General features: G+C 36.4%; 3 protein-coding genes and 1 long non-coding RNA gene across 8 annotated transcripts in view; all 4 read left to right on the top strand.

Annotated features, from left to right (window-relative positions):
* The window catches only part of LOC103036383 (aldehyde dehydrogenase 2 family member), a 16,635-nt gene extending 9,469 nt beyond the window's left edge, over nt 1–7,166 (top strand). The window contains exons 7-13 of the mRNA XM_022685560.2: nt 1,340–1,453; nt 2,723–2,825; nt 2,986–3,170; nt 4,243–4,407; nt 4,535–4,692; nt 5,331–5,445; nt 6,719–7,166. Of these exons, the coding sequence (XP_022541281.1) occupies nt 1,340–1,453; nt 2,723–2,825; nt 2,986–3,170; nt 4,243–4,407; nt 4,535–4,692; nt 5,331–5,445; nt 6,719–6,751 (873 nt within the window). The 3' untranslated portion in view covers nt 6,752–7,166. The remainder of the gene's footprint in view (nt 1–1,339; nt 1,454–2,722; nt 2,826–2,985; nt 3,171–4,242; nt 4,408–4,534; nt 4,693–5,330; nt 5,446–6,718) is intronic.
* A 4,009-nt stretch (nt 7,167–11,175) lies between these two features.
* Nucleotides 11,176–11,828, top strand: LOC111192402 (SH2 domain-containing protein 4B-like). The gene is made up of 2 exons (XM_022669414.2): nt 11,176–11,414; nt 11,652–11,828. Exons 1-2 carry the CDS (start codon nt 11,276–11,278, stop codon nt 11,762–11,764), a joined length of 252 nt encoding a protein of 83 aa, XP_022525135.2. The 5' UTR covers nt 11,176–11,275; the 3' UTR covers nt 11,765–11,828.
* A 5,078-nt stretch (nt 11,829–16,906) lies between these two features.
* Nucleotides 16,907–25,886, top strand: LOC125786891 (uncharacterized). Of its 5 annotated transcripts, XR_007428877.1 has the most exons (4): nt 16,945–18,497; nt 19,877–19,946; nt 20,956–21,094; nt 22,102–25,886. It is a non-coding gene; the product is annotated as an uncharacterized LOC125786891 (long non-coding RNA). The 5 variants fall into 5 exon arrangements; XR_007428876.1 differs by having other exon boundaries at nt 16,907–18,497; nt 19,877–21,094; XR_007428878.1 differs by lacking the exon at nt 19,877–19,946 and having other exon boundaries at nt 16,960–18,497.
* A 5,581-nt stretch (nt 25,887–31,467) lies between these two features.
* On the top strand, nt 31,468–59,401 carry mapkapk5 (MAPK activated protein kinase 5). Its single transcript, XM_049470477.1, has 14 exons — nt 31,468–32,882; nt 39,957–40,030; nt 43,701–43,776; nt 44,680–44,777; nt 45,236–45,344; nt 46,117–46,206; nt 46,384–46,479; nt 46,588–46,668; nt 47,633–47,820; nt 50,068–50,188; nt 50,342–50,478; nt 50,955–51,070; nt 51,990–52,094; nt 55,699–59,401. Exons 1-14 carry the CDS (start codon nt 32,847–32,849, stop codon nt 55,791–55,793), a joined length of 1,422 nt encoding a protein of 473 aa, XP_049326434.1. The 5' UTR covers nt 31,468–32,846; the 3' UTR covers nt 55,794–59,401.
* Nucleotides 59,402–62,625: the final 3,224 nt, after the last annotated feature.

Here is a 62,625-nt window from a genome sequence, read left to right on the forward strand (position 1 = left end):
TGCACAGTATATTAAGGATGTCCTAACCCAGTCAGGAAAGTAAATAAGACTTTAGAGTCTGCATATTGAACAATAACCTGGCAACAATGTCACATCTGAAACATAAATATGGCATTGAGAGCAACCAATTTTTGGAATATCTACAACTTAGAGCAATAATAAACTCAAAAATGAAGGACAAAGCAAGGCTAGAATAAACCAATTAAGAAAAATCTCAATATCTGCTTTTCAGACAAAACTCTCTCTAAAATGTACAGGTTTTTATCTCAGTTAGATCAAACAGTCTCTGTACCAACAAAGAAATGGGAAGAAGATCTCTCAACTACTCTCACCACCGATTTCTCAAAAACACATTTAACATGACTAATAATATTAACCTCCACTTTATACAATATAAAGAAATTCACACAGACAACTACATGCACGCTTGTCCACCCATCAAACATCAAACCCCCCCCCCCCATCCCCATCCCCATCACTCTGTCTGCTGGGAGATGCTTCAAACACAGACCTACACCAGGAGATTAACAGAGCACTTTTGTTGGTGCTAACCATCACCTAAAAAAACATCCAAATTGGAAATTAAAGGAACACTTACTCATAGAACACACAGAAATGGGAAAATATCTATTAAAAACAGAATTCAGTAACACACATAAAAATTATCAGCACTAAACAACGTTTTACATCAGTGACCTTATCAGCTCTCACAAACAGATCAACACAGTCTCCACATACAAAGCAAAAATAATTATTTGCATTATTTAGTTTATATATTTTTATAGCTGTTCTGTTCTATTTGTTGTTTCTTAATATTTGTCTTTTTACTTGCTATATTTTCTTTTCTTTTTATTAACACTAACACTAATGACACTTAATTGGTCCTCCAAAGAGGTGGGGAGGTTGTGGCGAGCCCAAAAAAAAAAAGAGTCTGCAATGTGGAAGTACTTTTATGGTGGAGCATAAAAACATAATATAATATCTGAAACTAAATAAAAAGTTTTACTTTTTAAACCAGTATTAAGCAGTTAACTAGCAGTTTACCGTGGGGATGTTAAGACTAAGGCTAATGATGATCCTGTAGAAATGTAAAATAATCTTCACTTTTAAACAGTAATTTCATATCAGTGGTCAACAGATATCAGAGTGTGTACTACTACACATGCACACACACAGTATCTCATTCCACCACCGTTATTTAAAATGAGAACATAAACCAGAACACTCACATAGCCTTGGTGGTAAAATGATTAAATGCATAGATCACAGATAACATCACTCACTTTTGTTTTTTAACTTTCTTTATTTCCCTTTTCTTCTTTCCTTGTAAACCTTTTAGGTGGGCTTCCCTCCTGGTGTTGTGAACATCATCTCTGGACTGGGTCATACAGCTGGAGCTGCCATTTCTTCTCACATGGATGTGGACAAAATTGCCTTTACTGGCTCCACAGAGGCAAGAGTTTTAAATTTGCTCTCATTAATGATTTTGGGACGTAGTCCTAGATAATATTCTAATTCTAATAAATTACATAACATACAAAATAACATTAAATAAAATGTAGCAAACCGATTAGTTCCCCTTCTAATCCCAGCAGTAGCCTGGGTTTAATCATAGTCATCACATTACATATACTAGTGCAGTTAAAAAAAAAAAGAATATCATTAAAAAGTTACTTTATTTCAGTAATTCAATTCAAAATGTGAAATTCATATATTATATAGATGTATTAAACACAGAGTGATCTATTTTAAACATTTATTCATTTTATTGTTGATGATTATGGATTACAGCCAATGAAAACCCAAAAATCAGTGTCTCATTACGAAGTACTTTTGGCAGTGTGGGCAGTGGGCCAAGTCCTGCTGGAAAAGGAAATCTGCATCTCCATAAAAGTTGTCAGCAGAGGGAAGCATGAAGTGCTGTAAGATTTTCTGCACTGACTTTGCACTTGTCTCTCAACCATCACTGACCATCAGTATATTCTGCATTTCATTTAAAAATCAAGGGATGTCATCTGCAGGTGTTGATCCACTGTGTTATATCAAGTCCAAAATCTGGTCTTATATAATATTCTAATTTTCTGAGGTGCTGATTTTTGGGTTTTCATTGGCTGTAATCCAATGAAATCCAATGTATCTATATAATGAGTTTTACATTTTGAACTCAATTACTGAAATAAAGTTACATTTTTATTGATATTCATTTTTTTAATGCACTAGTACAGTGAGGAAAATTATTTATTTGTTCCCTGCTGAATTTGTAAGTTGTAAGTTACAAAAATGTAGGTTTTATGGTAGAACAGAAGAAAGGCACAATATCAACAAAAAATAGGAAAAAAAACATTAAATAAAACTTACAAATTAATTTGTGATTTGATTAGATAAAATAAGTATCTGATCCTCAAGCGAAATGTGGCTTAGTACTTGGTAGAGAAAAATCTTATTGGGGATTTTGGCCTACTCATCTTCACAGAAGTGCTTCAAATCCTGAAGATTTCCAGGATGATTCTGGGCAACTAGAACTTTCTGCTTCCTCCACAGATTTGAGATTAAGATTTTTTATTGATATTCTGTTGATAATCTCTCTTAAAATAAACCTATCATAAAATTATAGACTGTTTGTTTCTTTGTGACTTTTCCTACTGTAAGTAACTGTAAGTAGAGATGTGATTCAATTGTAACTTTGCTGCTATACTGATGTACATGTTCTTTCATTTCATAGGTAGGTCACATTATCCAGCAAGCTGCTGGCGCAAGCAACCTGAAGAAAGTTACTCTGGAACTTGGAGGGAAGAGTCCCAATATTATTTTGTCTGATGCCAACAGTAAGTACATCCTCTGATCAAATGCCATCATTTTTTATGTATTTTTAAAAGTGAATTTCTTTCTTTTACAAAAAAAATAATTTATGAATTGCCATGAATATAAAAAAGTGAAAAGTGAGAGATTTGCTGAACTTATTATTTTTTTTTTTTGCACTGACAGTGGAGGAAGCTGTGGAGCAGGCCCATATGGCCATCTTCTTCAACATGGGTCAGTGCTGCTCTGCAGGCTCTCGTACCTATGTGCAGGAGAGCATCTACAATGAGTTTGTGGAGCGTAGTGTGGAGAGAGCAAAGAAGAGGGTGGTGGGGAATCCCTTTGACCTTAAGACTGACCAGGGTCCACAGGTATGATGCCTTAGTGGCAGCAAAATTAGCTATTTAATTTAAATAGCATTTAAGGGTAATTTGGCCAAAAATCTAAATAACTGAATCTGAAGTGACACGATGTGGGGGTGCTAAGCTAACACTAAATTAGCCAGTCCCTTTAAGTTCACTCCACCCAGAATTTAATTTAGTTTAGAGCACAGTAAAAACAAAATAATGTAAATTTTTAATAAATCTTTCTGTTCATGAGGCATTTTTCTATATTTAAAATATAAACTAGAGCCCACAAATTGGTCTTCTTGGGCTTGAAAATTAATATGTGCTAAAAATCTCAGTGATCTTAAGAATGATATCTCAGGTACAAGGTTGTCAGGAACTAGAAATCAGGGACACTACCGACTTCTTTAAAAAAAAAATACATATTCATATACATTTTCACCCCAATTTACAAGCCCAATTATCCAACCACTCATTTTGACTCTATATCAATGGGATCTAAAAACACAGCTGTAAAACCAGTGTGCCATATCTCATGTTGTATCCAGGCTCGAGCTGCCCGACTGGGCACCAGCAATCTAGAATTTATTAAAAGAAACTCTAGCTGGCTCGAATCCTGTTCATGCAGTGTGCCATCAGCTGCTAAAGCCCTGAGAGAGCACAATTGGGGGCGTCAGAAATAAGTCGCTGCCCTTTCCTCTGAGCGCACTGTGATGCTACTCGGCAATGCTGCATCAGCAGCAGATTGAAAAGAGGCGGTGGCTGACTTAGTATCGGAGGAGGCACTCCCATTTTTTATTAGAGCCTCCTTTCCTTACTTGTACAGTTTTCTCTAATAAATGTAATTTTTCACTCTAATATTGTAAATGCTTACATATGTGATTTTGTTTATCAACGAACATCTTATTTTTTGTTAGGGAGTGTATACAGTATATTTATATTTTTGAGAAAATCTTACTCGAATCATGCAGTGTTAATATTTCTCATATGATCCTTAATTCTACTGCTTCTTTATTAAATTTGACTTTTATTATAGGTACACATTGGAATTAGTTGTGTAAATCTTCATATGAAATTTCTGATTTCTTGACTGAAGGTCGATGATGAACAGTTTAAGAAGATCTTGGGTTACATCAGCAGTGGCAAGAAGGAAGGTGCGAAGCTGATGTATGGAGGTGGTGTGGCTGCAGACCGTGGTTACTTCATCCAGCCCACTGTATTTGGAGAAGTTCAGGACGACATGAAAATTGCCCGTGAAGAGGTATGTTTTTAAAGCTAATTAAAACCAAGCTTGTTTTATTGCTGTCAATACAAAATAACTGCAGTCATGTTCAAATGAAGGTTAATATTTGGTTGAAATACTGAATTTAACTTTGTGTGTGTTTTAGATCTTTGGGCCAGTAATGCAGATTCTGAAGTTTAAGACTATAGAGGAGGTGATCGAGAGGGCCAATGACACCAATTATGGGCTGGCTGCTGCTGTCTGCACCACTGATATCAACAAAGCACATTACATCTCTAACAGTCTCCGTGCTGGAACAGTCTGGTATGTCAGTAACGGGCCAATAACACTTGTCTCTCAGCAGTTACCCAACACTTGACATTTCTTTTCTGTTTCTGAAGCTGCTTTTCCATGTTTTTTTGCTAAATTCTGCTCTCCTGCCAGAATTTGATGCACCCTTTTCTTCTGTATTGTTTTATTCTTTTGTATGAACGGTTTATGGTGGCCTTTCTCAACTTCCTGTATTGATCCAAAAGTCCAAACTACCAGAAAAGTGCTTCCCAGTGCAAACAAACAGGACCATGGGGCATATATCAAAATTTGGTTCCTTTGGTCTGGACTGTGGAACCTTTCACACCTGCTATTATTGTTTGGACCAAATAAAAAAAGTCCATTGGTCCAGACCAAACAAGTTGGTGTGAAAGCATAATATGATTTAAAAAATGTAGAAATTAATGTTTTTTTTTTTTTTTTTGCTACAGCATTAGAGGGTTAAATAAAGCTCTGTTAGACGGCGATTCCCTTAATACAAAGAGGGGTAAACTGTCTGGTGTGTTTTTGGGATGGTGGGAATTTTATTAAAACTGGATAGCAAAAACTAAATGTATCTAATACTGTTTCTGTAGTCGTTTTTTCCTACAGTTTTCCTATTTTTATTTATTTTATTTTTTTTTTATTAACAGGATTAACTGCTACAATGTGTTTGGAGTCCAGGCTCCCTTTGGTGGCTACAAGGCCTCAGGTACTGGGCGTGAAATGGGAGAGTATGGCCTGGAAGCGTACACTGAAGTCAAAACTGTAAGTAACCCTCACTTTCTCCTTGTGAATGTATAAAACATTCATTAAAAAGTAGTGGTGTCTATCGATTAAAAAATTTAATCTGATTAATCACAACAATATTCTGTGATCAACTGCGATAAATCGCATTTGTTCTTCTTAAGATAATAGATATTTAAATATAAATAAAAGAACAAATGTAAGAAATATAAAATGCTATTAAATTTATGTTAGTGGTGTCAATTAAAATACAGGTATATACTTGTATGTTTGAGGGGAGATAAAGCCAACATGGGGCGCTGGAATAAAGAATGCAAAATAAATTGGATAAAGGAAACTCTTAAATTTTTCTCTTTATTGTAAACATCTCAGCTTAGTTTTAAGGATTTCTGAATTTTAAGCATGAGCGCCATACGAGCAGCGGGACGTACCCACTGAATTAGTCGTAGGTGTGGCGTTCTAACGTGTGCACCCCTGCACCGCACATATTGGTGGTGTAATTAATTTGCATTAAAAAAATTATGTGTTTCCAGCGGTCTAAAGCGCTGCCACTATGGCTGCCTCCTTTCCTCCGAGCATTTGGTGGCACTAAACAAATGAACAGGGTAAATCTGCGGTTGATGTGTTCTGTGAAACTGACACCAGTAAATCCATAATTCCTGCTTCAGTAACACAGATGCTTTGAAATATTGAGTAATGCAAAATCACAGTATTGTGCTAGCATCTTTACTTTAGCCAGTGTATTGTGATATCATATTGTGAGAAGCCCTGTTATTCCCACACTTACCCACAGTATCTTACCACTAAAACACAGCTTAAACATGGTGACACATGGTGATTCATTATACTTCTGACCTTCTCAGAACAAGGCCACATGCACACTCACTGTATGTTCTGACACATTTCCTGTTGTTACTCCCAAAGAAAATCATATGTAGTGTTGTAGAGTGCAGCTAGCTGTACTCACTCACCAACGAAGGTAAATGAGTTGAGATTAACTGAACATTTTTGTTTAAACTCTGTGTCCACTCACTATGCACTGTTGGGTAGGAGTGTCTAATAAAGTGCACAGTAAGTGGACACTTTAAAAATATGCAAAAATAAAATACTGAAGGTATGCAGTTCATAATGATAGAACTACAAAGTGCTCCTATAGAAAGCTGATATGATGGAGCAGTGAGCATAGAAACAAGAAGATGGTCATTGTGTGTGTGTGTGTTGTATAAATAGAAAGCTGATATTAATGTAAATGTTTTAGTGATTTTTTTTTTATTCTTTTTTTTTTTCCTTACAGGTAACAACTAAAATCCCCCAGAAAAATTCCTAAATGGCATGCTCCTGCTCTTCAACTCTGCGTGAAAAGCACACAGTATTAGCACAGAGCTTTTTCTTAATCATTCTGTGTTTCATACAAATGAACGACGCACATGATCTCTTCGAGAGATGTTTAAATGACGTATAAAACTGTTCCTTAACTAAAGCTCTAAGAGGATCTGTATTTTTGTAATCCCCAGTTTCAAAGCACATTTTTTTTTAAATAAAAAAATGATCATTAAAAAAATAGACTGTTAGAGACATTTATTTACCATGATCATTTCTATATAATTTCTATATAAAAAAATATATTCCATATTCTGTTGACATTCTTTGTGTTCCATTTTGATAGAGTGAGCTGATTTCTACGCTGGTGTTGACTGTGTTGCTGCACCGTTGCTTTTCTATAATAAATGCTTCAAAGCATATTTTGGTGGATTTTGTCTTTTTTTTTTTTTTTTTTTTTCCCACAGACTTTTTTCCTGATTCATATGTTGGTTATGTTTACATTTCAGAATAAATTACACTTTAGATAAAGGGAGGCACTTTGAGGAAGAGGCTTTGATGAATATGTTTGTGATCTTTACTATGATATAAATTCCAGTGATTTTAATCGTTACAGTTCTTTTCCAACTGTATTTTACCTGTATGTAAATATTTATCAGCATTAACAGCAAAATGGATTAAAGGATCTTGTGGCAGCTTCTCTTGTACACACTTATTAATGACAGTATAACAAAAGCTAGTAAAACTCTGCCCAAATCTGCCCAGTTAGGAAGCGTAAGTAATGGTGAATCAAGTTTAACTGCTCTGGTGCAAATGAAAGAGACAACAGCAAGACAACCCCCACAAAGACAATGGTCTTACTGGTGGTGCTACAGACAAATACTCTCTCCTTATCCTTCCTGACTGATTGATTCTTCTCTAGCTTTGCGATTTGCTGGTGTCCTTGTCACTGTTGGTAGCATAATGCGGTACCTGCAGCCTTTAGCCCTTTTCAAGCTTCTCGAGGACGGCACATCCATGCACACTGTCGCAAGAAGGTTTGCTGCATCTCCCAGCCCAGTATCAATAGCATAGATGAGATACCAGAATCAACAGTAGGAGTGTCCGAAGCTCTTCAAAGTGACTTTCAGCATTTCCAAACTGTCAGGAACAGACTCCATGAGTGTGCCATTACATCCCAACATACTCTAGTGGGACCTGTAGTAACAGCCTAGCACTTGATTGGCTTTGGCTGGAGAACACCAGAATTGGCAGGTCCATCACTGGCACCCTGGTACCCTGAATGCTGTTGGATACTGAGATGAAATCCTCAGATCCACTGTAAGAACTTACGCTGGTGCAGTGCTTCCTACTGGTGCAAGACAATGCCCAGCCTTATATGGCCAGAGTGTGTAGGCAGTTCCTGGACGATGAAGGCATTGATGCCATTGACTGACCCTCCTGTTCCACAGACCTAAATCCAGTGGAGAACCTCTGGGACTGTGTAGAATGGTGCATCCGATGCCACTAAGTCGTACCATACACTGTGCACACTTACACAAAATTGTTGGTACCGCCCGGTCAATGAAAAAAAACAAAACAACAATGGTCACAGAGATGACTCGAATCTGACAAAAGTAATAATAAATAAAAATGCAATGGAAATGAACAAATGAAAAGTCAGACATTGCTTTTTAAACATGCTTCAATATAATTATATATATAAAAAAAAAACTAATGAAACAGGCCTGGACAGAAATGATGGTCCCCTTAACTTAATATTTTGTTGCACAACCTTTCAAGGCAATCACTGCAATCAAACAATTCCTGTAACTGTTAATAAGACTTCTGTTTTGAAGGGATGCATTTTCCAGACAGCTCCATGTTTCAGCTCCTTCCACAGATGCTCAATAGGATTTAAGTTAGGGCTCATAGAAGAACACTTCAGAATAGACCAGTGTGTTTTCCTCTTAGCCATTCTTAGGTGTTTTAAGCTGTGTGTTTTGGGTCATTATCCTGTTGTAAGACCCATGACCTGCGACTGAGACCAAGCTTTCTAAAACTGAGCAGCACATTTCTCTCTAGAATCTCTTGAAAGTCTCTTGTACCCTGCTCAGATTCAAGACACCGTGTGCCAGATGCAGCAAAGCAGCCCCAGAATATAACCGAAGCTTTGTAGCTTGTCAACATGTCGCTTGGCTTTTTAATGTTTTGTTTTCAACAACGGTGTCTGCTTTGGTCGTCATCCATTAAGTCCACTTTGGCTCAAACAATGACGGCTGGCGCAAACTGACACTGATGTTCCCTGAGCTTGAAGTTCTCCTTAAATCACTTTAGAAGTTTTTCTGGGCTCTTTTATTACTGTTTGTATTCTCTGTCTCTGCTTGTGTACAATTTTCTTTCTAATTTCCTTAGACTCTAAACTCTTTCCTTCAATTCCTCTGGTCCATGCTGAGTGTGGGACACACCATGTCACCAAACAGCACAGTGACAACCTGTAGCCCTATATATACTGCAGACATCCCAAGTTGCAAAAGTTGATTTCAGGGAGATTACCCCCCTGCCAAAAAAAAAACAAAACAAAATAAACTTGCACACACACCAAAGGATAACGAAACTTTACTTTTATATTAATTCATTTTACTTTTTTTATTCAATTTAGAGTGTTCAAAGGTGAAATGAGTTTTATCTTTTTTCTTTTTGGAAGGCCCTGCCTCTGCTTTCCTTTTTTCTTTTTCTTTTTTTTTTTTGAAAAAAAAAAGCCTTTATTTGACAACAATTGACAGTTACAATATTACAAAAAATTGCACAACATCAAAAACATTTCATATCATATTACAATAATTATTAATATTGCCTCCGCCATGATCTGCTTTTCTCACTCACTGAACAAATCCCGTCCGGGAGGGGGGAAAAACACTGCCCGCCCACACTAAAAACTGATTGGCTGTCTCACAGACTCTTTGCAGAGAACAGGCCAATCAGAACCCTCTCTGTTTTCTCTCTCCTTCCTACACGCGATTAGAGAAAAAAAGTCTGCCACCTGTGTGCGCGTTTGTGTGCAGTGTGGGGCACTCGTTCTGAATTCCAGGAGATTATATGTGACTCGCGGGCATCAGGGAGCCGCTACCGAAATGCTTCAGGGAGACTTGGTTTGTCTGATACTGTAGACTTACTAACTGATTACAAGATTGTAGACGCCTGTGATGCCAATAAGTGGACACATCACATCTTGTTTTAACACGTCGCTTTGGTCAAATTATTTCCAGGGCTACCTTCATTTTTGCCCAGGCCTGTTTAATGAGTTTACTTTTTAAAATAAATTTGTTGAACCACGGTTCAAAATCAATGTTGTATTTTGATTTGTTCATTTTAATAGAATTTTAAATTTATTAAAACTTATTTTCAGATTCAAGTTATTTCTGTGACCATTCTGTGTTTTTCTTTCATTAACTGAGGGGTACCAACTATTTTTTTTCATTAGATGTGATGTGAGAGAGAAGACAGGCACATGGGAGCTATACAAACTAAATTTTACTTTGATTTTCTGTAAGACTTTGAGTCCAGCCCTCCTCTCCTTCTTTAGCAGTGATATATACATTTTTTGTATATATGCATATACCTGGCTTCACTATAATAGGAGGGTTGCGTACATTAAGTCGTCAGTCTAAACACAGGTAAATTCACTTTCTCTGAGCTGTGGATAGTTACATTTAATACACACACTGCACAAAACTGCCCAAATAGCCTGGATTAAAAGAAAGCTGTATATGACAAATACACCCCAGTTCCTGAGAACAAAATGAAGCTTTCTCTTAGACAGCTAGAGGATTACGTACTAACATCAACCCTAAACACACAGCCAGAAGAACATAACACAGTGGCGCAAGCATATGCAGAAAAATGCATGTGAGCTGCCAAGTCAGAGTGCTGACCTAAATCTTGAAGAGAGCAGATCATTGCTGCTCACCATAACACTGAACTTCAGTAATTCTGCATGGAAGAATAGGTGAATATTCCCCAGTGTTGGGTGTGCAAATCTGGTTGAGACATACCCAAGCAGATTAATGGCTATTGAAGTAGCGCATGCACACGTTTAGATATGTCTGCATCAGTGATGTCAGTAACGCGTTACTTAGTAACGCGTTACTCTAATCTGACTCTTTTTTTCAGTAACGAGTAATCTAACGCGTTACTATTTCCAATGCAGTAATCAGATTAAAGTTACTTATCCAAGTCACTGTGCGTTACTCTCTCTCTCTCTCTCTCTCTCTCTCTCTTTCTCTCTCTCCACCTCACACACACACACACACACATCGCGTAATCCATAAAGTAACTACGTTTTTTTTAAGGAGTAATCAGTAATCGGATTACTTTTTCAAAGTAACTATACCATCACTGCTCTAGGCTGTGTCATATATGCTTATCAGTTTAACCCTCTATTGTTTCCTGGGCTTGTAGAGCTGATGTCATGTAGGATTTTCTGGTATGAGAGAGGCAGTCAGACAGCTTGTCTTTCTTAAAGCTTTTCTGAATTCGTTTTTTTTCCGTTATGATCAACAGGAAGCCAGGTATGCGCCGGTCGCTGTCGACGTCCAGCAGGGATGAAATTATTCGCTGGTTTAAAGAGGAGCAGACCCTCAGAGTTTGTTTACAGCAAGGCGAGAGTCGAGTTGCCCCCTGGTTTCATGGTGAGTTCAAAGTGTGGGCCATCTGTGAGCTTTAATCCAAGAAAAACCTCTCTCTCTCTGTCTAAGTGTTCTGCTTATAATTACTGGGTTTGTTATTATTATTATTTCAAAGGATTAATGCTATTTCTTTATATTTGTTTGCAATATTACTAACATAATAAATAATTATCTTACAGTCAATAAATTGAAATACGTGATTAAACGTTTTTGATTTGAGCTCTTTCTCTTTGTACACAGGTATTATTACTCGTGAGGAGGCGGAGGATTTGCTGAAGTCAGGCAGCGCTGGAAGCTTCCTGGTCCGTGTTAGCGAGAGGATCTTTGGATATGTTCTTTCTTACAGAACATAGTCTATGACTCCTGCAAGTTTGGGCAAATTTCACTGTATTGTTTATTTTATATTATTTTTTTATTTTTTTTACTCATGCTTAAAATTAAATTTCTCATGATTTTCCCATAATGGCAAAACAGGTCGATGACCATTTGAAAGAGTACAACATAGGCTATCACCTCTGCAAGTTTGGGCAAATTTTACTGTATGGATTATTTTATAATAATTTTTTTTTTTTTTTATTTATGCTTAAAATATTTTTTTTCATGATTTTCCCATAATAAAAAAACAGATCCATGACCGTTTGAAAGAGTCTGTCCTAGGCTATGACAAGTTGTACTGTTTTGTTTATTTTATCTTATCTTCATTTTGTTATATTCTATTTTTATTGTATTATTTTATTTTGTTGTCTTACTTTATTTATATATCTATTTTAACAACAGCTCTTGGGTGTAAACTGAATCGTGAGATCACAATTTCGTTCCACCTCATGAACCACATGTGATGCGAATGACAGTAAAATCTCCTTGAATCCTTGAAAACAGGTCCAGTACCATTTGAAAGAGTCTGTCCTAGGCTATCACCTCTGCAGGTTTGGGCAAATTTCACTGTTTTGTTTATTTTTAATACTTGCTAGTATCAGATGTAAATTCATTCTCCAATAAGCCATCACAGGGCCACTGTGAGGCAGTCCTATCAGTTCCTCAGGCTATCAGCACTGCGTATTTCTGCAGGTTTCATTATAGATAGCCCCTTGCACTTGAGGTATTGGATTTAAGGTGATGGTTTTAAACTCACACCCCCTGTTTCCAGCACAGGTGTCTTTAACAGGTGATTTCTAGACTAGACTGTTTAGAAATATGCTGAGCAGTTTAATGGTGGAACAGTTAAGTGGACCTTTTTGTTTTATTTGTTTTGGCATTATTGGAAAATCATGAGAATTTTCATTTAAAGCATGGATTAAAAAAATAATAATAATATAAAATAAACAATACAGTAAAATCTACCCAAACTTTCAGTGGTCATAGCCTAGGACAGACTCTTTCAAATGGTAGTGGACCTGTTTTGTCATTATGGGAAAATCATGAGAAATTTAATTTTAAGCATGAATAATAAAAAACAAATTATATAAAATAAACAATACAGTGAAATTTGCCCAAACTTGCAGGAGTCATAGGCTAGAAAATACTCTTTCAAATGGTAGTGGAACTGTTTTGTCATTATGGGAAAATCATGAGAAATTTAATTTTAAGCATGAATAAAAAATAAAAAAATTTATACAAAATAAACAATACAGTGAAATTTGCCCAAACTTGCAGGAGTCATAGCCTATGTTGTACTCTTTCAAATGGTCATGGACCTGTTTTGGCATTATGGGAAAATCAGTAGTAATTTAATTTTAAACATGAATAAAAAATAAAAATAAAATAATATAAAATAAACAATACAGTGAAATTTGCCCAAACTTGCAGGAGTCATAGCCTATGTTGTACTCTTTCAAATTGTAGTGGAACTGTTTTGTCATTATGGGAAAATCATGAGAAATTTAATTTTAAACATGAATAAAAAAATAAAACAAATGAATATAAAATAAACAATACAGTGAAATTTGCCCAAACTTGCAGGAGTCATAGCCTATGTTGTACTCTTTCAAATGGTCATGGACCTGTTTTGGCATTACGGGAAAATCATGAGTAATTTAATTTTAAACATGAATAAAAAAAAAATATATATATATATGAAATAAACAATACAGTGAAATTTGCCCAAACGTGCAGGAGTCATAGCCTTGGACAGACTCTTTCAAATTGTAGTGGAACTGTTTTGGCATTATGGGAAAATCATGAGAAATTTAATTTTAAACATGAATAAAAAAAAAAAAAAAAAATATATATATATATATATATATATATATATATATATATATATATATATATATATATATATATATATATATATATATATATATATATATATGAAATAAACAATACAGTGAAATTTGCCCAAACGTGCAGGAGTCATAGCCTTGGACAGACTCTTTCAAATGGTAGTGGAACTGTTTTGGCATTATGGGAAAATCATGAGAAATTTAATTTTAAGCCTGAATAAAAAAATATATAATTAATATAAAATAAACAATACAGTGAAATTTTCCCAAACTTGCAGGGGTCATAGCCTATGTTTTACTCTTTCACATTGTAGTGGAACTGTTTTGGCATTATGAGAAAATCATGAGAAATTAAATTTTAAGCCTGAATAAAAAATAAAAAAAAAATTATATAAAATAAACAATACAGTGAAATTTGCCCAAACTTGCAGGAGTCATAGCCTATGTTTTACTCTTTCAAATTGTATTGGAACTGTTTTGGCATTATGGGAAAATCAGTAGTAATTTAATTTTAAACATGAATAAAAAATAAAAATAAAATAATATAAAATAAACAATACAGTGAAATTTGCCCAAACTTGCAGGAGTCATAGCCTATGTTGTACTCTTTCAAATTGTAGTGGAACTGTTTTGGCATTATGGGAAGATCATGAGAAATTTAATTTTAAACATGAATAAAAAAATAAAACAAATGAATATAAAATAAACAATACAGTGAAATTTGCCCAAACTTGCAGGAGTCATAGCCTATGTTGTACTCTTTCAAATGGTCATGGACCTGTTTTGGCATTACGGGAAAATCATGAGTAATTTAATTTTAAACATGAATAAAAAAAATATATATATATATATAAAATAAACAATACAGTGAAATTTGCCCAAACGTGCAGGAGTCATAGCCTTGGACAGACTCTTTCAAATGGTAGTGGAACTGTTTTGGCATTATGGGAAAATCATGAGAAATTTAATTTTAAGCCTGAATAAAAAATTATAAAATTAATATAAAATAAACAATACAGTGAAATTTGCCCAAACTTGCAGGGGTCATAGCCTATGTTTTACTCTTTCACACTGTAGTGGAACTGTTTTGGCATTATAAGAAAATCATGAGTAATTTAATTTTAAACATGAATAAAAAAAAAAATATATATATATATATATATATATATATATATATATATATATATATATATATATATATATATATATATATAAAATAAACAATACAGTGAAATTTGCCCAAACGTGCAGGAGTCATAGCCTTGGACAGACTCTTTCAAATGGTAGTGGACCTGTTTTGGCATTATGGGAAAATCATGAGAAATTTAATTTTAAGCCTGAATAAAAAAATATAAAATTAATATAAAATAAACAATACAGTGACATTTTCCCAAACTTGCAGGGGTCATAGCCTATGTTTTACTCTTTCACATTGTAGTGGAACTGTTTTGGCATTATGAGAAAATCATGAGAAATTAAATTTTAAGCCTGAATAAAAAAAAAAAAAAAAAATTATATAAAATAAACAATACAGTGAAATTTGCCCAAACTTGCAGGAGTCATAGCCTATGTTTTACTCTTTCAAATTGTATTGGAACTGTTTTGGCATTATGGGAAAATCAGTAGTAATTTAATTTTAAACATGAATAAAAAATAAAAATAAAATAATATAAAATAAACAATACAGTGAAATTTGCCCAAACTTGCAGGAGTCATAGCCTATGTTGTACTCTTTCAAATTGTAGTGGAACTGTTTTGGCATTATGGGAAGATCATGAGAAATTTAATTTTAAACATGAATAAAAAAATAAAACAAATGAATATAAAATAAACAATACAGTGAAATTTGCCCAAACTTGCAGGAGTCATAGCCTATGTTGTACTCTTTCAAATGGTCATGGACCTGTTTTGGCATTACGGGAAAATCATGAGTAATTTAATTTTAAACATGAATAAAAAAAAAATATATATATATATAAAATAAACAATACAGTGAAATTTGCCCAAACGTGCAGGAGTCATAGCCTTGGACAGACTCTTTCAAATGGTAGTGGAACTGTTTTGGCATTATGGGAAAATCATGAGAAATTTAATTTTAAGCCTGAATAAAAAATTATAAAATTAATATAAAATAAACAATACAGTGAAATTTGCCCAAACTTGCAGGGGTCATAGCCTATGTTTTACTCTTTCACACTGTAGTGGAACTGTTTTGGCATTATAAGAAAATCATGAGTAATTTAATTTTAAACATGAATAAAAAAAAAAAAATATATATATATATATATATATATATATATATATATATATATATATATATATATATATATATATATATATATATATATATATATATAAAATAAACAATACAGTGAAATTTGCCCAAACGTGCAGGAGTCATAGCCTTGGACAGACTCTTTCAAATGGTAGTGGACCTGTTTTGGCATTATGGGAAAATCATGAGAAATTGAATTTTAAGCATGATAAAAAAAATACAAAAATGAATATAAAATAAACAATACAGTGAAATTTGCCCAAACTTGCAGGAGTCATAGGCTAGAACATACTCTTTCAAATGGTAGTGAAGCTGTTTTGGCATTATGGGAAAATCATGAGAAAATTTATTTTAAGCATGAATAAAAATAAAAATGAATATAAAATAAACAATACAGTGACATTTGCCAAAACTTGCAGGAGTCATAGCCTAGGTTGGACTCTTTCAAATGGTCATTGATCTGTTTTGGCATTATGGAAAAATCATGAGAAATTTAATTTTAAACATGCATACATTTTTTTTATTAATATAAAATAAACAATACAGTGCAATTTACCCAAATTTGCAGAGGTAATAGTCTAGGATGGACTCTTTTAAGAGGTACTGGATCTGTTTTGGCCTTTTGGGAAACTCATGAGAAATTTAATTTGAAGCATGGATTGAAAAAGTAATATTAATATAAAACTCTCTCTCTCTCTCTTAAAAACCGATGGGATTGTTATGGTATTATATCAAATAGATAATGTACTGCACTAAATCTACAGTGAGGTGAGTTATTTTAATCCGTTTTCTTCTCGTTTCTGGGCTTAATGTATGTCTGAATTAATATAACTGACTGAAACGTGTCTGTCTCTCTCTGTGTTTTTTTTTAGCGTGCTCTCCTCCTGCGCGTCTGTTTACCGTAAAATCGCGCGTATACGCGCGGATAGCTTGACTCCGGTAAAACACCAGCATAGATATACTCCTTAATAACTGCCCACATCTTCCCCAAGGTACACAGTAAGACACTTCAGCAGACACAGCCGGCCCATCGGGAATCCTCACGAATCTCCCGATTAGCCACTCCGGGCCTGGACACACTGACAAAGTTGTAATTAACTGATTTCCAATTTCCAGTCTTCATTATTCATCTTTTAATAATGCTTTTTCCGCCCAATTCCTTTGGAGGGGAGTGCAGACATATGTTCTCAGTCTTCAAACTGATTGGGCATAAAAAAGGCCACTGCAAATTTCATATTTCTTTATTTGTGGATTTCATGCATCTGTTTGCCAGTATTCATGCCCTTAGTGCTGTCATTATCAGCCAGCATTGGCAGAGCAGCCAAAAAAATATTGAGAGCATGTGTGCTGTTTGACAAAAAGGTTAATTTATATAAAATAAAAAAACACTTGAGGCTTGTAGTGTAAAGACAGCCACTGACACTGGTGATTTTTTTTTTAGATTTTATATAACATTTTATTATTTTATTGTTTATTCTATTATAATTCTGGTCTAAGTGATTCCTAAATGGCCAGTGAGTTTATTTAACTGCGACTGAGTGAATACAGCCCAAACCCAAGGTGTGTTAAAAACAGTTTTTTTAGTCCGGTGTTCTGTCGAATTTTGCTACCCATCGATACATGCTTCCCAAAGGTACTGCGCATGCGCCGACCTACACAATTTAATTCTTTCTCGTGTTTTATGTATAATTAATCTGGTTTAGGGGGCGTTATGTGCATTAAACAACCTGGGCGCACTATCATTGCACAGAAGTGTAAATGGAAACTAAAAATTACACTTATTATCATAAATAAATACAAAAGCAGTTTGTAATGAGCTATATTTACTATAACTTTGCCATGGTACAATGAATTATGCACTCCAAATCTAATAACGTACATCTACTGGAATATCACTGGGTACATGCCCTAAAATAGTGCTTCTTTTGTATTTTTACAGTTAAATATTCATTGGGGCAGCACGGTTCGACAAGGTAGCAGAATTCGACAGAACGCCGGCCCTCTTTCTCCAGTCCAGCTCCGCCCGCCCTCTCATCAACAGACTTTTGGAAGAAACCAAAGTCACTGGAAAAGAGGGGGAGATCTGAGATTTTGAGGCATGATATTTAATATAATTAAAATAATATATTTCACCGTTCCTATTAAATTATGATTATTTACGTTTATATCTCACGTTTTAATACAATATAACATATAATGAATATATTAAAACACACAAATTAAAAACCTTTCGGGCAACAAAAAAACCCCGAACCTAGTTTTGAATGGTCGTGGCTCCACTCCACTGAATCAGTAGCCACAAGAAAGACGTCCTTTTCTCCGGGAGCTGCATGGGGACTGCAGGAGTCCAAAGCCTCGCTGTGTTTTATGGGGAACAGTTATTAATATTGGGTCAAATAATCCAGTATTTCTTCACTCTGGTGCTGAAGGTGCGCTGCGCTGCTCTTTACTGTGTTAACCCCTTTACTCTGTTTTCATTTAAAGCCCCTCAGTCTTAAAACAGCGGCACTAGCGGGCCTTCAGCACCGATAGTGATTATTACCCTGCCGGATTAGATTAGAGCAGCGCGGCGGAGCTCTGTAAGTCCCGGTGAGTAATTTAGTTAGCTGACTGTTTCAGCTCTCGGTGAAGCGCGGTCTTATTATGATACTTAAACGGCGCTGGGTGTTTGTTTTGTTTCTGAACGAGCAGGTGCTGCTGCAGGTAATCGAGCTATCTGTAGCCAATTAGCTTAGCCAGCCATCCTCCACTCGCTAGCTCGCTAACGTTAGCTATCTTACAGCGTTAGATAGATTAACACGCTTTAAACAGTCTTACCACTATTTAAAGACTGTTTAAAGCGTGTTAATGGCGAATAACGCTGTGAGATAGCTAACGTTAGCGAGCGGAGCATGGCTGGCTAAGCTAATTAGCTACAGTTAGCTCAACCGGCTAAGCTAATTAGCTACAGTTAGCTCAACCGGCTAGGCTAATTAGCTACAGTTAGCTCGATTACCTGCAGCAGCACCTGCTCGTTCAGAAACAAAATAAACACCCAACGCCGTTTAAGAGCTGATTCACGACCTTCTCTCCCAGCACAGAGCTGAAACAGCCAGTTAGCTAACGGTAGTTAAAATACCTAACAGGCCTGAGAGCTCCTCTCGGTACTCCGGTCTAATTCGGCAGGGTTTTTGTAGATGTTTAATTTCTGAATCTTATTAATACTGAATTAAAGTATGGTAATCTGGCTAATATTAAAAAGTCAATTAGCTTTTTACCGAAACACTTTCTTAATTTATACCTAATTTTAGCGGTGTGTTCCCACAAGACGAATAAAAAAAATAAATAAAAAAAGGGGTGGCCGCGAAATTTAGCGGCCAACTGCGCATGCGCGAATATTAGCGGCCGACTGCGCATGCGCGAAATTTAGCGACCGACTGCGCATGCGTGAAATTTAGCGGCCGCTAATATTCGCGCATGCGCAGTCGGCCGCTAATTTTCGCGCATGCGCAGTCTGCCGCTAAATTTCACGCATGCGCAGTCGGCCGCTAATATTCGCGCATGCGCAGTCTGCCGCTAAATTTCGCGCATGCGCAGTCGGCCACCCCTTTTTTTTATTTATTTTTTTTTTTCGTCTTGTGGGAACACACCGCTAAAATTAGGTATAAATTAACTAAAAGTGTTTCGGTAAAAAGCTAGTTGACTTTTTAATATTAGCCAGATTACCATACTTTAATTAAGCATTAATAAGATTCAGAAATTAAACATCTACAAAAACCCTGCCGAATTAGACCGGAGTACCGAGAGGAGCTAACTATCGTTAGCTAACTGGCTGTTTCAGCTCTCGGTGAAACGCGATCTTATTACTGAACTACAGCGTGGTTTAAAAGCTGTTGCTGATTGAGAAAAACACACCCTGTGCTGGGAGAGAAGGTCGTGAATCAGCTCTTAAACAGCGCTGGGTGTTTGTTTTGTTTCTGAACGAGCAGGTGACGCTGCAACTGGATTTTATAAAGATATGAGAGAAGAATGCTTTCGTCGAGGATTTAACATGAAAAGGTAAGCTGCTGTTATGTTCTGATCTGTGCAGGCAGTTTATGCACTTAACGTAACTCCGTTAGACAACTAACTTACAGAGCTAGCGTTTGTTGTGTCTCCGGCTTAGTTTTCTGCAGTCCATGATTATTAGCTAAGGTGTTTATTTTGACCCCAAACAGCAGCATTCACTGCATTTTGCATACTATTAACTAACCGCGTGAATCCACTGTACGTGCAAGTTAGCGTTAACTTCATCACGAACGAGTAACGGATTAGTAAACACACTCTTGTCTTTTTTTTTAATCCTCACAGTTTCTGTCAGAAAACACTGAAAGAAAACTTCTCCTCTGTCTATGTTTATACAGCGATGGTTTGGGTTTAAAGCTGGGTTTGTTGTGCTGGATATTTGGTTAGGAGAAGGAGATTTTATAAGATGTGTGGCTGCATAATTGTGAACTGAGATCGCGGTCTGTGAAGTTACACCCGCAGGTAACCAGTGACTTTAAAAAACAAACACAGCTGTTACTGGACTTGATGGGTTTAAAAAAAATGAGTTAATTAATTTTAAAAGACTAGGCTACTAATGTTGGCCCTGCTGAGTCCAGCTGATCATCCAGAAATAAACATTACCTATGCTGGTCAAAAGCTATTTAAAGAGCTAACCTCCCAGGGTGTGTTTGTTTGTTTTTTTCTGGTTTTGAGCATTTTTTTAAGGAGGGAGTGTAAGTCTGTGCTGCAGTAGAAGAGTGTAATTTTAGAAAAGTTGCTGTATTTGTCTCACTGCCTTAGATAGTATAGACTTTAAACATGTTACTAAAAATTAACACTGGACCGTGTTTTTAAATACTTGCCATTCTGGATGTCCTGAACATTTTCATGCAGGCCTGTGTGTTTTAAAAAATATATATTTTATTCATTCTATTTTATGTCGGTTAGTTTTATTTATATAAAGTAAGACCTGTAGATCTACTTTATTGGATAAATTGATACAGCTACCATGAACTGTTTTGTTTCTGTTCTGTAAAATCAGGCCCAGTTCCAAAAGACACAACACCCTCAGTGTCCTGGAGCTCCAGCTGAAGCACTGGCCACCTTCTCCATCCCCACCCAAAAGAGGAAGATCAGCAGCAGTGGAGGGTCCCAGGATGTTGAGATGGTAGTGCAGAGCGGTAAGTCCCAATCACATTTTTAGCCTCTGAGTCAGTCATTTATTTTTCTTAATCCAATATTTTGGCAATGGAAAAAAGGAACACATCCAAGTTGTCCCTTATGTTTTTATTAATAAATTAATTATTATTGAAACAATGATTTAAGAACATACCTAAATCAAAACTAAAAACTGTATATAAAATAAAATATTAGACAGAAACATCGTTACAATTCTCAGAGTTCGCTGAGGCAGCTCGGCTTAAAAAAACTGTAAATATGCATTTTACAAAAGTTAGCTTAAAAAATAATAGTTTAAAAATGTAAGATGATGAATATATATGTTAATACATTAATAGCTTAATATTATTACTCTTTGTTCTTATTACCGACTTACCGGGGGAACTAATTAAGGGACGGAATGATTTACCACCTGTTTCTCAGGTGGTAAATCATGTTTGTTGTTGAATGTGCATTTTTTTTCTTTCCCACCTTGGAAAATCCTGCCTTTGCAGTCCACTTTAAAATATTTCCAAACAGAGAGGTGTAATACGCTCTTTCGATCTTACAGCTGCTGCTCACACTGCTAATAAATAAAAAACAAACACAGTTGATTTTATCGGAGCGCCAGTACCCAAACCCGACTGACTAAAACTTTCAATCGTTCACCTTACACTTAACCATTGAGATGACACGACCGCAACTCAACTGCAGCTCGACTCTAGCCAGACTCTCGTGATTTTATCCTGACTCTGGAAATTTGTCTGCAACTGTGAAATCATTGGAAAATCGTTAGGTACCTGAACACTCTTCTCTCTTCACCCTTAATGTAGCAGCTACCCACTGAATAACTGTTAGCCTGTTCTATAGCGGCTGTAATTTCCTTCTGTCTGTTTCTTACACTCTGTAGGTACTTATATATTTTTTTTTATTGAACGTGGCAGCGTGCCGACAATCACAAGTTTTGCAAATGTTGGTATAAATTTCAGCCAATTTAACTTTACTAAAATGTGCTCTGTGTACTCTGCAGGTACTTCTAAGGCAGCTAGTTGAAGGCGTGATTGAGGTCCATGCCAGAGGGGTTCTGCACTGTGACCTCAAGCCATAGAACATCCTGGTTCAGATGTACAGTTAGGAACCGCGCCTTCATCTTCTGTTCTTCTGGTATGGGTTTTCAGTGAACACTACAGGCAGAGAATAGAGTTGCACGGTGTACCGAAGGTTCGATTCTTTTTCGATACTACGTCATCACAAACGATTCGGTTCTTTAGCGTTCGATGCTTTCGATACTGTATAAAGCCCAGTCACTAGCTTCAAATGAGTCAAATTAGTAGGCGCGATTTGATTCAGTTCATAAGAAAACTGATTCACACTGCAGCAGTCGGTGTGGCAGGATTCAGATAAACTTAGTGTTCTGAACAAATGAATCGATTCACGCGCAAGCCAGCAGAGCAGCAGCGAGTGTAGAATGGCGACGGCTAAAATAACAGATGTCTCTCGTCCGCGACTTGTGGACAAAACGGGCGCGAGGAGTGAAGTGTGGGAAAATAGTCTGAGATGTAGGCATCTGTTTTTTATTTATATTTTTATTTTTAAATAAAATAACGAAAATAACGAAAACTACTACGTAAACTACTTTATTTATTAGCGCTGTTTTCACTCCCGCAGTTGTACAGCGGGGGGTGTTGTGCCGATTCTGTCCGCGAATCGGGAGTCGGATTCAGTAGCGGATTCGGCACAAGCGCGGCGGCACCTCGCGGTCCGCGGTGTTAGTTGTAAGCACTCGTGCTAGCCGCAAAATACGACAGAAAACACTGAGGGAGCTGCAGACTTATGTGTGGGACTAGAATATGAGCACGAGGAGATAAGAGAACCTTTACCTGTGAGTAGCTCACATCAGAACACGCAAATCTCTCTCACTCTCGCTGTGTCTCTTTCTCTGTCTCTCTCTCTGTCTCTCTCTCTCTCGCACGTGAACGCCTCCGCGTTTGACCTGCAGCACTGTGTTTAGCTGTTCTTAAAAATCATTTTAATTAAATAATAGTTATATGCTTCTATGTTACAGTGTTATTTAACATAATAGCAGACAAGCACCCTGATCTCTACAAAGAGCTGTGAAGTCGACAGGTTAGTGGAGTTAGTCAAGATACACTCTGTCTGTAGCTTTACTAAGATTTACTAGCGACTGCTTATTAAAAACGGTAAACGGTTGATTAATAAAACGGAGCAGTGAGTGTTAAAATGAACATAACATTGTAATGTTCTTCTGTCTCTTTATTTTCCTTATTCAGAACTTAACTTCTGCCCGCCCGTCAGGTTCACATAGTCAGGCTACCATTACCTCTGGTTTTAGTTTTAGTTTTTAGGAAGTGTTTAGATAATTATGTTATAGTTAAGGTTATAATAACGAAACTTGTTTTTTGTTCAAATGTTTCATTTTAGAATAAAAACGTTTGCACCTATTGTTCAGTGTTCAATCCAGTTCAGTCAAAAATAAACATTTTATGTTCAGATATTTTTATTGTTTTTTTTTTCTTCCAAGTATCGTTTTGGTATCGAGAATCGTGATACTACAGTTGGTATCGGTATCGAAGTCAAAATTTTGGTATCGTGACAACCCTAGCAGAGAACTGTCTTCTTTGTAGAAGCTACCATTACTGAATAGAGATTCAGGTCAAAAACATTCCTTAACGCTCAGTCACTGTCTCTAATTTACTTTTCAGGACCTTCCTCATGAGTGGTTTACCCATGAGGCCAAATCCTCTACAGTGTTGCAGATAGGAATCATCCTGCTGTGTGTGAGAGGTGACCCTTCAACACCAGCACGGAGATCACCTCAAAGAAGTCTCAGATCATCTCTCCACCATCTGCTCTATGACCCCTGGCTAAGTATACACCACGACACAGCCACCACATCAGGCACACCTCAGTCAGGTACCATATAAAACAATAATAATAATAATTTTAAAAAATCTATATTTTCAATCTCTAGTTTAGAGAGTTCTCTAGTAGAGCTGGGCGATTAATCGATTTTATCGATAAATTCGAACTTACAGTTAAGGACAATGTGTTTTCATGAAAATCAATTTTCTCTGAGTTTTCTTTTTCACCACAGACGCTCCTCTGTGGGCACAGAGTGAGCTTAGCTAGCTCCCTCCATACCTCCCTCCCGCGCGCGCACCCCCCACCCCTCCCTCCCTTGCACGCACAAACACACGCACACACACACACATACACAAAACACATGACGGCGGAGCTTAAGAGCAACTAGCTCCGTGATCTGGAGTTGGTTCGGTTTTGCGGCGTCGGACGTAGACCAAACAGGTCCTCGCTGTAAGGTGAACCAATTTATCACTATACCTTAAACAGAACCATGTAGCGGAGTGGGAGAAGTGCTGCTACCATAGGAATGAACGCAGCAGCAGCACCAGTTCACCATTCAACGTTAAACAAGGAACTGTCCCTGGCACATCTTCCCACCGTGTACCAGGTTCTGTATGCACTACAAGTTAAGATGTTTTGCATATTCATGAGAAAAGATCTCATTTTATAGAACACTGGCACTTATTTAAATGCTTTGTTTTGCAATTCTAGCCCAATAGGGAAAAGTATTTACTTAAGAGCATATAAATTGTACTTGTTTTCTATTGTCTACTTTGTAAGTTTTATCAAAAAAGGGCACCATTTTATTTATTTCTATTTGTTTTTAAGGGTGTGTTTATTTATTTATATATTTTTTAAGTTTGAGGGTGCATTGTGTCAGTTCCTAAACTATGTTGGAGAAAGCTTTCTAAAAGTCACTAGATGTTCTCACTGTTTACAATAGTTTTTTTTGCTTGTTTCTGGTTGCACTTTAACCACAAATGGAACATTTTAAGTGAAAACAAATTAAATAAGAACTAGTTTTTAACCATTTCTTTATCATCTTTAGTTTGATTTTTAGTAGGGGAAAAAATCGATTTAAATCGAAAATTGGATCGGCCATATCGCCCAGCTCTATACTCTAGTTTAGAGGTTTTTTTTTATAAAACACACCTAAGGAAAATAGCAGGTATTAATAAAGCTATTGATTCCATACTTTTAAAAAGGTAATGATTTTCTTTAACTATATAAATGTTTTAATCGTTTTGTGTATTGTATGCTTTTAATTGCTTCCTGTTTTGTATTTGTGTTCATGTACTTAAGGCTTTAATCCTTTTATCTTGATATTGTTTATCTTTTGATGTTTATTAATTACTTAACTGTATTTATCTTTATGTAGTATACTGTTAGTGTTTTAATCCATACACTTTTTGTATATATTTATTTTATTGCTTAGTTACTTGCTTTATTAATGGTTATTGTATTGGTGTTTTAGTCTTATTTTGCGCTTATATTCATTAAAAACATTTTAACGTTTGTCTTTTAGTGCTTTAATCAATTAATATTGTACTTACCTTTTACTATTTTACTATTAATCTTTCTGTACTTAATTATACATTATTTTTTATTTATTTTTTTATAAAATTAAAGGCGGGTTTATTAATTGTATGTCTTTATACGGGATTTTATATTTGCATTGTATATATTTTTGTTTCATTTAATGTTTATGCTCTTTGTCTTTTTCAGATTTTTACATTTTTAATTTGTGTATTGACCCAAGGAGTATGGGTTCCTCTCAAGGTTTCTATCTCTCTTTCTGAGAGAATTTTCTTTGCCGCTGTCTCCTTTGTGCTTACTCAAAAGAGGTTTGGACACTTTTTTTTTTTTTTTTTTAACTGTTCTTAATTTTGTTTGTTTCTTAACTTTGTCAATAAATGTTTTTTATTGCTATCACTTTTGTCTGTTTATTTGATCACACTCGCTAAGTTTCTTGAAATGTGTTTATGGAAAAAAATTAATTTTAATATTTTATTAAATGTGGATTTGATGCCCACATTCAACCACTTTTTAACACTTCAACTAAACACTGAAAGAATAAATCAGAAATTATTGATTTATTATTAATGTAATGAACAGAGATGTTCTGAAGTTAAAAGCTGATTATGCCATGTGTCTCATATTCCCAAATATGATAAGGTTGATAAGGTCATGTCAGCTCCAAGGACAATTTCAGTTTTGTATTTCAGTGAAAGGTATTCCTTTAATTGAATTTATATAAATAATGTATCTGGTAATATACAAAGGCTCTGTGTTGTTACACCTTTTTGTTATACTTAAAACCAAAGTGTAATTTTTCAACAACTCGCCTCTATGTGATGTTTGACCACTTAGGAATTACACTGACATTACTTCTACAAGTCATGGGATAGTAGGTTTGAGGCTGATCATGAAGTGTTACCTCAATGTATTGGCCAGCAATTTCTTATTGAAGGTTATTCATTCAAATTTATTGTGACCGGTGGTCTGCCTACAATTGTCTGTGCAACTCTGAGAAATATCTATATACAACTTTTAAAACGATTAAAGCTTTGGGATTTACATGTGCAAAATTAAGCCCTGCATACAGAAATATACTGATAACTTTCTGATGCTTTAAAAAATAAGAATCAAAGGAATCAAATTCCAAAAGATAAGCATTAGCATTTCAGAAATACTGTCCGAGGTCAGCATACACACTAGAAAAACAGAGAAAAAAAATCACAGTTCTTACAGTCTGCTTGTCTTACCAGGTTCCATGAGACACTGCAGTATCCCTTTATTCATCCAATAACATAAATCATACATTAATAAAACATCTGTTTTATTAGAAATACTTGTTCAAATTACAAATTAGCACCCACAACTCCACAGAGGTTGGAGGACCATAATTTAATATAATTATATATTTAAGTTACATGATTTTGAGCATATTACTACATTATTTTGCCTTTCAAAAAATGCCAAGTGAGCAAATCAAATCTAAAACTTTTTTTGTTCCCCCTCTGCATGTGATACATAGAGATCAGTAACATCTTTCAGTAAAAATGGTCTGTAAAAACAATATGAAATTTGAAAAGGAAAAAAATACAAGCTACAAAAAATGTAACTTTCAAAATAAGTTCATGGTGATCACTTGATTATGACAGAAATGGACACCTACTAAAACCACATACCTATCCTTTTGGTTTGAGGTAAATCTGTCTACCACAAACCAAAATATACAATTACAGTAGAGGAATCCTGCTTTAAGATATTTGGCCTCAGATGCATCAGTAGCACTTTACAATTAATTTACATTGTTTAACCATACTTATGTTAGAATGCCTCAACTAATTATTATTATTATGACACTAGTTAAGATATTAATTCCTACAAAATGTTAAAACTGATATCGCAATACATCTTTATTTACAACATTCTTAAGCATTACAATTTAGAAATGTTAAATAATATTTACCACTTAATTACCACTTAATGTTTATTACAGTCGTAAGTACTGTTATTTTTTACCCTGATTGTAAAGAGTTACAGATGCATCAGTAGCTGGGTAGAACAATATGAATATGACTGCTGTCTAAATAAATTAAAAAGGCATTTTTTTTACGGCAGCCTCACGCTGACACAGGGTCCCAAGCAGTGATGTTAGTAACGCGTTACTCTAATCTGACTCTTTTTTTCAGTAACGAGTAATCTAACGCGTTACTATTTCCAATGCAGTAATCAGATTAAAGTTACTTATCCAAGTCACTGTGCGTTACTCTCGCTCTCTCTCTCTCTCTCTCCACCTCACACACACACCGCGTTCCCTTCCCCATCCCCCTCCGCTCTCCCCCAATCACACGCGTCTCGCTTTCTCCCCTGTCTCTCTCTCTCTCTCTCGCGCTCGGCGTGTTTTTAGTTTCCGCCCATTCTCGTTTTTCCGCCAGTTCTCGGGCTCCCTATCTCTTTATAAAGGCGGGTTTTCCCGGCCACGTCCCAATTCACTAGCCAGGGCAGCGGTCTGCACAGATCTGATTGGCAGAGGAGAGCGTTTGAAGATTTTACACCACACGTGATTGGTCTGTGAGTTTCCCATGCCGCAGAGTGCGTATACCGTAAAGACAAGAAAAGTTCTGACGCTTTAAATGAACACTGTCAAAATTAAATCCTTCTCAGTAGTTTATCGGTTTGGGTCCGCATTGGACAACGTCTGGGTCCGGACCCGGACCACAGTCTGCATATATGTGATCCCTGGCCTCGACCATATACACGGTTTTGTTTTATCAAACCACTCCTTGCTGCCCTGCAGAGAACAACAGGTTCAATATGTCAGGTCAAGAAAGACTTTCTTTATTTTATATTTTTTTTATAAAAACAAGTATTTATGTTAAGTGAAATCAAGAAAGACCATATTTTATTTTTTATAAAAAAAATTATTTATGTTAAGTTAATTCAAGAGAAATGGTCTTTTAATTTTATAAAAATAAATAGTTCAACTTTAAATGTCTAGAGATACATTGATGCTGTTAAAATGCTTTTTCCAATAAAGGGAGTATTGGCAAAACTGGTTATAATTTTTATGTTAAGGCGGCGGGACGTGGTGTGTGCAGCTGCTTAAAGTAACTAATAAAGTAACTTGTAAAGTAACTTAGTTACTTTTAAAATCAAGTAATCCATAAAGTAACTAAGTTACTTTTTAAAGGAGTAATCAGTAATCGGATTACTTTTTCAAAGTAACTATACCATCACTGGTCTGCATAAATATGACCTTAAAAGAGTAGATAAAAAGAACCAAGTAAAACAAATGAAACACAAATATTATATTTGATCATTTATTTAATAAGCAAAATGATCAAATATTACATATTTGTAAGTGGAAAAAGTGTGTGAACTATTGCTTTCAGTTACCTTTGCTGCAATAATTGCTATTAATAATTGCGTTACCAGTAACTGTTGATCAGTCTGCACACCGGCTTGGAGGAATTTTATCCCATTGCTCCGTACAGAGCAGCTTCAGCTCTGGTATGTTGGTGGGTTTCCTCACATTAACTGCTGCTTCAGGTCCTTCCATAACATTTGGTTGGATTAAGGTCAGGACACTGACTTGAACCTATTCCACAACATTACTTTTAATCTTCTTTAACCATTCTTTGGTAGAGCGACTTAATTGTGTACTTAGGGTCATTGTCTTGGTGCATGACCCACCTTCTCTTGAGATTCAGTTAATGAAAAAATGTCCTGAAATTTTCCTTTAGAATTCTCTGATTAAATGTTCCATTAACGGAGGCAAGCCGTGCTGGCTCAGACGAAGCAAAACAGGCCAAAACCATGATACTACCACCACTATGTTTCATAGATGGGATAAGGTTCTTATGCAGAAATTCAGTGTTTTTCTTTCTTTAAACACAAGGCTTTCATTTTAAGAGTTATTAAACCCTAAACCATTTTTTACATTAATAGCTGAAATGTTTTTACATTTTTATAAACTTTCCATAACCTACAAAAAACACTTGTATTGCGGTCATTTCTGCTTCTGCAGTGCCATCACAGTTTCAACTGTGCTATAGACGAGGATGATGTTTCTATGTACAGACAAATCACAATATGCAAATTAGACTCAACAATACCGCCCCCTGGTGATATCCAACCATCTGCATTTCACCAAGGTCAAAGTCACACTGCTCAGCCCAATCAAGTCTCCATCCTGCCCCGCCCCTAAACCCATACATCATCCAGTGCCCTTCCCATTTTTTTAAGCATTTTTCAAATTTGAGATGAGCATGTAGTCAGCAAAAATCAGAGGGTTTAGTTACCCTTTAAATCAAAAAGTACACAATCTGTCTAACTGTGTATTGGAGGAGTTCAAACTATTTAGAGATGATTTTTTTTATCCTTTTCCAGCCTGATGTGCATCAAGTCTTATTCTGATGTCCTCAGAAATCTCCTTTGTTTGTACCATAGTACACTTCCACAAACATTTGTTGTAAAGAGCAGATTTTAATAATACAAATATGAATATGCAATAATAAAAAAGTAATTTTGGATATGTAATATTGGGTCATTTTCTGAAATAAATAAATAACCAAGCATAATATTTTTGTCTCGTTTGTTTATCTTTAGGTCATATTTATGCAGAAATATAGAAAAATCTTAAAGGTTTACAAACTTTCAAGCAGCACTGTATACTTGGGATTGATCACTGTTGCAAACTATATAGAAAAGGCTAATAAAGATTTTATCAGCGTGATGAACGGCTTTATTTCACAAAAAAAATACTATTTATATTAAGAATGATGATAAGCACCATACAATAGTACTCATAATAAATACTATAACTTATAGAATAGAACATTTTAAGACAAAACAACAAAGACTTTTTTTTCAGGATTGTATCGTTTGGACCAGGGCTGAAAACCATATTTAAAGTACTGTAAACATCAAGTGTAAAATCTATTTGAAAAGAATTGTATATTGTAAGCCATTTTACTCAATAAGTAAGAAAATAGACCTCATTTCAATCCATCAAAAGCAGGATTCACATAACACTCTGAACGCAAACTGTTTGCATTGCCCTCTAGTGGTGTGTAAAATGCCAACTCCAGAAACTCCAGGAGGAACTCATTTTGTAACTGGCTTGTAGTGACTGTAATGGTTTGTAGATTTTAAATGTCTTCCCCAACAATATTTTAGCATATCAGAGTTTTAATATCTTTAGTGTCACTTCACTGCTGAGGTTGGAAATATTGTATTAATAAATCATACAGTAAAGCATGGTGGTGGTTGCATCCTGCTGTCAGTAGTAGAAGTAGGACTATCTCATCCAATGGGCATTACAACAAAACAATTAATTAATCAATTAATTAAACTAAAAATACATTTAGGATGACACTCATTTACAGTGCAGTCAAGCATTATGCAGAAAGAAATTAAATTAGTATGTATGAAATTAGTATGAATTTATTATTCAAAAGCACAGCAGGAACATTAAAATAAGACCATATATTTATTTATAAACATCATATGAAAAAAACAACAAAAAAACAGGGAAACTGTAAAGCAAAAATGACCAAATAAAACGGCCAGCAGAGAAAAACGACAATAATTAAACAGTGCATGGTTAGCAAAAGGATTGTAATTTTTAAATGTTACATTTTATGATGATAATAAAGTGAGAAACAAAAATACAATGTATAAAATATAAGATAATCAAATAAACTATTATGAATATAAATGTTCTGCATTGCAAACGCATATGGGCCATTCTCTGGTTAAATTACACTGAACTGATCTCAGATCAGCTCAATTTACAGCAAACAGATGGGAAAGGACCTCACTGCGTCACAAGCGAACCCACACATTAGCGGCTCTCCTATATTTCGCCTGATCGTAAATCAATCCTAAACGTTTATTTCACCTTCATATCCGCGTGTGTGAGCTGATTGCTGGGTGTATGTGTTACAGAGATTATATAAACCAGTGTATTTAAGGCTGGGTGTGAACGGGCGGCGGGAGCAGTGTGTGTGTTTGGTGCAGGCCTGAGCGGGGTTGTGTGTGTCCGCGGAGATCGCCTGTGTTTGTATGAGGATCGGATCGTTGTGTGAGGAACAGCGGAGGATCGCAGCGGCTCCCAGGCGCGCTCTCTCTCCCCCGCAGCGCCGCGTTTAACAGACAGGCCGCCGCCGGTTCACCGGATAAACAGCGCTGTAGGAGGAGCTGCTTCACTGGAATTACACCATGTCGGGGACAACTCTGTTATTATAGCGCGTTAGCTCAGCTAGCGAGGTAGCTAGCTCTCTTAGCGTTAGCTTAACTAGCTAGCTAACCTGCTTCTTCTCCTGCTGCTGCGAAACACCGGTGTTCTGTCGAGTCGTGCTACACATTGATAGGTGCCAGTTGCCGGCATTGCGCATGCGCTGATTAACATATTTTTAATGTTTTAATTTAACGATTTTCATTTTTTTTAATAATCATTATCTTTTTAATCATCTAGCTTATATCTGGTGTGAAATCAGAGCGTACTGTTATTTATTTGAGTGTTACAAGCTAGCTAAAACGTGTATTATCAATTATAACGTTAATCATCTCTGTTAGTTACCTTAACGCTGTATTTAGCGCTGGTTAATATAGTGATTTAGGCTAAACTCCCTGAAATATCCTTCATAGACTTCTGCCGGGAGCAGACTCTAATATGGTGCTGTTAGCCTAAATAGCCGAACTGCTGTTTTATTTAGAATTATTCAGATTTAGCGTTAACTACCCTGTGACTGAACTGATACACGGGGGCAGAGCTGGCTTTGGTTAGCTAGCTATTTTACCGGGTTACTCTGTAGAAAGTTGATGGGAAAGATAAGAAGCTAGTAAACCTAGCCTGGGGACTACAGGCCGGCTTAGCTAGCGTCCGCTAGCCCGGCTTGGTGTGTAGTGCTCACGCAGACACTCAGCGGCGGGGCTATAAATACACATCTTTGTTTCCTCCCGTCCAAAAGTGGCGAGATCATCTGCTCACAGCCCGCCTGCCTTCATCCACTCCTGGCAATAATCCGGATATAACTCGGGTTAGAGCTCAAACTCGGACCTGACGGCCTCAAAACTTACAGCCACACTTAACCTAACAGGCTCCCCACTCTAAACAATAATAATATCAGTAATAACAATAATAACAGCCTAAAGACTTTCACCTGGAAGTTTATAGCTGGAGTTACTTTGGTTATCTAGTGAACTAAGGTCCCAGCGGATGGTAGTTAGTCCTCCAGACTTTCATGGAAATCTCCGGCTCGCTTCAGAGAACCGGTACGAGCTCGGTCCGCCGCGGGGGGAGCCGGAGTCCGGCTAACTGCCGCCGCTAAACTCCACCACGGTCAGCCCGGTCTGAAGACCCAGCAGCGCTCGGGCACCATGTCTGAAGACAACAACTCAGACAAATTCATCAAGGTACGTGTACAGCCTTCCCCTCTGTGTGTAAACATTAGCTAGGTTAGCTACTTTGGCTTCTGCATACTCTAAATATCTAGGTTATCTACCTAAATAACCTATGTTTAACCTATGTTTGCAAAAGTATTCGCTAACCCATCCACATCATCGAGCTCTGATTCTAATCACCTTCATGAGCACACGGGTGAGAATCAGCAGAAAGAGAATGAGTCTCTCTCAGGAGCTCAGTGAACTCCACCTGTGCAACAAGTCCAGTCCTGAAATGTCCTCACTACTACATGGGCCGTTCCACCGAATTGGTGTCGTTATATCTTTATATCTGTCATTATAACTCGGAATCTAATAACACATATTCAAAACATGTACTGGTCAAACTCAGGCACTCAACATTTTTTACAAGGTTTCTTATCTAAAGATGGGTACAAAACTCATGTGACATTTAAAAAGCAAGTCCACTAATTTCTTTGATTTTTTTCTCAAGAAAGTCTTTATTGTAGAGAAATGGTTGACTGCATGTTCAAATAATTGATATTTATGACAAAAACTCACTCCTGGTCTTTTGGAACTTCTGTTACTGACAATCATTCCTGATACTTTTTATGTTTTTGGTAACAGGAATGAGTTTTTAGCATAGAATTAGCAAAAACATGGAAAATAGCTAAATGGCAGCTATGCTAACAGCCTGAGGACACTGAGCAAATTCTAGTGATTTTCCCAAAATATGTATTTAAAAAATAAACGAATAACATCTAAGAATTACTTTAGATCACAGGGAAAAAGTGTTGATATTGACCTCCTCAGTCATAGTTACAATAAGATCAAATACAGAGAAAAACAAATTAGAGAACCTAATTTTGGTCTTCCCGGGGTCTTCAGTTCAAGTTTTTGTTGTAGATGTGACTTGTAGAATGTATGGTAACAAAAACCCAGGGACACAACTAAAATGTGTATTTTAACTTAAATATTATGCATTTATTATGAAAAAAAAATTATAGCATAGATGGGATTTGGAGTCACACAACAATGCAAAAAAAAACATTTACGTCTCCAAAGGATTTTAAGAATAATATTTCATGGTAAAGGTTATAGTTAGAGAGCTATTTGTTCAGTTTTTTTAAGTCGTTTTTATTAAAACACTAAGACATATTATTAAGACACTAAGCTTAATAATATAATGTATTTTAAAGTTATTTTGTGTGCACATGCATTCATGTAATTTATATCTTGGGACAGATATGGCAACCATTCGGTGGAATGCCCCAAATATTTCATAGTCAACTGTAAGTATTGTTCTAAAAGTGAAAGCGCCTGGGAATGAAAGTAGGTAACTCACTGTGTCACTGTTACATAGTGCACAGAGGGTGCCAACTTTCTAGGGAGTCAGTCACTACAGATCTCCACACTACATGTGCCCTTCAGATCAGTTTAAGAACAGCTTCAGGGAATGGCTTTCCAAAGCCGAGCAGCTCCTTTCAAGCTTTATTTCACAAAACACAATGCAGGCGAGTGGATAGACATTTTTGGTGATAGTGTAAATGGCAATTTGTCATGTACCAGTGATTTAAGCCTACAGACCCTAACGCTGTTAAACTAATAAAATCTCAAATTTAAGACCTCTCTAATGTAGGTTTTATTATGTGTAGTTTCTCTATTTATGTGTACTCTCTGTCACTCCCAAACAACTGAACATGGGATTTAAATGCCCAGAAGACATCTAATGTGAAATGTTCTGATATTAGGGAAGAAAATGTGTAATATGTTGTGTCTGTTACTTTTGGTGACTGAGTTGAGTGTGAACTTATGTGAGCGAGCAGCCCTTAACCCTCTTCCACTGTGTTTCTGTTCCCAGTACTTTGTGTAGTGCACTCAGTTTGGAGTTTTTAGAATCAACATTATCGACTTCTTAATGCAACCCTATTTCAGATACTACCAATAAAATTATTACTAGAAATATAGTTAATGGTATTATGCTATAGATCATTCTATGCTTGCTATAATTGTATTATATGGAATTTAATTCATTTTTTACTAGTAAAAGCTCCAGTTATCATCTGGAGTCACATTAAGCTGCCTAGTTGTTACATTCAGTGCTGAAGCATTTGTTCTGACTGTTTTCAGTTGTGCTGACAGATTATTCTTTCTTCCTTTATGTGCTTTTATTATTACTAAATTATCATTTATTCAATTTGATTCATGATAGAAGGGGAGACAATTCAGCACTTGCCGCTTATGACTAAAACATGTTATTTTTCTTTATAGGTTTGTTTAAATGTCATACTAGAACCTTCATTTAAGAAAGCTTTAAGACATCCCTGCCTGTTTCTTTAGCTGTTGTAGGGATGAGGACATAAGCTACATTTGTTTTGTTTTTTTGTTTGTCATTACTGTGTTATAATATGTAAATTACTTGTAATACCTTGCAATATACTTAATATATAAATTATTTTGTTTTTGTTTTTGGAGTAAGCAATTTTTGCTGGAATGTGTAGTGGAATGTAATCTAAAATTCATCACAAATTATTGTGATCTCTACATTCTTCAGCTTTAGATTTGCCTTTTTTTCCCCCACATTTTTCACACAGTTTACGTGGCCGTTCAGTTGCGTGCACTGTGTGAAAGCAGACACCTTAATGACATACTGATCCACAGTACTCTTTCAGATGAACTCTTTGGCTGAGCACCAACCAGTAATAAATGAAGTAGATAATGTTAATCATTCACAGTTTATGTTCGGATGGTAATCACTGACAGTTCTTAAACGTGTATGAAGTGTTTTACTTGACTTTGGAGTCGGGTGTTAAAGCTCCTTTAACATCAGTTCCAAACACAACAGTTCCTACATGTCATTTCTTTAACGTTTTAGAGCCTGAGGGGTGGGGGTTGTTTTTTTTTAAAAGAGCTTAATGACTGTGTGGTCAGCTATATATTGTGGTATCATTACACATTTATATACCAAAACGTTATGGTCTAATTGTAACAATAGTTTACAGTAGCGTGGGGGCTACCTTATCACTGTAAACATGTTAAATGTGTCATTTTATTGAATATACTGTGAAACTGTCCAAATGTGTCCAGAAACAAGCATTTTGATGTTTTCCCCGCTCTCCCTGTGATGCTACAGGGGATTTTTAGAGGAATGTTCAGCAAATATTCATTATTAGCATGTCTGAGCAAATGTTAGTTCACATATATAACAGTGAACAGTATTTTAACAATCCTTTAATAATTCGATTCTTCAGTCTTGCAGTTGTTCACTTTAGTAAAAAAGACAGGAATGGAATTACACAATTTTTCCACAGCTCAGGAAAAAAGTTTCTCTTGTCCCTTAGACGAGCCCAGAATCGGTCCTGTGTATAGAATAATTTATTCAGCGCAAATGATAAAACTCCCTAAAACTCTCTAGTAACTATAGACCTTAAATATATTAGTACTGTAGCTTGAAGGATAATATTAATGCAGACTGAACTGAATGAATTTGTTGACTGAAGAAAAAAGGGAACTGTGACTAATAAACATCTACTTAAATACTTTAATGCCTCTAATGGTTTCAATAATAACATATTGTAATTTTATTAACTTGTAAGGAAGCAATGGAACATTTTAAGAAATATCTCTTTTGAATAATTACATTTTGAGTATTTTAGGTTTGTTAATAGTGTTTAGGGGACTATTTAAAATATTTAGATTTTAAAAGGAAGCCATGTTAAAGCTGTTGGCATATGTCTTTTTAAGGTCTATTCTTTTACGTTCTTCAGCTGTTTTTTTGCTAATAAAGTCTGATGTCTTCATATATTGTGTCATTTTGTGGGACAAAGTGAACCCTATACTAATCAGAGCCTTAATTTAAATCCTTAATGTTTGCCTTGTCATGCAGAAAACTATACATAAATAAAAACAATACAAATACTGTGATATACTTTAAAACTGTCAATCTTGAAAAATATCATGAAATACATTTTTGGTCATACTGCCCAGTATTATATTAGACTAGGCTACCCTTTTTTGTCTGAGCAGTTGTTCTACATTCAGCACATTAAGTACAAGAACCAACTGTTCAGCTACTGTCTACTCAGCATTCCCGACGTTCGCTGTTCTGGGATAATCAGTGATATTTTCTTCCTGCATGGTTATCCTAATGTTTGTGTTATTGGTGTAAATGATGAGCCTGTAATCTGTGTTTTTATGTAATATCAGTACAAAAACCTTTGATATGAAGTATGGTTAAAGGAGAACTTTGGTGTAAAATTGACTTTTTGTGTAGTAAAACCTGATAGAGTACTAAACTTTGTTGAATAGCCCTCCTCCTCTTCCACAGCTTTCTGAGATCCAGAAATGTTTTCAGTTTCTCCAAACATGCTTTTGATGACATGGGGCATATTTTGGCCCTGCAGATAAATAGCTTTTTACATGATTATCCAGGTTCAAAGTAGCTCCACACCTCAATGGTAGTATCTGGAGAGCCCTGACATTTACGAGGCATTAATAAGTTAAAGTGCACAAGATGCTTATTAAAAATCACTGTTTACTACCCGTGGCATAGCCTAATCATTCTAAAGCATGTTTGGAGAAACGCCTAAAATGACGGGGTCTTGGAAAGCTGCGGAACAATGGAGGTGGGCTATTCAACAAAGGTTAATACTCTTTCTAATCATGTTTTACTACACCAAAAGTCTTTAAGTAATACTTGGTGATCTAGTAATCAATCGACAGATGTGTCTAACAGGGTGAAGCTCTTGCCACATGGGCCAGACAGTGTGGCAGAAAAATCACACAATAAATCATTCTACAAAATAAGCTAGTCTTCATTAAAACAGCAATTAGTCACTCAAAACTATCCTTACACAGAACTGTGCAACTAAGCATAGTGCAAATCCATCTTTCAATCCCTATGCTTTTCACTTGCTGGGGTCTGTAAAGCCTGGGATCAATAAGGGGGCTGGATAAGCTGTCATTTATAGTAAACAGTTTGTAAGATAACTATCAGATAAATTACTCCGGCACATACCACAGCAGCTCAGTTTCAGAGCTATATGAGTTAAGCATGTATTTACACTACAAGTTAAAGCAGATTATTTTTATGGGTTGACTGCAAGCTAACACCATGTGAGGCTGCATAGTGTCCAAAACGTTGTTATATGCTAACACTGGCAATTCAGTATTTGTTAAGCAGCTTTTAAATAATGCACAGTCTGACATTTCTGGCTTAAGCTCACGTTTCTGTCAGGTGGCTTTAGTTTTAGTGGGGGGAAACTGGTTTGGTGCTTTTTGCTACAGCACAATAACTTATTATGTACAACACAGTATGGAGTAGCAGTGGAGTTATAACACCCCCTCCCACTGATAGTATTATAGATTAAGTGTGCACTTTAGTCTCTTGCACTATAGACTGCAATTACTTGTTCTCATTTATACCTTACTTTAGTCCTGTATGATGATCAGTTTGTTTGGATGATACATTTTTCAGTAAATGGAGTAAACTGATACAGAGCGTGATGAATGATGCTGAATGCTTTATTTTTTCTTGTTGTGTGTGAGTGAGATGAGTGTAAAAATTAAAAATAAAATGAAAAATGGAGCTGCAGTTTGTCGACTCTCCCTGCTGCCTCTATCCTCTACTCCCTGCATTGTGTACAGCATCCCTGTTAGAGCTGTCGCTGCTGAAAAAAAATCTTTAGAGGAATAATAGAGAAAACACTGCAATAGAACATTAAAATTAATTATTGTTTGGCAAGAATTTATTGTTCTTTTCAAATATTTAACCAAACTGCTAAATAACTTTATTATGCTATTAGTGTAAGTTTATTGTATCTAGGCATAACTGAAGCACAGAACGTTTAAAGAGCAATCCACTGTTAATTGTTACCAATATTTGATTATTGGAATTCCATTTTAAAGTATAAAGTAGGAATCCAGTATGAAATGGACTTAGGGGTGTAGTGAAACATGATAACGAGTAGTATCAAAATTCAATACCAAAAAGGCAACAACCCAAATGTCTTGGTACTATCAAGTACCGAAAGGGCTTAAAAAATTCGGTGCCTGTTTTTGATACTTTGCATGAAACGCACATGAACACGCCTAAAGCAAAAAGCACGTGCAGAAACGCAGATCATTCAAATTGTGGATACACTGCTGTGCTGAAATCTCTCAGGTGATCATCCTCTCTCTCTCTCTCTCTTTCTCTCTGAGGTATTATAAAACAGCACAAAATGCAAAATCTAGTCTTCCAGAAATAAACCAGACTACACCATTATTACAGTCCCCTCACAAAAATTCTGTGAAATTCCAGCATAAAAAAAATGAATCATGATTTTAATTCATTTTTAAGTCATTGACACCACTTAAAAATTAATGTTGCCTCTCATAATGACAGTATGAGAATGAGATTATTTCTGTCAGCTGTAACATAAATCTGTTGTGTGATAATAAGTATTGCTTTTTGTGTATTTTGGTTGCAATTTTGAAAAAAAAAAAGTACCATTTGGGTATCTGTATCGAATTCAAGGTATGGTATAAAATTTTTAAAACGATACTCAGCCCTAATAACGAGTACAAACCTTGTGCCGAACAGCCCACCTCCGTTCTTTTATCATCAGAGCCCTCAGAATTCAACCAATGAAGTGTGGAGCTATTTTGAGCTTATTAATGGTGTAAAACAATACTATGCTCCTATTACTGGCATTTTGAGCCTGTTGGGAGCATAGATTAAAATCACTGTATTTCAGAATGCTTGGGGTGATTGGAGGTTTGCTATTTAACATTTGTTTACTGGTTATTTTGTTTTCCTACACCCAAAGTCCATTTTCCTTTAGAAACCTATATAGTCTGCTTTTAAACAAAGTCATACCAGGTCATTTCCAGTAGTTTGCAACATTAAAGTCAGCAAAAACATTGATAGTGTCCATACATTGTACAACATGACAGTAATGTAATTCTTGTGAGGGGCCTAACCTACAATAAAAAAAGTATAATTGACAGATGTTTTATACAACATCTAACAAATAATAAATGTGTAATGTTGGTTTATTTCTATTTGGTGTATTAATATCAATGTCATTGTTGCATAACCCACAGGAGAGTTCCATTTTGGAAGAGTACAATATCAACTGGACACAGAAGCTGGGAGCTGGAATCAGTGGACCTGTAAGGTAAAGATTTCAACCTTTCATGCAATTATACAACTTTCTATGGGCATGTTTTGTTCAGTGCCCCCTGACATTAGTTTACCAACAACCTGTGTTCTTTCCTCAGTTTTCCCTTCATTTAGGGGGTCATGTCTGTGTGTTATACAAAAACTGTGTGTTCTTAATGGGCGTTTACACACACACACACACACACACAGGTTTAAGCCACTGGTACAGAGCTGGATCACTTGCTTGCTTCTTCATTTCTACATATGCTGTTTTGAGGATGTGTGTTTTATGACTTATTTCACGGCCTAGATCTTTAGTTACGTAAGCCTTCTTGCCACTCTCCAGGGCTCTGAGAGGCACATACTTGGTACGCTATGCTGTTTGAGGCCAGGGGAAAGAGGCCAGGAGAGGTTGGGTTCACACTAATTCACTGACCTTTCTCAGGATGTCTTCCTCATCTGCGTCTTGTGTCTTAGGTTATGACTTGAAGCATTAATCATTTTCTGACTGTGGCTTAGAATCAATAATTTCAGGGCTTTAATAGTTATAAAATCTTAAGGAAACTAGACACAACAGTGAGAGTTTTAGATCCAATATTGTTGTATGTTATCAAACCACATTTCAGAACATTTTTTCTCTTTTTAAAATGGCTTTCAGACCTCTTTAGCCAAAAGGGTTGTCTAGGAATTGACACGCATTGAATTGACCTACATCCTAGGAATTTTTGCTTACACAGGATTAGGGATGTGCCATATCGTATCATACGCAATAATACCACTTGTGTTTCTGAATATCGGAACAATATTATACCCTGAAATATCGTGCCATATCACCCACCCCGAATTATTACATCACTTTTTTAATTACATCTACTTTTTTGCTGTTTTTAGCAAAAGAAATATTCACACTGTTCTCATTTCCTATTATATGTTCTATATCTAGAGACTTATTATATCTGTCCTGTACCGTTTAAATTTACTTTAATCCTGGATATATGGGGATATTTGGAGTGCATTGTTAGTGTCATGACATTTCTGTTACAAATCTTATTAAATTATTTTATTTTTTAATATCTCAGTTCGAGGTGTGCCATCTCATATCGTATGCAATAATAAAATGTAATTTTCATTTTGTTGCAGTACTTTTTATATATCTTTTTTTATTCTGTGTTTTGAGTAACGTTATCGCAAAATACCATGAAATATGATATTTTAGGGCCATATTTTAGCGTCCACCCCTACACAGGATATAAAAATGTGTGTGGGTCTCTATGCTACTGTTCCCCTTGTATATACACTTCTTCTCTAACCAGTTCTATGAACTTTGATCGAACAAGAACGTTTAAGAAAGGTACTTATGTAATCTGAGCTTTGGATCAGTCATACACTTTTGGTTTTAGTGATTTCTGTTCTGATAATGTTATAAAGGGCTATGTTTAGAAAGTTACATTTTCCTGTGTTGTAAGATAAAGTAGTTGCTTGTTTATGTACAATTTATATGGGTTGCAGACTCTCACACACTTTAACAAGAATAATAATAAGAATAATAATAAGAATAATAATAAGAATAATAATAAGAAGAATCGTGATAAATAATAACCATAATCCACTATCCTTCTGCTTGTGTAGCCTTTTCATCTGACTGAAATCAACATTGGAATATAGACTATAGCACTATCCGGACGGGAATAGTTTCTCAGTTTCTCACTCCTACTCAGTTATTTAAAAATCTTGCATCCGGACTGCAATTGAAAAAAAAAACAGGAGTACAAGTGAGTTTTTTTTTGGCTTTCTCAGTCACGACATCACGTTCAGTAGCTCCTCCATTTCCACTCACTGTTGTGTTTATGTGAATCTCTGTGAAAACGCGCCCAAAGTTTAATTACGGTGTGTAGCAGTGGTCAACTAGGTATTTTATTTAACACAAGGTTATGAAATTCAGAGATGTCAGTCCGGACGGGACTAAAATTACCGGAGGACCATGGAGTTCGTGGAAAAACAGTAGTTAATTCAGCCTGTAATTTTCTCAGAGGATGTCTGAGAAAAACAGGTACATGGTTGTCCGGACGGGAATAAAATCACAGAGGACCCCCATAAAAGAGAAAATGACTCCAGAACCCCCTGAGAAACTAATCCCATCCGGATAGGGCTAAAGTAGTGCTACAATGGTAACCTGTCTCCCGGTATGCTGTGGTATGAAGGCAGATGGTTATCATACTGTGTATGTTTGCTTATTACAGGTATTAGTGGTAAGATGCTATAATGTAATATAATATGAATATTTTTCTTAATATTGTTTTTTTTTTATGGTGTTTACATAATTTTATGTTTACATAATATTTAAAATACTTTTAAGGCTGTAAACACTTAATTTCAATGAACTTCAGTTCATTTCAGTTGCCAACATCCAAAATAACATTATATAATATACACCATTTTAATCATATTTAAACTTTTACCATATTATCGTTATAATTCTGTTAATTATCAACGTTCTGTTAATGCATTAGGATAATTCTGAAATACTGGCTCAACATTATACTGCAATAATTTCTGAAATGGTTAGCGTACTGTGGAAAGCTCATGCTGAAACCCTATTACCAAGTAAAGCCTTGTAAAGTCTTTGATCTCATAAAAATGTATTAATAGAGAAGGAACAAGACAGTAAAATTGTAAGCCTAATATCAGTGGTGCTCCCTGATGCTCCCATCTGCTCCCTGGCCTTTTCTCAAAGTAGTTGGAGATCTACATTTCAGAATTGAGTTTAACAGAGGTTCTTAATGATGACGGACTAGTGTCAGTGTAACAAGACTTAAAGATATATTGCTATTAAACATATTTGTATTGGGTTTATTAAACCCAGACAAAGCAACTACTCAGCTAAAATCCTTGTTTTATTCATTCTTCCTTATTTTATAAGGTGCACAATATCAATAAACGTCTATTTTATGGTCTATTTTTATACAAAAGGTGCCCTAGATTATAAGGTGCATTATGCCACACTAATAAGGAACAGGGGTGTCACCGTGTTTTCCTTTTAATTCAGATTTCTGTAAACCTGTTAAGCTAAGTTAAGGAAACAAAACTGTAATTTTTTTAAATATTTCAGTGAGTACAGTGCTTCTGTTTATTTACAGTAAGCTTAGATATGACAATTTCCACTAAGGCTAGATACTAATGCTGCTCCAGCAGTGCTAGCCGGGATTGGCAGCAGGCTACAGGCCAAAAATACCTCTGAGCGGCAAAAAGGCTAGTGCTTAGCGCGGTTAGCGGCTAATGCAAATGCTGCTCCAGCAGTGCTAGCCGATGTTAGCAGTAGGCTACAGGCCAATAATGCTCGTCTCTGAACGGCAAAAATCTAGCATCTAGTGCGGTTAGCGGCTAATGCTAATACTGCTCCAGCCTTGAGTCTCGTTGTTGGTAAACTAAACTGAAACTCCTGTATAATGCTGTATTGTAGCGGGGTGGCTTAACTGTTTTACACTGTTTGTGATGTTGATGCAGGTACTGCAACATTTCATTATGCAGGCAAAAATGAACACACTCAAGACTTTGTAAATTGTATTGTAATTCAATTGTTTGTTTTGAGCTTTACAGCAGTTATCTGGGACCTGTCATGTTGAGCTTAATTTATGGTAAATACAATATGACTGAATGACTGAAGTAACCAAATTTTGTTTCTGCAGGGTGTGTGTAAAAAAGTCAACACAAGAACGGTTAGCCCTGAAGATCCTGATTGACAGACCTAAAGCACGCAATGAGGTACTGAATGATGGATTTATTGACTCATAATATGAAAAAAAAACATCCTGCATTTTTCCTTTTTCCATCCTTTTGTTTAGGCAGATACTGTATATAAAGCTTGTATAATCTTAAGTTATTCTTCTCTCTGAATGTAAAACACCCCTAACTTGCTCTTAAACAGTTAATTTGTTTGTTTTTATAATTTTATTTAGTTTTAAGATCCATGTCAAATGTGATTGCCGTAGAGTGTACATGTCTGTGCCTGTGTAAGATCTACTTGAAATCCTTCATTTTGCATTTCAATGTTTTGACGTGAGACTTTGGTTAAAGAGCAAATAAGCAGTTTTTCTGACTTGGCTGAGTAAAAATCAGATTCAGACATAAAATGTCCCAATTTATGTGCCCTTGGTAGTCTGTAATAAGAGAACCCCTAAAAAAGCAATCAATCTATTAATTAACTCACATAAAGAAACAAGGGTTTATTCTAAGGTCCAATCCCATTCATACCTCTCTACCCCTCCATTGTTCATGTTCATTCCTTACAGGTAGAGATAATGATTTATATTGAATTAGAGGAATAGTGTTGGGGCTACATAAACTGCCAAACTGAGATTTTTTGGAAGCAAACTTCAAACTGTGTGTGTTTAAATAATCACTGGCAAAATGGCTGCTGAAGTATCCACAGAAATCAACAAATGCAGGTTTTTTTTTTTTGGAACAGGAAAATTTGAACAAAAAGCTAGCGAATAGTTCACTTCAGCTCCTTATCAACAATGAATCGGTGGTTGTTAAACACCGCTTCATTCCAGGTGTAGAACTAGGAGTACATATAAGAAATGGGTTTGGGACTCATTAAATTGCATGATGCCACATGAAATACAGTTTGTTTTATTGTTCTACTTTATTTTATTTTGTTTTTAGGTGAGACTTCATATGATGTGTACATCTCACCCCAACATTGTACAGATTCTGGAGGTTTACGCCAACAGTGTGCAGTTTCCCCATGAATCCAGTCCGAGGTAGGTCACACACCACACTGCCTTTAAACAATCCGTGCCCGAGAAAGCTTATGTCGTCACTCAATGCTCAGTGGGCTTGCTGGTGTTGGGCCGTTAACCCCCCCCGCCACTCTCTCTGGAGGGTACGCACAGTCTTCTTGATAAAAGCAGAGATAATCCGTTTTAATTTCACAATTATCTCAGTCACAGTTACATACAAAGCGACATAGCACTCGCTCCTGAGAGGGGGGTGATTTTCCTGACAGGGGTGCTGAATTCGGCACAACACTGCCGTGTATGTTTACCCCCTTTAAGCAGGGGGTACCGCGTACCGTGCCCAGGCAAGGTTTGGAGCTATCACACTAGTCAAGCGAGCCGTGCTTTGAGTGTAACTGTGCCCGGGCACAGCATGGATTGCCTAATGTAAGTACACTCTTTGTTCATCCTTTTTTTAATTTTGCTGTTTACCTCTTTTACAGAGCAAGGTTATTAATTGTTATGGAGATGATGGAAGGAGGGGAGCTGTTCCACAGAATCAGTCAGCACAGACACTTTACAGAGAAGATGGCCAGCCAAGTCACTAAACAGGTATGCACTTTTTGCTGTCTAGTTTGCTCCACATTCCCACATTATCATCTTAACCACTATAAGAACTGACAGCAGTCAGGTTTCCTGTCACCATGTGGTGTTAAGTTTTCGTAAAAGTTAGCAGATTGGAATTGGTGGTGGAGTATATGCGAGTTTGCACTCAGGACCGATTCTATGCAAGTGAGGGGTATAGGCTAATTTTTGCTGTTTCACTTTCACACAGAAGAATTTTATTCATACTGTGCATCAGTTGCACCGTTTATACGTGCACATTTTTGCCAAATGGTATTGCTTAGTTTTTATTTCTTTTTCGCTGTTTATAATTTTTGCTTTGAGACACACCCTCACTGCGTAGAGCAGCACTTTGCAATTCACCTTAAAGTAACGCCTGCAATCAAGAAGCTGTTACCAAAGGTAGTTGAAACAAACAAACTGTATTAATCGCACCACCTCACACACAGCACCAGGAAAAATGGCTTCCACATAGCTTCCAAAAATGGCTTCCACTGAGCGGGTCGCACCAAAGTCTGCTGAGCAAATTTATAACCATTGATTTCAGAAGCTGCGAAGATATGAATTACAGCATTCAAGCTTAAGCAAATGTATTGAACCTTCAAAAAGTGCTGGATCCCATTATGCAAGAAAAAAAAACAGGATTTGTCCGATATTACATATTAAATTTACCTTTGAGATGATCTTATTGTGTTGTAATAAAAAAAGACCTATTGGTTTTATTTTTATTGATTGTGTTTTTTCCATGTTATCTCCACAGATTGCCCAAGCTTTGGAACATTGTCACTCGCTGAATATTGCACATCGAGACTTGAAGCCAGAGAACCTGCTGTTCAAGGACAATTCACTGGTATTTTTTTATTTTTTACTGCAGAAGTTTTGCCTTTAAACATGTTATTGCTAAAAACGTATTGATCTTGTTATTATTTTCCTGTTTTATAATTGAGCTGGTTTATTGACTGACCAGCATTAAACGTTTTGTAAAAGTGTATTTTATATGTTCTCTACTACTAACTCTATTTAACAGGATGCTCCTGTAAAATTGTGTGATTTTGGTTTTGCCAAAATCGACCAAGGCGATCTGATGACCCCACAATTCACTCCTTACTATGTAGCTCCTCAGGTAAGACCTTCTTTAAATATGTCCTCTGTTTTGCATTTTTGTTAGATATAGTTGATTTTGCCATTTTCTGTTTATGATAGCATTTGTTTATTTTATTTCATTGTCCAGGTATTGGAGGCACAACGACGCCACCAGAAAGAAAAGTCTGGAATTATACCTACCTCACCCACCCCTTACACATACAACAAGGTATGAGGTCCATTGTGAAAAGGATCTATACTTAAGTGCTTTAAAAGTATGTTCACATTAGGTAAAGAATACTAAAAGTGCATTCAATATACTTGAAAATACACATTTGATATACTTTCTCTGTATTTCCTTAAAATGTGTTTTAAGTAATATGCTTTCAATTAAACGTGTTTATAGAAAATATATGTAGTGGCATTAAATACTGCTTAAAGTGCACTAGTTTTTTTCTGGTGTCGTTAAGGTTTTCACACTATGTGCATCAATACGCAAAGTAGTACATTTACAATATACTTCAAGTTTACAGAAATTTTATGAAAAAAGCACTCAAAAGCTTAATTACAACTGAAATATACTTTACTTACCATAAGTTGTTCCAAAATAGTACATTTAATATGTATTTAAGTACATATTTACATTTTTTAAAAGTATGTACTTGTCTATGTTAAGTATAAAAATACTTAATACACTTTTATTTTACAAGAGGTCTTCTTTCTGTTGTTTGAAGAATTAGAAAATCTAAGTTTTTGAACGTTTAGGTGTTATAATTTTATTGAATTATTATTGAGTCTTTTAGATTGTGGTTGTTGTGTTTTTTTTTCCCAGGACATTCCAAATTGATGCTTTTTTCTTTTTTTTTTTACAGTCTTTATAGAGATTCACATGGCTCAAACAATCATTTATTGTATTTTTGGCTCATTTGAAAAAATAGGTGTGGTCAATCAGTGTGCTGTGTTTTAAGCAGTTTATAACATCTAGATTAATATCTAGGTTAATATTTATATATCAGAAATAATAAATAAATATTAATATAACTTTTGATCTCAAACCCAACAACAAAATAAAAAAAATACTCTTTCAGAGGAAAGTACTATAAAGTGGATGAAAATGAAAAAGCAGAACATTTTGAAGTTACGTTACCTCTGCTCACTCTGTCACGTTTTTATTCTTGTGTCTTTATTTATAGAGCTGTGACTTGTGGTCCTTGGGTGTGATCATCTATGTGATGCTGTGTGGCTATCCTCCGTTTTATTCCAAGCACCATAGCCGCACTATTCCTAAAGACATGCGCAAGAAAATCATGACTGGCAGTTTTGACTTCCCTGAAGATGAGTGGAGCCAAATATCGGAGATGGCGAAGGACATTGTCCGGAAGTGAGTATATTCCAGTACGGCCTTGTGTGGGTCTGAAATAAGTGATTCTGTAAGGGTGTGTTTACTAATGTCAGCTTTGGTGTGGTTAGATGAACCCTGGTGCGGTTTGTTAGAGTAAAGGCTGCATAATACTTCTATGGAGTCAGTGGCGTAGCCTGCGCAATTGGCTTGGTGGACCAATTGCAGCTTGTAGTCTGAAAAATACATACATGGTCATTCCGGTCACTTTGGATGGAAATTAAACCACAGAGGACCCCCTATAAAAAAGAAGATGAACACAGGACCCCCTGAGAAACTAATAATTTTATGATTTTGACAGTGAAGACTGCATTTTTTAAAAGATTTTGGCAAACTTAAACAGATCATGTCCAATTATCTCTTGATACAAATAATGTACACATTGTGTCATTATCTCAATGTGAACCCATTATAGTGGACACAGCAGACGCTGTCTGTTATTGACCTGAATTGTAGCATGGGCCTGTATTCCATGTTTCTCAACTCTGGTCCTGAAGGCAACCTGTCCTGCACATTGAGAGGTTTTCCTGGTATGTTGGGAGCAGGGAATCAGTAAAATGTGCAGTGCAGGGTTCTGGTACCTTCAGAATCAGGTTTGAGTAGCAGTGCTGTTAATGTGTTTGTACTGAACTGAATTTTATCAGGACTGAGGTATTTGATCTGGAAATATGCTTAGGCGGCACGGTGGCTTAGTGGTTAGCACGTTCGCCTCCCAGCACTGGGGTCTTGGGTTCAAGTCCCTATCTGGGTGGAGTTTCCATGTTCTCCCCGTGTCTGCGTGGGTTTCCTCCGGGGACTCCGGTTTCCTCCCACAGTCCAAAAACATGGAGATCAGGTAAATTGGATCCTCTAAATTGCCCCGAAAATTGAATACTCTAAATTGATCTGGTGTGTGTAAGTTTGTGGTATGTATGTAAGTTTGTGTGTGTGTAAATGTGTGTAAATGTATGCATGACTGTGCCCAAATATAGATTGGCACTCTGTACTGGGTAAATGCTGTAATGCCAGATGCAGTCCTCCAGGTGGACGGTTGTTTCCGGTTGAGAGTACGCTGTGCGCTATTGGCTGCCGCTTCTCACCGGTGTGTGGATGAGTGTTGATGTATAATGTGCTTGTGTGTAAAAACGTGTAAATTGTAAAGCGTCCTTGGGTTTCTAGAAAGGCGCTATTGAACTTCATTCATTCATAAATCCACAGGCTAGCTTTCTAACTTTTTAGGTAACTAATTATATTATAATAAATGCCATTATGGCAAACAATTGAGCGTTAGTGTTAATGCTGGGAGACATGAGATCATGTGGCATTTAAAAAATGTTATTGCAATTTAACCCAATTAGTCCTTAATTTTATGAAGTTGACAAATCGGCACATTATTTCTCTCAGAATCAGTTGGAAGAGTCATTGGTAGTGTCACATGCTGATGGAATAATTGTTGGGAAATTGCCAGCACTAGCAAACTATATTCAAGCATTGTTTTTTGTTTATGGCTGTAAGACGCTGATTGACCAAAAATTGCACCACAGGTTTTAGCAAAGACTTAGCATGCAGTTATGTCTGCAAACTTGTAAAAGAGTACAGGTGTCATCTGATTAGACACTGGATCTTGCCACATAAGGACAAAAAAATAGCTTTTCCCACAGCTGTATAAAAAAAATCAACCTCTCTAAGGCTACTTTTGGATCGTGTTCCTCCTGGTGAGAGATCAATGAATGCTTGTTCGCAATGATGCCATGCAACTACTGGTATTTGTACAATTAAAAAAAATGAGGCTCTAGTGCTGTTTTCCCCAATAAACCTATCCGTTTTGTCCAATCTTATATCATCGTTTCGTTCACACATTTAGTAAAATTGCGTTCTTAGTCAGTCTTTTTCTCGTCCTGGCGTTCAGATAAAATCATCGGTGTTTAATATTATTGTCTTGACACTTGGCTCACGCAAATAGTAACATGATCAATGTCAACAACCAATAGGAGAAGAGCTATGGGAAACTTTAAGGCAAGAATATTTTACGCAAATGTTTACTGTTTGTCTTTAGATGTGAGAGGGTGACCGACTTTAGTCTGTTAAAAGTCTTTTCAAAGTATTTCAAAGTCGTGTAGTGTATGAACAGTATTAGTCCGCTAAAATGATGGATATGCCTGATAAGGTTAAAACATTTTTTTTTAAGGTTCAGCAGATACATTTGCTGTTCTCTGCCATAAACATATACGTCATGTCTGTTTCTTTTAGGCTGCTAAAAGTAAAGCCTGAAGAAAGGCTGACCATCGAGGGTGTCCTGGCCCACCCTTGGCTTAACTGCACCGAGGCCTTGGACAATGTGCTTCCCTCCGCTCAGATGATGATGGATAAGGTGAGCTGTAGGTCATAAATGTGGGGAAGTTTACATTTTACTCAAATAGAATGGGTTTGTATCTCTGCTTGCAGACAAATGTACATAACTAAATTAAATTCATGTAGACATGATCTGGAGTGATCTGTACTGTCTGTTCGTGTGTGTGCGCAGGCTGTTGTAGCCGGGATCCAGCAGGCCCACGCAGAACAGCTGGCAAACATGAGAATACAGGACCTCAATGTCAGCCTCAAGCCCCTCAGCTCTGTTAACAACCCTATTCTGAGGAAAAGGAAGCTGGGGTTGCTAGGGTGGGTCTCTGTTTGAGTTTCCCAAGAACTACTTGAATTATAACAGAATAATGCAGTTGGTATAGTGTAGTGGATAACACAGCATACTGCACTTCCATTCACCACCTGAATAAGCCCACCATGCTATACCAATTGCACTAATAATAAAACACTACAAAAATGCAGAAAATGTATTGCATGCATATAAACTTTAAATAAACAATTATCCAATTATCCAGTGAATACAAAAATAAATACAAAAGCTTTTAAGACAGAATTCTGCCATTATTACACATGCATATATACAATTCTTTTTGTAGTTTCAAAACTTTATAATCATATGTATGATACAATATGGTCGATCCCTACGACATATATAATTATTTGCTTAATATTAAAATAATAAAACATTTTGTATGCATTAAAAACGATTGTATGTAAACAGTGGTTGTTTTACATTCTATATATTATAAACTGTCTTTTCTTGGTCCATGCAGTACAAAGCCCAATGATAACTTCTTCATCAATGACCCTGAAAATGGAGCAGAGGACTCCAATGTGGCCATCGAGAAACTGAGGGATGTCATTGCACAGTGCATCCTGCCACAGGCCGGTAAGTGAGCTAGCCATAAGTTTAACATATTTTTCTGACGTATTTTCCAGTGCCCCATGTATAATTTTTTGGAGTGCAGCAGTATTAGCAATAGCCGCTAACAGCACCACTAGCTCTTTCATCATTCAGAGTTGAGTATATTTGACTGTAGTCTGCCACATGGACGAACTGCTAGCCGGTTGCGCCCTGGGTTATCCGAACACTCAGTTTCTCAGTGCTGCGCTATCGTGTGGCATTTACTGCTAACAGTGGCTGGCCAGCGCTGCTAACCACGGCTGGATAGAGTTCAACCTTGGACAAAATACTGGAAATCTAAGATTACTGTAAACAAACAGGTTTTCTATCCAAAAAAAGGTTTTTAGGATATAAATCTGTGTTACATCCAGCATTTGTTTGACTACCAGAAGGGTGAAGACTAATACATGCTTCCTCCTATACATGTGAAGTCAGCCACCACTTCTTTTTGAGCTGCTGCTCATGCAGCATTGCCAAATAGCATCACAGTGCATGTTTGGACCAAAGCGTAGCCGCTTGGTTCAGATACATGAGCTCACAGACGTTGCAGATATCACCCTTTAGTAATGTGGGGAGAGAGCGCCATCTACACACCCGGAGGAAGCAGGGCCAATTTTGCTCCCTCTGAGCACCGGAAGCTTGATCTGCATGAGCGGAGGTTCGAACCTGCGAACTCCCGCTCATAGTGACAGCGCTTTAGACCGCTGGACCACTCGGCGCCCCCGAATAACAGTTTTGTTTACTTATTCTTACTAGTGTCTCTTACTGCACCTTATGATCTGATGCACCTTATGTGTGAGAAAATGGATGTTCATTTATAGTGCCCTCTATAGTCTGAAAACTGTGTGCATCATTCCATGCTTCTCTTATGTACTTTTCCTCATTTTGTTATGAATGTTTACAGGAGAAAACGAAGATGAGAAGCTGAATGAGGTGATGTATGAAGCGTGGCGTTTCAACAGGGACTGCAAGCTGCTCCGTGATGGGCTGCAAGGGCTGAGCTGGGATGGTAAGTCTGCAGGAAACATGTACTTTAACTTATTTCAGTTTACTCTGTCTGCATCATGCCATTGACTGTTTTGTACAAGATTTATTATAAAACATACAACTTTGGTCAACTGAAATACATAAGACTTTTTTAAGCAGTCATTTATAAAACTTGAATGTTGTCTGTATAACATCAGTTTCTGACAGCCTGTAAAGTTAAAAGAATTTACAGCTGGTGGCATTTTTCAAAGGAATAAAGGATTTAGCCCTGTATGGGGCAATTTCCAGGGTTGCATAAGTATTGAAAACATAAAAATACCTAAAAAAAAAAAGTGAAGGTAATTTGCTCTACAATTCATTTTGTATCCATTTATCGGAAAAGCTATTTTACTTTAAAAAATAATTTGTTTGGGCAAATCCTTGCAGTCACTTTGCATTAACTAACTGGGTAAGATTTTCTGAGAGGCCCTAAAAACAGGTTATTTCTCTTCTCTAGAATATTAAATTACTTGAATGGTCATGAAAATTTGTTGCGAAGGCATGGGAAAAATCATAAGAATTATTTGGTAAAAATAAAGTGTATGAACCCTGTAAATACTCATAATTTTATTTTACTTGATCTGATCTCCCTCTATCATAGCCCTAAATTGCTATGATAGTATAGTAAAAATGTAACTCCTCAGTAGTTGGTCTCAATGTGTCAGCATTGTACTCATGTGTATGCTGAGACTTGTGGTTTAGATTGGCCTTAAGTGGTGCTACAGCACAAAAAAAAACTCTTAAAATTATAATTTTATGAAGTCTGCATATAAGACACCCTTCGGTTCAGTTCTCTGACCTGAATAAGTTTCCATTTACATTTTTATCACAAACTGAATACAAAAGTCAAAATACCAGACGGAATTTTTTAAACACTTCAGCTTATTGTACAAAAAGATCAAAAAGTCAGTTTTAACAAAACTCAGTGAACATCTTTTCTGAAGGCTCCTGATCAGTAATCCTCACATATAAAGACATTTCTAAAAGAGCCCATTCTGGGTGTGTTGGACCTCATATTAGAGAGACGACTCGTAGCTTTATAAAGGGAAATGGATGAGTTAGCAGCTCATATGTGGAGCATCTTTTGCTGGAGTGGAGAATAAACAGCTGGTCTAAAGTTCATGCTCAGGTCGAGGAGGTGAAAAAAGGCCAGGCGGTTTGCTTTTGCTGTTTTTGCATCTATAGCTGCACAGCTTCACCAAGAGACATGTGGTTATGAGAGAGAAGCATGTAGGGCATGAGTAAAAGCGTAAAAAAGACGCATGAATTCTGATTTGATCGTTCACATTCAAGTCTCATGTTCTCATGTCCGTGAATTGAATACTTGTCCGATTTAGGACCACATATGATCTGATTTTAAAAAATCGGATTTGACACATTCACACAGCCATGAAAAAATCTGATCTGAGCCACATTAAGTAAAAAAACAGATTAGAGTCAACTCAGCTTTGTAATGTGAACATGTAGAGGCTTTCAGATCCAAACATCATTAGGGTTCAAGCACCGAAGGTGCGTAGAACCCTATTGTTTTTGCTAAGATTTTTCTTATTATTATTATTATTATTATTATTATTATTATTATTATTATTATTATTATTATTATTATTATTATTATTATTCTTTTTCTCCTGTAAAAACAGTTGTGCAGCCTAAACCGTAAGTCATAGAGAAATGAAACTTGGTAGGTAGATGTAGGATCAGTGCATCTCGGTGGACAACAAAAATGGCACCGATTGGTCAAGTGGTGGCGCTATAAACAAGGAAATTCATTTTTCACAATTTTCTCAATAACTCAAAAACCATAAGACCTACATTCAAAATTCTTTTTTTGATGGATTCCTTGGGTCAATACCAACAACTTTCCAATTTGGACCATGCACTTCCGTCTATATAGATTTTGTGCTAATTTGCATAATATGCAAAACCTACTTTTGCAAACTAGTCCTAGGAATTTTTACCAATCCTGGCATGTTTGGTATCAAAACACTCGTGAGAGTATGCGCTTCAATATTCCTTAAGAAAAAGTTGAAATATGTAAACAATATGGCCGCCATATGCAAATTAGTCCTTCCGGATATATGCCCCATTCACTTAAATTTGGAGCACTGTTTCTCAGCAACCGTGCAACCTAGCAAGTTGAAACTTTGCATGCAGAATCTATCATACAGCCTCTAAAGGATGTTCAAAGGGCAACTTAATCAATCAACATGGCTGAACACCATCAGCCAATCAGCATTCAGCAGACATTTTGGCAGGCTGAATGTTGCCCAATCTGGATGATATTTGGCAGTTATGTTCAGGTGGAGACACTGTAGTGACCTGCAAAGTGCTGAAACAATCCGCCCACTGGGGGGCGCTGTTCCAAAAAAACGAGTATATGTCAATCATGCTGTACTATTTTGACATCTAATTGTTTTTGCCATATTTAGTACAGTGGCTCTGACAAATTTCTCAATACAACTATGTTTAAAAAGTGCTTTGTTCATTCATAATTGCTAATTGTTTGAAAATAGCTATATTGAAACTACTCTCTGGATATTTGGCCTATCACCTCCATTTCAGTCTTGCTGCACACTGTAGAGTCTCTAGGTAAATGTTCATTAAAAACATTTGTGAAAATTTCACATACAATACTCTCCAGGCATCAAGCAATCTGTGCGTCCTTGGAATTTCTAACCTAAATTGCTGTAACTCTGCAGTATTTGCTGTAATCTCACAATGTTAAAGACCTCTGTACAATATCACTCTGATGAAGCGCCATTTAATACAGAACTAGATTAAGAATAACTTGACATTACATGTCATATCAGAACATTCACTCCTTTGTGCCTCTTCTCAACATTAATAACAGGTGAAAGACTTTTGATCATTTTAAATGTGACAGAATGTCTCCAATTGTGTTAGACCTTCTTACACATCACCATCCTATGCTCTAGTAGGCACCATTGTGCTAGTTGGTGCTTGATGAAGCGCCATTTAATTCAGAACTAGATTTATAATAACTTCGTAATTACACGTCATATCAGAACATTCACTCCTTTGTGTTAATTTAAACTTGTTTGGTCAAACAGTTCAGCTTGTTTTGCAAAGGTTCAAAGGTCAATCTGAATACCACTTTGTGAACATTCTGGTTGAAGCCACCTGATCAATACCAATAACATGTAGACACCTTTTGACTAGTTCTAACTCACTTAATGAATATCCTACAAAGTTCACTAGATTTACATGTGAATTTAAGCACTGATCAGGTTGAAAGGCCTCTGCTCAACATTAATAACAGGTGAAAAACTTGATAATTTCTAAATGTGACAGGGCATCTCCAATCATATTAGACCTTCTTACACATCACCATTCAATGCTCCAGTAGGCACCATTGTGCAAGTTGGTGCTTGAACCCGATGATTGCCGCTTGCGGCTATATTTTTAATTACTTTTAATTATTAAATGTCCGAAATTGTACTGTGTGTCATGTTTTACACCTCGAATCTGACAATATTTAGAATGTTCTGCCAACCTCAGTGAATCAGTACACACATAATAAGATTTTGATGTGCTCTGACTTTTTTTTTTTCCCCCTCTTCTCTCAGGTAGGGCTTTCTCTGATAAAGTGGATCGCTTGAAATTGGCAGAAATTGTGAAACAGGCCATTGAAGAGAAAACTAACTTAGAAGACTCCCAATAGCAAGTGCTGCATTTCTATTTCCTTTTGTACTGTTTATTATAATTGTTATTAAGCAAATAACTGTAAAAAGTATTTTTTATGTAAATTGAAGCGCATGTTTTTTTTTTCCCTCTATGGACACACTCGCAAGTCTGTTGTACAGCTGTAGATATGACCAAGAAGTTGTTGGTACGATTACTTTTTTTCTACAGAAATGTGAAAATTCACATTTAAAAAAAAAAAAAGCATATTTTTGTTTTGCAAGAAAAAAAGAAAAATGGAAAAGATCTCAGTTTCAGCACCAGCTGAGTAGGAAGGGAGCCCTTTATTATTATTAATTTAGACAATATACAATATTCTTTTTTATCACTTTGTTTTTACTTCATTTTACATTTACCAATGCCTGCAAATCTATTTATTAAACAAATAAAAATGAAGAATGCTGTCTTGCCACAAGCTTCCAGAAAAACAATTTAATGTGGTGAGTTCAAGATTCATTTCAAGGCTCGTTATTTGTGTAGATTTACATAAAGGATAGAAAACGAAGTGATTTTATTTCCCCAAAATTTTGATAATTTTTTTTAATCAAAGTTAACATTTTAAATCTTCAGAATTGCAAGCAAATACATATATAATTTCATATCAGTACCCGGACTGTGAAATATAGCATAGATACATAACTTCCATCCTTTTCTAAAATGTTCTCCTTGCTGATCTTGCTAGTGAGCTGAATGAATGATAATTGTTAACCTTTTCATGAGTTATTATAATTGGGAAATTATTGTTGAACTCATACAGTGGCATGCAATCCTGCTGGATACCTTTGGCCAAATTTTTTGTCAGACCCCCTCATTAGTATTTTGATTAAGATCCCTTTTATTTATTTCCATCTTTTTCAGTTAAAAAATAAGGAAAAGGAACAGAGTGTTGATTGTGGGCTCACCCTGTGTGTTGAGTTCTTCTTGTCATAAGAATTATATAGTCTTAGGAATAATTTTGCTGAATAATAATGTTAATAATGTTTTTAATGATGTAATGATAAAATAATACTTTTAACTGGGATTGGAGCAAAATATGTATTTTAAATATGAAAATTATTTTTAAACAAAGTCAACATTTCTGTTCCTTGCTACAAAAAACATAATGGTCAGTATTGCAAAAATGATTGTGATAATGTCCATAAACTGAACAATTTATCATGACATAATTATTGCGAAAGGCCTAATTAATACAGTATTTTTATATTTATTCGAAATATTAAAAAGAATTTCATATTTAACACTTGGCTTTTGGAGATCAGGTCTTATTCTACTCACTTAACATTTAGAGAAAAAAAATAGTGGCGTACCCAAACTTTTGCATGCCACTGTATAGTAATTAAGAATCTTTTACAGAGTAAAGCCAGACCTCTTTTTTTTTTTTTAAATAAACCAAGTTGAGTTTACACTTTACTTATTCCAGTAGCTGACAAATCATTCTTCTTTGCTGATTGGAGGTAACATTTAATGAATTATGACTTGGCCAAGCTTCAGCGTCGCTTTTCGCTCGCCTGTGTGTTTTATGTTTAGGTTCGAAGAAGAAGAAGAGTGTAAGCACGGCTTCCCATTTTATCTTCTTTAGAGTAAGCTGCTCTTACTGACGTGCGGGCAGTAATCAATCAATCTTGGTTTCTCAAGAGCACCAGGGTATATTTTTATTCATTAATACACTGTGTTCATACAGATGAAGGTTGTTTCTCAACCTTTGTACATTTATATTTACTCTTTATTTATTTTTACTCTGACTTCTCTCTTGAGCTCTCACATTCATGCAAGAAGTGCATGATCTTTACATGTAGAGCGACAAGATATGGCACCATCTACTAAAGTTGGGTATACTTTGGAAGTAAATATTAATGTAATGAAGATCTATACCTAAATCGATACCTTGTACAACATTGAACAACATTACAAACATGGGCTTTCATACCTCATTGGATGTTTTTACACTAGCACTGTTTCAGGACCATAGAGAGCTTGCTCTGCTGGGTTCAGTGATTTGCTGTTTTCTATCCTGGGGGCAAACCAGGATAGAAAAGTACTGATCTCTGGTCCTCCTGAAATCAGAGGTCTGGGGTTCGTTTCTGCACATAGAATTACATTTGAGTGAGTGAGTATCCAAGCAAAACAGTATAAAACAGGAAATAGCAGAAGTTTTTTCAAGATTTTGTCAACCTACACATAGAAAAGTGAAGCACAAAATTGAGCAATCGATGCACAGTTCAGAAAACGGTATTGTGTGTGTGAAACAGGGCTGCATGATCTTGGAAAAATTTGACATTGCAATGTGACGTCACTGGCCCCACCCCCACCCACGTGTCAGAGATCCAGAACGACTGACAGCTGAGTCAGCGCTTTAGAGTCAGCCAAGCACTAAAAACCCAAGGGCAAAACAACAATCATCAGCTCTTTGACTGGCCCCATTTAAATCTCCTTTTAAAATGTAAATAAGAGCCTTTTTCTGGAATTAAAAGCGTGATTTCAGCTGTAACTGAAAATACATGCGCAGAAATGTGCTGGACTAAGGTGCACACCTTTTTTGATACATGCGTTTACAAGCACGTGCCCAACCATGTGGAGGCCATGCAGTTTCCTCATGTTAGGCATGCTCCCTCTCCCTCCCCCCTTGTACTTCTCAGGCAGCAGCAGCCTGTCACTCACACAGACACAGAGACAGCACTGTTCACTCAGAAAACTATATAACACTGTGTATATGCTTCTTGGGTCAAGAATCAAAACATTGCAACATGAGGTGTTTAATTTAATTTCTTCAAGTGACATTGTTTAAACGATATATTGTGCAGCCCTGGTGTGAATCAGTGCAATCCAGCAAAAAGGAGCCCCTCTGCCCAAACAAGCCCAGAATTAACCCTGAGTTTATTTGCGAGTGTAAAAAAAAAAAAAACACCCATAGAGGATATCAGAGCCATTGGTTTGAATATGCATAAATGAATTAAATAAATGAAGCCAGGATGTAGAGGGGGAATGTAGAGGATTCTTTTTTTCACGGATATGATCGTTTGAAGGCTGTTTGAACACACTGTATAATATACTGCACTAAAAATAATATTCTGTTTAGTAGTGGTTCTGAAATTCCTGCTGGAGTACCTCTGCACTGCACACCTGACTCATCTATCTCATGTATCTCATCTGCTAATCAATGAGCCCTTTCTGACTGCATATGAGTGTCTTAGAGAAGAGAAACTGCTGAATTAAACAGAGCAGTGGTACTCCAGCAGCAGAGTTGAGGACCACTTCTGCACAGTTTGTGGTGATCGCTGTGCTGTTATGCTTTGGAAATCAGGTCAAGAGGTGTTATTATCTCAGTGCTGATTAGCACAAAAGTGGTATCATCTAAATGGAAAGATTGGCTCGGGACTGCCATAGCAACAAGTCATCCAGGGTTATTGTTTTTTTTTTTTTTTTTTTGAGGGCGGGGTATCTACTGAATGATTTGTACTAGACCTGTCTATCACAAGCCACGGACTATGTATCAAGTCATTGCTTCATGACTTCGAATGCCTTTACTCCAGCTGTGGACCTACAGAGAATCCAATGGACAAACATGCGCCTAAAATCACTTCGACCATCTATAAACCATTTCACCGAACATATCAAAACAAAAGCTGGAACAGCGCTGAAATGTTGCGCGGAGGTTCAGCTTAGTCTGTATGTTCACTGGTTGCTTTTAGCAAGACGTGACTGAATTTCTCACTTTTTTTTTTATGTAGCAACACATCTGGGGCCACTTTTATTGAAGAGAAGTGGTTCTCTGCATGTCGGACATACCTGCTGAGCCAGCATCAGGTTGCCTTATGCCCAGCCCTTCTCAAACCATGACTAATCACAAAGCAAATTACAGAGGTAGAGGCTTGTTCTAGCAGCTGTCGTCCTAGCATGGCAATATTTTGTTCTCTCTTTGTGAAACCGTTCAGAAAAAAAAAAGGGCTTGTGGCTCTACCAAGACCAACTTTTGCCTTGCTACTTACGAGACTCATTTGTTACCAGCGCTTCCACTTTTGTTGTTTTTATTGTATTTTAATTTATTTAATTACTTTTCTATTTGACCCTTTTCTGATGTGGCACATAAGCACTTATCATTATCATTTCATGATTGAAGACCTGTACCTCAGACAGTATTTTCTTTTTCTTTTCTTTTTTTTTGGTCTTATTCTCTTTGAAATGTCCTGACCATGCTGAAATATTTGTATTAAAGGAATTTCTTGCTAAAACCTGCTTAAACGTGTGTTCTTTATGGTTATACTGTATGTAATATTTACGTAGTGTTGGTAGTGACCTAATCAGGTGCAACTGGTTTTCTTTTTGCTTACAGCTTCAATGTTTGTTGGTAAATGTGCTGCAGGAGATCATATGAAACCTATATGCCTCCATGCCCAACCTTATCTCATCTTGTATCGAAGCTAGAGGCATTCCAACAGGGTATTAGAGCCAATAAACTAAAAAAAAAAAATTCACTGTTACAGTACAGGCCAAAAGTTTGGATACACATGACTATTTACGTTGTAGATTCTCACTGAAGGCATCAAAACTATGAATGAACACATGTGGTTTTATGTACTTAACAAAAAAAGATAAAATAACTGAAAATAGGTTTTATATTCTAGTTTCTTCGAAATAGCCACCCTTTGCTCTGATTACTGCTTTGCACACTGGCATTGGCATTCTCTCAACAAACTATAAGAGGTGGTCACCTGAAATTGTTTTCCAACCAATTTTGAAGGAGTTCCCAGAGGTGTTTTATTAGCACTTGTTGCCCCTTTGCCTTCTTCACTCTGTGGTCCAGCTCACCCCAAACCATCTGGATTGGGTTCAGGTCCGGTAACTGTGGAGGTCAGGTCATTTTTTCTTAAGTATATAAAACTCCACATGTGTTCATTCATAGTTCTGATGCCTTCATTGAGAATCTACAATATAAATAGTCATGAAAATAAAGAAAACGCATTGATTGAGAAGGTGTGTCCAAACTTTTGGCCTGTACTGTATATTGTAGTTACTTACATAGAGCTCTGGATACAAAATGAGAGACCACTTAAAAATGATGAGTTTCTTTGATTTTACCAAATTGAAAACCTCTGCAATATAATCAAGAGGAAGATGGTTTAATTTTTGCAACAAAAGTGATGTAAAGTTATCCAAAAGCAGTGTGTAAGACTGGTGGAGGAGAACATGCCAAGATGCATGAAAACTGTGATTAAAATCCAGGGTTATTTAAGCAAATATTGATTTCTGAGCTCTTAAAACTTAATGAATATGAACTTGTTTTCTTTGCATTATATGAGGTCTAAGAGCTCTGCATCTTTTTTTTGTTAATGTAAGCATTTCTCATTTTCTGCAAATAAATGCTCTAAATGCCAATTTTTTGGCAGGAATTTGGGATAAACGTTGTCCAGAGTTTATTAAATAAAACAACAAATGTGTATTTTATTCAAACATATACCTATAAATAGTAAAATCTGAGAAATTGAAGTGATTTCTTTATTTTTTTCAGAGCTGTATATTGTTACTACATTCACACAAACTTTCAATATATTCCAAAAGCTTTGTGTTTTTTTTTTGTGAATAAGTATAATTTATCCTTTTGCTTTAAATACTTGAATATCCATAAACACTCCACTTATTCCAGCAAAAGCGGACAATAACATTTAAATGGAATTCCACTTTTATATTAATGTATAGTAAATAATTAACATATACTTCTCCTTGTTCCTTGTGTGTTTCCTCATTCCTTAGAAGAATGCATGTAATAGGTTAGCAGACTGCTAAATTGCCCCTTGTGTTTGTGTACGTGTGAGTGGTGGTATCCTGCGATGGACTGGTTCTTTTACATTTTTTACATTACATTACATTACATTTGGCAGACGCTTTTGTCCAAAGCGACTTACAATAGTCAAGTACAATGTAAAATAAGTTTAAAGGTAAAACATCTTTGGATAGGGATAAAAGGAGGTCAAAGGGGAATAATAGGATAGAGGAGTGAAGGAGGGGAAGAAGGAAATGAGGTTTAGAAGTAGTTAGTGTGTTAGAGGTGTTAAGAGAGTAAGTGCTCTTTGAAGAGCTCTGTCTTCAGGAGTTTCTTAAAGATAGCGAGAGATTCTCCTGATCTGGTAGTGGAAGGTAGTTTGTTCCACCATTGGGGAACTCTGTATGAGAACAGTCTGGATTGCTTTGTGTGAATGTTTGGCAAAGCGAGGCGACGTTCATTGGAGGAGCGCCGCGGCCGGGAGGTAGCGTAAGCCTTCAGGAGCGAGTGCATGTAGGAAGGAGCCTGTTCTGTCATCACCTTGTAGGCGATAGTAAGAGCTTTGAATTTGATGCGAGCATCAACTGGTAGCCAATGGAGCTCAATGAGCAGCGGGGTGACATGTGCCCGTTTTGGCTGGTTGAAGACCAGACGTGCTGCTGCGTTCTGGATCATCTGTAGTGGTTTTACTACACAGGCCGGGAGGCCAGTTAGCAGGGCATTGCAGTAGTCGAGGCATGAGATGACGACCGCTTGCACCAGGAGTTGGGTGGCCTGTTGCGTCAAGAACGGTCTAATTTTTCGGATGTTATAGAGCGCAAAGCGGCAGGACCGAGCAACTGAGGCCACATGGTGAGTGAAGGACAGTTGGTCATCAACCAGAACACCCAGGTTCCTAGCAACCTTTGTCGGTGAGAGAGAGAGAGTCGATACTTATAGAGAAGTTGTGTTGAAAAGATGGTTTTGCTGGTATAACCAGAAGTTCAGTCTTTGAGAGATTTAATTGAAGGTGATGCTCCTTCATCCATGAGGATATGTCAGAGAGACACTGCGA

This window comes from Astyanax mexicanus, chromosome 22 (genome assembly GCF_023375975.1).
Source record: "Astyanax mexicanus isolate ESR-SI-001 chromosome 22, AstMex3_surface, whole genome shotgun sequence".
NCBI lineage: Eukaryota > Metazoa > Chordata > Actinopteri > Characiformes > Acestrorhamphidae > Astyanax > Astyanax mexicanus.

What these genes read in the sequence shown, in the direction of transcription:
- LOC111192402 (XM_022669414.2), top strand. Translation starts at nt 11,276, where the DNA reads ATGATCAACAGGAAGCCAGGTATGCGCCGGTCGCTGTCGACGTCCAGC. An exon ending in AGTTGCCCCCTGGTTTCATG is followed by an intron (nt 11,415 to 11,651) that starts GTGAGTTCAAAG and finishes CTTTGTACACAG; the next exon opens with GTATTATTACTCGTGAGGAG.
- mapkapk5 (XM_049470477.1), top strand. Translation starts at nt 32,847, where the DNA reads ATGTCTGAAGACAACAACTCAGACAAATTCATCAAG. An exon ending in GGAATCAGTGGACCTGTAAG is followed by an intron (nt 40,031 to 43,700) that starts GTAAAGATTTCA and finishes TTGTTTCTGCAG; the next exon opens with GGTGTGTGTAAAAAAGTCAA. An exon ending in GACCTAAAGCACGCAATGAG is followed by an intron (nt 43,777 to 44,679) that starts GTACTGAATGAT and finishes TTTTGTTTTTAG; the next exon opens with GTGAGACTTCATATGATGTG.